At 35.2% G+C, this 72,089-nt stretch overlaps 1 long non-coding RNA gene across 1 annotated transcript; it reads left to right on the top strand.

Moving 5' to 3' along the window:
• The first annotated feature begins 27,539 nt into the window (after positions 1 to 27,539).
• LOC134739897 (uncharacterized) lies at positions 27,540 to 62,685 on the top strand. The gene is made up of 3 exons (XR_010126995.1): positions 27,540 to 27,660; positions 61,949 to 62,054; positions 62,641 to 62,685. It is a non-coding gene; the product is annotated as an uncharacterized LOC134739897 (long non-coding RNA).
• The last annotated feature ends 9,404 nt before the right edge of the window (positions 62,686 to 72,089 follow it).

The following is a 72,089-nucleotide window of genomic DNA, read 5'->3' as shown; positions in this document are numbered from 1 at the left end:
TATGGAAAAATGGTCAACATCAGTAATTATCAAGGAGTTGCAAATTAAAACCACAATGCAATATCACCTTACTACTGCGAGAATGGTCACAAATAAAAACTAAAAAAATAATGTATGTTGGCATGGATGTGGTGAAAAGTGAACACTTTTACAATGCTGGTGGGAATGTCAACTAGTACAACTACTATGGAAAACACTATGGAGATTTCTTAAAGAACTCAAATTAGAGCTACCATTTGATCCAGTAATCCCACTACTGGGTATATACCCAGAGGAAAAGAAGTCATTATATGAAAAGACACTTGCCTACATGTGTTTATAGCAGCACAATTTGCAGTCACAAAAACAAGGAACCAGTCCAAATGCCCATCAATCAAACAGCGGATAAAGAAAATGTGGAGGGAGACATATAACTACCTGTAAATAAAATGTGGTTTTATATATGTGTATATATAAAATGTATGTATATAATTGTATGTATATATATAAAATGTATATAAATTTATATATTTAAATATATAAATATGGATATATATATATAACCATAAAGTAAATGTGAGATTGCTGAATCAAATGGTAGCTCCAATTTTATTTCTTTAGGTAATCTTCATAGTGTTTTCCATAGTGATTTGTACTTGTTTACATTCCCATCAGCCGTATAAAAGTGTTTCCTTTTACCACATCCATGCCAATATATGTTTTTTATATATATATATACATATATATGTGGTTTCTCATATATGTTATTTATGTGTGTAGGTATAGTTTCTTTATGGTTATATACACACATATAACCATATAAATATATATATATATACACACACACACACCATGAAATACTACTCAGCCATAAAAATAAAGGAAATAATGGCATTTGTAGCAATCTGGATGGAGGTAGACATCATTATTCTAAGCGAAGTAACTCAGGAATGAAAAACTAAACATTATATTTTATCACTTATAAGTGGTAGCTACGGTATTAGGATGCAAAGGCAGGAAAATGATACAATGGACTTTGGGGACTCGCAAGGAAGGGTGGGAGGGAGGTGAGGATTAAACGACTACACATTGGGTGCACTGTACACTGCTCAGGTGACGGTTGTACCAAAATCTCAGAAATCACCACTAAACAGCTTATCTATTTAATAAAACACCACCTATTCCCCAAAAACCTACTGAGACAAGCAAAAAAAAAGAGAGATAATGACATACAGCAAACCAAACATCCAATAAGGTGAGGGGATACTAAGATTTAAAGAAAAAACCCTTAGGCATATCATATTTAAACAGCTGAAAATGAGAACATTTGAAAGACATCCAGAGAAAAAAGACACATCACAAACATTGTAACAAAGATAAGAATAACAGCACCCTTCTCATGGGATGGCATGCAAAAAGGCTAGACACTAGAATTATATAGTTAAAGTGAAAAAAGCAAGTGGAAAAGAAAGCCAGGTGACAACCCTGAATTCTCTACCCAGTGAAAGTATCTTTCCAATTAAGGCGGCAATATAGACCCTTTTAGCGAAACAAAAACTGAATTTATTGGAAGAAATTCTATACAATAGAACTGTTAAAGGAAATTCTTCAGATGCAAACTTAGATCTGAACAAATAATTGAGATGCACTATAATTGAATACATATAATAATGTTTTTCTATTTTAAAAAATTTATAAGATAACTGATTGCCTAAAGCAAGAATAGCAGTAACATTCTGTGTGTTCATAGTACACGTAAAAGTACCATATTACATAGCGAAAGCACAAAGGATGAAAGGGAGCAATTAGGAGTATAATGTTGTAAGATCCTTATATTACATGGGAAGTGGTATATTATTTTACCAAAATGATAAAATAAATATAAATGAGTTTTTAATGATATAAATAAATGTAAATAAATAAATGATAGAACATTTTAAACTGAGGAGAAGGGACAGCTGTTTCTTATAGAAAATTCCAATCAATCAATGTAGAATAAATTAGGAAAATAAAAAATGATCATTAGACCATTACAATAACATTGTTGCTGGAAACATAGTCTAATGATTTTTAAAATTAATAGACAAAGGTTTAAGAAGAAATCAAATATTTGAATAGTCTCACAGTATATTTGCTAATATATTCATCAACTTTAAAGGAAAAAAAACAGCAAATTTGCAACACACAAATTAGAATTCACTATCTTAATCACATGATCAATGACCAGTGATACCAAAAATAAGATAAATTGTCCCCCATACTTCTAGTATAAATCATTATGAAAAGCGTAACTTTTTTATGCCAAAAAATGGACAGAAACAGAAAGAGAAAATATTAAAATTACTTCAATTGAAGAACAATTTACTAAATGACTAACTGGTACTCCAAGAGTCAAGATCATGAAAGACAAAAGATAACTAAGGAATTGTCACAGATTAGAAGACTGTAAGGAAGCATGACAAGTAAATGCAGTTTGGAATACTAGATTGGATCCTAGAACAGAAAAAGGGCATTAATGCAAAAACTGATGCAATTCAAATTACATCTGTAGAGAAGTTAATAGCATTATATAAATTTTAATTTATTAGTTTCATTACTTTACTATACTAATACAAGACATTAGCATTAAAGAAGCCAAGTGAAGAATATACGTAATCTCTGTACTATTATTGCAACTTCTCTTTAAATCTAAAATTATTGCAAAATAAAAAGTAAGAAAATAACCATTTTGAATTGCATAATTTTAAAATACCTGGAAATAAATTTTATAATCTATGTTCAAAACCTTATAATGAAAACAACAAAACTTTGCAAAGAGAAATAAAAACGATGCAGTTGGAGGCTGTTATATTAAGCAAATTAGTGGAGAAATAGAAAACCAAATACACATGTTCTCACTTATAAGTGGAAGCTAAACATTGGGAACACATTGACATAAAGATGGGAGAAACAGACATTGGGGACTACTAGAGGCAGGGAGAGAAAAGCAGGCAAGGGCTGAAAAACTACCAGTTGGGTATTACACTCACTATCTTGTTGATGGAATAATTAATACTCCACTCTTCACATTGCCCAATATACCTATGTAACAAACATGCATGTGTATCCCTGGATCTAAAACAAAGGTTAAAATTATTTCAAAGAGAGCACTAATAAATGGATATATATACCATGTCCATAGATGTGAAGATTTAATTCTTTGAAGATGGAAAATCTTCTCAAATTGATATGCAGAATCAATGTCATCTCAAATAAAACTTGACAAATTTTTTTGAAAAAAATTGATAAAATGGGAGACACATCATCAAGATGAGTGATTAGAGGTGCCCAATGTTTGTCTTATCCAAAAGGAAGGAGCAAAACAACAAATAAATAACTACACTTTAACTCAAGTGTTTAAAAGTAAATATTGGAATTCTTGATGAAAGTGGCTCCCTTAGGCACTGAGGACTAGCCTGTCCACCAGTCCTCTGCCCCAAGCAAAACTGAACCATTGCCTCCACAAACACCCACAGTCTAGGCCATTGAGGCACTGCAGATACGATTGATGTTAATAATAGCCAAAAAAAAGTTGAATCTCTGAATAGACTAATAACAGGAGCTGAAATTGTGGCAATAATCAATAGCTTACCAACCAAAAAGAGTCCAGGACCAGATGGATTCACAGCCGAATTCTACCAGAGGTACAAGGAGGAACTCATACCATTCCTTCTGAAACTATTCCAATCAATAGAAAAAGAGGGAATCCTCCCTAACTCATTTTATGAGGCCAGCATCATCCTGATACCAAAGCCAGGTAGAGACACAACCAAAAAAGAGAATTTTAGACCAATATCCTTGATGAACATTGATGCAAAAATCCTCAATAAAATACTGGCAAACCACATCAAAAAGCAGCACATCAAAAAGCTTATCCACCATGATCAAGTGGGCTTCATCCCTGGGATGCAAGGCTGGTTCAATATATGCAAATCAACAAATGTAATCTAGCATATAAACAGAACCAAAGACAAAAACCACATGATTATCTCAATACATGCAGAAAAGGCCTTTGACAAAATTCAACAACCCTTCATGCTAAAAACTCTCAATAAATTAGGTATTGATGGGACGTATCTCAAAACAATAAGAGCTATCTATGACAAACCCACAGCCAATATCATACTGAAGGGGCAAAAACTGGAAGCATTCCCTTTGAAAACTGGCACAAGACAAGAATGCCCTCTCTCACCACTCCTATTCAACATAGTGATGGAAGTTCTGGCCTGGGCAATTAGGCAGGAGAAGGAAATAAAGGGTATTCAATTAGGAAAAGAGGAAATCAAATTGTCCCTGTTTGCAGATGACATGATTGTATATCTAGAAAACCCCATTGTCTCAGCCCAAAATCTCCTTAAGTTGATAAGCAACTTCAGCAAAGTCTCAGGATACAAAATCAATGTACAAAAATCACAAGCATTCTTATACACCAACAACAGACAAACAGAGCCAAATCATGAGTGAACTCCCATTCACAATTGCTTCAAAGTGAATAAAATACTTAGGAATCCAACTTACAAGGGACGGAAGGACCTCTTCAAGGAGAACTATAAACCACTGCTCAAGGAAATAAAAGAGGATACAAACAAATGGAAGAACATTCCATGCTCATGGGTAGGAAGAATCAGCATCGTGAAAATGGCCATACTGCCCAAGGTAATTTATAGATTCAATGCCATCCCCATCAAGCTACCAATGACTTTCTTCACAGAATTGGAAAAAACTACTTTAAAGTTCATATGGAACCAAAAAAGAGCCCACATCGCCAAGTCAATCCTAAGCCAAAAGAACAAAGCTGGAGGCATCACGCTACCTAACTTCAAACTATACTACTAGGCCACAGTAACCAAAACAGCATGGTACTGGTACCAAAACAGAGATATAGATCAATGGAACAGAACAGAGCCGTCAGAAATAACACCACATATCTACAACTATCTGATCTTTGACAAACCTGAGAAAAACAAGCAATGGGGAAATGATTCCCTATTTAATAAATGGTGCTGGGAAAACTGGCCAGCCATATGTAGAAAACTGAAACTGGATCCCTTCCTTACACCTTATACAAAAATTAATTCAAGATGGATTAAAGACTTAAATGTTAGACCTAAAACCATAAAAACCCTAGAAGAAAACCTAGGCATTACCATTCAGGACATAGGCATGGGCAAGGACTTCATGTCTAAAACACCAAAAGCAATGGCAACAAAAGCCAAAATTGACAAATGGGTTCTAATTAAACTAAAGAGCTTCTTCACAGCAAAAGAAACTACCATCAGAGTGAACTGGCAACCTACAAAATGGGAGACAATTTTCGCAACCTACTCATCTGACAAAGGGCTAATATCCAGAATCTACAATGAACTCAAACAAATTCACAATAAAAAAACAAACAACCCCATCAAAAAGTGGGTGAAGGATATGAACAGACACTTCTCAAAAGAAGACATTTATGCAGCCAAAAGACACATGAAAAAATGCTCATTATCACTGGCCATCAGAGAAATGCAAATCAAAACCACAATGAGATACCATCTCACACCAGTTAGAATGGCGATCATTAAAAAGTCAGGAAACAACAGGTGCTGGAGAGGATGTGGAGAAATAGGAACACTTTTACACTGTTGGTGGGACTGTAAACTAGTTCAACCATTGTGGAAGTCAGTGTGGCGATTCCTCAGGGATCTAGAACTAGAAATACCATTTGACCCAGCCATCCCATTACTGGGTATATACCCAAAGGACTATAAATCATACTGCTATAAAGACACATGCACACGTATGTTTATTGCGGCACTATTCACAATAGCAAAGTCTTGGAACCAACCCAAATGTCCAACAATGATAGACTGGATTAAGAAAATGTGGCACATATACACCATGGAATACTATGCAGCCATAAAAAATGATGAGTTCATGTCCTTTGTAGGGACATGGATGAAATCGGAAATCATCATTCTCAGTAAACTATCACAAGGACAAAAAACCAAACACCACATGTTCTCACTCATAGATGGGAATTGCACAATGAGAACACATGGACACAGGAAGGGGAACATCACACTCTGGGGACTGTTGTGGGGTGGGGGGAGGGGGGAGGGATAGCATTAGGAGATATACCTAATGCTAAATGACGAGAAAATGGGTGCAGCACACCAGCATGGCACATGTATACATACATATGTAACTAACCTGTACATTGTGCACATGTACCGTAAAACTTAAAGTACAATAAAAAAAAAAAATTACCCAGAGACTTATTATTGTGCCTGCTCAGAACCAAAACCAAAGCACACTACGCCAACACTATAGGACACATCTAGAGGGAAAAATCTTTCCCTACGAAAGCTAGTCCATAAAACTGGAAGAGGCATGTGTTCCCACAGATGGGCAAGTATCAACAAAAGGACACAGGAAACAAGAAAAAGCAAGGAAATATTACACCTCCAAAGGAACACAACCATTTTCCCGTAAAAGACCACAAAGAAAAGGAAATTCACTGACTACTGAAAAGGAATTAAAAATAATTAAGGAAATTCAGCACGACACAAAAGAATACAGATACACAATTTAAGAAATCAGGAAAACAATTTATAATCTAAGTGAGAAATTCAACACAGATAGATATTAAAAAACAGAAATCTTGGAGCAGAAGAATTCAAGGAATGAAATAAAAAATACAATCAAGGGCTTCAACAATAGATTTGATCAAGCAAAATAAAGTTTCTGAACTAGAAGGAATAAAACAGACAAAAATATATACATACATGCATACATACATAAGAAAAAAGAAAACCCTACAGAACTTATAGGACACATTAAGTGAACAAATATTTGTATCATAGGATTTTAAGATGGAGAAGAGATGAGAAAGGCATAGAAAACCTATTGAATAAAATAACAGCTAAAAACTTTTGTAGTCTTGGAGACATATGGACATCTAGATTCAGGAAGCTCAAAAGTTACCAAATTAATTTAACCAAAAAAGGTCCTCTTCAAGGCACATTATAATCAAATTGTCAAAATTCGAATATAAAGAGTGAATTCTAAAAGCAGCAAGAGAAAAACATCAAGTCACATATAAGAGAAACTCCATTAGACTAACAGCATATTTCTCAGCAGAAACCTTACAAGCCAGGAGAGCTTGGGATGATATATTCAAAGTGCTGAAAGAAAGGGGAAAAAAAAAAACCTGCTAGACAAGAATACTATACCCAGCAAAGCTATCCTTCACAACTGAAGGCGAAATAAAGTCTTTCCCAGACAAGCAAACACTGAGGGAATTCATCATTACTACTAGATTGACTTTGCAAGAAATGCTTAAGGAAGTTGCACATGTGGAAGTGAAAAGATGATAACTAGCACCATGAAAACACACAAAAGTATAAAACTCATTGATAGAGCAGCTATACAATGAGAAAGAGAAAGGAGTCAAAGCTTATCACTGTGGAAAACTACCAAGCCACAAATAAAAATAATAGAGGAAGAAGGGAACAAAGGAAATACAAAGCAACCAGAAAATGATTAGAAAATGACAGGAGTAATTCCTCACCTATTAATAATAACTTTGTAAATGGATTACATTTTTAATTAAATATATAGACTGGCTGAATGGATAAGACAACAAGACACAATTATATGCTTCCTACAAGAAAATCACTTCACCTATAAAAACACACATAGGGCCAGGCATGGTGGTGCATGTCTGTTCCTAGCACTTTGAGAGGCTGAAGTAAGAGGATCATTTGAGACCAGGAGTTTAAGACCAACCTGAGCAACATAGCAAGGCTTTGTGTCTACAAATGAATAAATAAAATTAGCCAGATGGTGGCAGGTGCCTGTATTCCTAGATACTTAGGAAGCTGATGTGGGGAGATTGCCTGAGCCCAACAGTTTAAGGTTACAATGAATTATGATCACTTCACTGCACTCTAACCTGGGTGACCAAGCTTGACCCTGTATTAAAAACTTTTACATTAAATAAAAGCAGACTGAAAGTAGAGGGGTTGAAAAAGATATTCCACATAAATGGAAACCAGAAATGTGCATCAGAAGCTATACTTAGATAAAATAGACTATAATCCAAAAACTGTAAAAAGAGACAAATAAGTACATTATATAATGATAAAGGAATCAATCCAGCCAGAGGATATAAGAATTGTAAATATGTATGCATCCACCACCCAAGCATCCAGATATATAAGGCAAATATTACTATATCTAAAGGGAGAAATAGATTCCACTACAATAATAATTGAGAACTTCAACAGCTCACTCTTAGCATTGGACAGATTATCCAGATATAAAGTCAACAAAGAAACATTGAATGTCAACTGCATTCTAGATGAAATGAACCCAAAGGACATTTACAGAACATTTCATTTAACAAAAGAAGAATACACATTCTTTTCATCAGCACATAGAACATTCTCTATTATAGGCCATATATTAAACCAAAAAAAGTCTCAACAAATTTTTAAAATCAAAATCACATCTTTTCTGACCACAGTAAAATGACGTTAGAAATTAAGAACGAGGTGAAATTTGGACACTGTAAAAATACATGAAAATTAAACAACGTCCTCCTGAACAATGAGGCAGTTTTAGAAAATTAAAAATGTTATTGAAACAAATGAAAATGTAAATACAACATACCAAATCATATAGGAGAGAGCAAAAGCAATACTAGGACACAATTTTATAGCAATAAATGCCTACATCAAATAAGAAAGATTTCAAATGAACAACCTAATGGTGAACATCATGAAAATACAAAAGGGAGAAAAAAAAAAACAAATCACAATTAATCAAATGAACAATATAATGAAGATCAGAGCTGAAATAAATGAAATTGAGACTAAAGAAGTAATAATATCAATAAAATGAAAACTTGTTTTTAAAAATATAAATAAAATCAATAATCATTAACAAAACTAAAAAAAGAGAGACAGAAAGAAAGACCCAAATAAATAAAATCCCCCCCAAAATTAGACATTACCTGATATCTCAGAAACACAAAGGGTCATTGGAGATGATTATGAACAACTGTGTCCCAACACACTGGAAAATCTAGAGGAAATGGAAAAATTCCTAGACACATACAACTTAATGCGATTGAAACAGGAAGAAATACAAAACCTGAAGAAACCAATAATGATTAACGAGATTTAATCTTTAATAAAAAGTCTCCCAACAAAGGAAACCCCAGGACTAGATGGCTTCATTGTTGCATATTACCAGCCTTCTAAAAACTGACACCAATTCTTCTCAAGTTATTCCAAAAAATCGAAGGGCAAGAACAATTTCCAAATTCATTCTACAAGGCCAGCATTACCCTTGTACCAAAACCAGACAAGGACACAACAAAAAAGAAAACTACATCCCTAATGAACATAGATTTTTAACAATTCTCAATTCTCACTAGCAAACAAATTCCAACAGCATATCAAAAAGATTATGTATTATTGCCAAGTGGTATTTATTTGGAAATATAAGGATGGTTCAAAATATGCAAATCAATAAGTGTGATACATCACATCAACAGAGTGAAAGTCAAAAACCATATGATTATCTCAATGGACATATACAAACTATTTGATAAAATTCAACATCTCTTCATAATAAAAACTCTCAGCAAATTAATACAGACGAGTGCACCTGACCACAATAAAGTCCCACACATGGCAAATCCACAGCTAACATCATACTGAATGAGGAAAAGCTTTTTCTTTAAGAACTGGAACAAGACAAGGATGCCCACTTTCACCACTCTTATTTGTCATAGTACTAGACATCCTTGCCAGAGCATTTCAGCAATAGAAAGGTCAACCACGTTGGAAAGGAGAAAATCAGATTTTTCCTGTTTGCAGATGACATGAACCCCTAAAGATTACACCAAAAAAACCTCTCAGAATGGATAAATGAATTCAGTAAAATTCTGGATACAAAATTAACATACAAAAATCAGTAGCATTTGTATACACCAGTAACAAACTTGCAAAAAAAAGAATTTAAGAAAGCCATCCAATTTCAATAACTACAAAAAACTAAATATTTAGGAATAAATTGAACCGAGGAGATGAAATATCTTACAATAAAAACTATAAAACGCTGATAGGACATATTGAAGACGACACAAATAAATGTAAAGACATCTCATGTTTATTGATTAGAATTAATACTGTTTGAAAGACCACACCACCCTAAGCAATTCTACCCATTTAATGAAATCACTATCCAGATACCAGTGACATTCTTCACAGACATAGAAAAAACAATTCGAAAATTTATGTGGAGCCATAAAAGATCCCATATAGACAAAGCTATTCTGAGAAAAAAATAACAAAGCTGGAGGCATTATACTACCTGACTTCAAAATGTACTACAAACTAATTGTACTGGCATAAAAACACACAGAACAATGGAACAGAGTAGAGAACCCAGAAATAAATCCACATATTTACAGTCAACTGATTTGCAACAAAGGTGCCAAGAATATACACTGGTGAAAGGAAAACCTCTTCAATAAATAGTGCTGGAAAAACTGGATATTCATATGCATAAGAATGAAACTAGACCCCTATCTTTTGCCATATACAAACATTGACTCAAAATGGATTAAAAAATTTAATGTAAAACCCAAAACTATGAAACTGCCAGTGGAAATAAACACAGAGAAAACACTTCAGGACATTGTTCTGAGCAAATTTGATGGATAAGGTCTCAAGAGCATAGGCAAGCAAAGCAAAAATAGACAAACTGAACTACACCAAACTAAAGACTTCCTGTATGGCAAAGGAAGCAATCAACAGAATAAAGAGATAACCTAAAGAATGGGTAAAATATTTGCAAACTATTCATCTGCCAAGGGATGAATATTCATAATATATAAGAAACTCAATTCAACAGAAAGAAAAGAAATAACCCAATTTAAAAATGGGCAAATTATCTGAACAGACATTCCTTTAAAAAAGGCATACACATGGCCAAGTATATGAAAAAATGCTCAACATCAATACTGATTGGGAAAATGCAAATCAAAAGCAAAATGAGATAATATCTCATACCTATTAGAATAGCTATTATCAAAAAGACAAAAATATATAGCCAATGCTGGTGAAGATGCGGAGAAAAGAAAACTCTTACACATTGTTGGGAATGTAAACTACTATAGCCATTAAAGAAAACATCATGAAAGTTACTAAAAAAATTAAAATATTAGTACCATGTGACCTAGCTACTCCACTACTAGGTATATATCCAAAGGAAAAGAAATCAGTATGCCAATAAGATGTTCACACTCCTGTGTTTATTTCAGCACTATCCACAATAATCAAGATATGAAAGCAACTTAAGTGTCCTTTAACAGATAAGTAGATAAAGAAAATATGCTATATACACACAATGGAATAGTAGTTAACCAAAAATAAATAAATAAAATAAAATTCTGTCATTTGCAGCAACGTAGATGAGCCTGGAAGACATTATGTTATGAGAAGTGAGCCAGGCACAGAAAGATAAATACCACATGTTCTCACCCATCTCTGGAAGATAAAAAAGTTGATTCCATAGTAGCAAGTACAACAGTGGTTGTTAGAGGATGGGAAAGGTAGAGGGGTTAGGGAACAGTTGCTTAATGAATACAAAATTACAGCTAGATAGGAGAAATATGTTCTAGTGTTCTATAGTGCTGAATGGTAACTGAAGTTAATAATAATTTACTATATATTTTCAAATAACTAGAAGAGAGGATTTCAAATGTTCCTAACACTAAGAAATGATAAATGTTTAAAGTGGTAGATATGCTAATTACCCTGATTTGGTCATTATACATTGTATACATGTATCAAAACATCACATTTTACCCCCATTAAAATTGATATGATAATTATATGAAAAGACAAAGGAATTTTAATAGGAAAATTAATAATGAAAAATAACGGTGGGACCAAATGACATTCTTTACCTGATTTCAGGATTTACTCTAAAGCAAAAGTAATTAAAAAAATGTTGTGTTCATGTAAGCATGAAAATATATATCATATATTTATTATATATCATATAACATATTAAGTTACATGTCATACTATGTATCATATAACATATAAAATTATATATCTATATTCATTACATATGCATCATATAACATATATAAAATTATATATATAATGTTGGCATGGAAATTGTGTATATATGTGTGTGTATGACATATAGTCTATAATAGATGCACATCTGTATGTTTAATTTATTTTCAATAAAGTTACCAGGGTAATTCAATTGGGGAAAAGTTTTTTATTCCTCAGTTTCATTAAGGTAAAATTGACAAAAATTGTATATATTTAAGGTATAGAATATGATGTTTCATATATCTATACACTGTGGAAAAATTACCACAATCAAGCTAATAAATATATCCATTACCTCACATAGTTACCTTTTTTTTGTTGTGTGGTGAGAATACTAAGATATATTACTCTCTTAAGAAATTTCTATGATACATTACATTATTTTTAAACTATAGCTGCATTTCCCTGATGATTATTGGTGTTGAACACCTTTTTATTTACCTATTGGGCAGTTTAGAAAAATTTCTATTCAGGTCTTTTGCCCATTTTTAAATTGAGTTATTTGGTTTTGCTGTTTGTTTTTTACTATTGAGTTGTATGAATTCCTTCTATATTTTGGATATTGATGACAAAGGGATATGAAGATGATTTTTGGGGACAAGGGACTTATTTTTTAATCTTTAGTGTGGTAATAGCCACATGAGTGCTAACAATTACCAAAGTTCATCAGGTGAGCCCTGAAAATAGGTACATTTTATTACATGGAAATTATCCTTCAGGTAATCATCCTGACCAAAAAAAAATGTAAACAAAGACGAACCGCGTAAGAAACGAGAATAGAAGTAGGAAACTCTGCCAATTGGTGGGGAAATAAAGAACGTTGGAGTGCATGTTTACTGTAATATTAACAGATAACAGTTTATTGCTTACCATGAACTCTTCCAGATGCTACATATGTGTTGACTCCATTAATCTTTAGCAGAATCCTGTGAGAGAGGCAATATTCTTAGCTCGTTTTCACCAATGCTGAAACTGAAGTTTAGAAAGATGAAGTAATTTGCCCAAAGTCATGCAGTTAGTAAGTACCATTTTATCTGACAGTATCTTTATTTCCTCTTTCTTCTTAACAGGTACTTTCACCAGATATACAATCTAGCTAGTCACTTCTGTTTTCTCAACATTTTGACAACATTCTCACACAGTATTCTAGCTTCATGAGTGAGGATTTATGTGTTTCTGGCCAGTGCTCAGAGATTTTATAAACCCACTGCCTTTTAAAAATGAATTTGTTTGAGGGGGAGGGGGCTTACAATTACAACAGTTTGGGCCTTCAAACTTCAAAATATATAGAACAACTATTGCTTATAAATTATCAGGAAAAAATTTTGTTTGCTTGCTTGGTTTTGTATTCTTGGTTTTTGACTTTTTTAATGTCATTTTTTAATCTACCCAGAGATATATAATGGGAATGGATGTAGTATTTAACTGAGGAACAGCATTCTTGGACTTAGAATTTTACTCATGGTTTCCTATTACTACATAAACGAAGGTTTTTAAAATATCCTGTGGTCCATTAAAACCTAAGATTTTCAACTATGAGACAGTGGCAAATGACTCCATACTGCCCTGACTTTTCTCTTCACTTACCAGCCTGGACTTTACTCTTAGACTCTAAAGATTGATCATCTTTTTTACCAGGCCAGCAATACATTTAAAAGTGTATTTTACAGCATTTAATTAGGCATTTCTGATGTTTTATGACCTAACAAGAGCGTTTTCAGAATATGTAATAAGCCATGTTGCTGGAAATTGAAATCTTCTTTTTTAGTGCATTTAAAAAATATTTTACAATAAGCAGTAACTCTATTGCCCACCAAAATTAGTTTTGTGTTCTATGCTCAAATACTTATATTACAATGCCGGTAAATTGAAACAAATGCGTTAAATTTTAATGTGAGAAAATTGGCACAATATTTAATAGAAGAATACCAAATTGTACCTGAAATAATTCAAAATTTAAAATATATATATCTTTGTGAATAGGGAGATTAAGAGAAAGTAAAAAAGAAAGCTTATAAGAATCTGAATACTAACATATTTATTATTACATGATAGTATATATTATTCTTAGTCTTTAAACAATTTTATACTTTCAAAATTCTATGTAATGAATATGTATTAGATGAGAAAATTTTTAAGAATGCCTCTCAGAGGTAGCCACAGAACCTGTTACATATTAATAGAATATTTACAGATAATTTCAAATAAACTCTGCTTTAAGAAATTGTCTGCACGTTGGTTTGCAAGATAGCAAAAAAGATAGAAAAAAAACATTTACTTTATTTTACTTCACTCTAGTAATACAATTGTCAACACTCACACATCTATATAAGAGCATGTAGGTATGTCAGCAAAAAAGGAGGAAGTAGAGGAAGCAGATAACATATATAATAAGAATATAAATGATAAAGCATAGATTATGGGTTAGGGAAGAAAAGAAGCTGACAGCTAAGTGTGATGTCATTGGTAAAATCATGACTTTCATAAACTGTGTAGAGTAAAAATTAGATTTTTTTTTCTAATAGTTTTCTATATAATCCCCGCCTTAAAGGAACAAAAAGTACCTTTAGGGAGAGGTTAGAAACTGACTTATTTGGCCCTCAGAAAAAGTCCTGGATGTAACTTTCTTTATGCATAAGTGTAGGAAGCTGTTTGAGTGAAGGCATGTGTCTGATTTTGTGCCCGTCGGTAAGTATGGTGTGTATATGTATGAACTCTCAGGACAGTAAGCTTTATTAAAGAATGTTTAATATTCAGGCTGGGCACAGTGGCTCACTTCTGTAATCCAAGCACTTTGGGAGACTGAGGCAGGTGGATCACTTGAGTTCAGGAATTTGAGACCCACCTGGGCAACATGGCAAAACCTTGTCTCTACAAAAAATACAAAAAATCAACTGGGTATGGTGGTCTGTGCCTGTAGTCCTAGCTACTTGGGAGGCTGAGGTGGGAGGATCACTTGAGCTTGGGAGAATGAAGCTGCAGTGAGCTATAATCGTGCCACTGAACTCCAGCCTGGGTGACAGAGTGAGAGAGACCCTGTCTCAAAACAAACAAACAAACAAACCAAAAAGAATGCTAAATATTGATCAATCTGCCTATCTTATTTTTCTTCTTTTGTCTTGGAGAATTTTCCTCTTGGCAAGTGAAATATTTTACTGGAATTTGGCATTTTCCATGTATGACCTCATTTGACAAGGTTTGAGGTGATGATCTTTCGATCACAGTTTAAAATATTCCTTTTCAGATGGCATTTCTTGTTTTATAAGAGCTATTTTAAATTATTTATAATATTGATAACTAAAAAATTGAATGCCTCAGAATATTTTACTAAGTTCTTTTATCCCAAGGAAATTATTGTATGCATACTTTTATGCAAATTGAAATAATAAATGTATTAATTCTCTTATGTAAAAAACCATGACTTCTTTTTCTCCATATCTACTGAGAAACCACCAAGAGGAAATTTGCTTAAATTTAGGCAAGAGAAAATTTGAAACAACCATATTTTGGCTAGAAACTTTGTGAAAACCTATAATCAATTTTTGAAAAAGACTATGGAGACAAATGGATTTATTTGCTCAGTAATGCCTACTATAGCACTCTGTAGCTTTGGGAATTGAATAATCATTTAACTGAAAAATAACTGCTTACTCATACTGAAATTTTATTATATCTGAAAGGTTAAAGTATGCAGACTTTCCAGTAAAATTACGAGTTCGTTATTCTGTAATCTTATAAATTATCAACACCTTCAAGAAAATAATATTGTTGGTTACACGTTTGGCCATTTCCAATGTATCATGGAAAAATATGCTTATCCAAACATGGCCATTGATGTTGCTAGTAACATTACTGCAACAAATTTCCATGGTGATATTAACTTTGACTTTGTTTAGCACTGTAGAATATACCGAAAATACCTCAGCAACCTGTTAGTTCCAGGTAGCTGTGGTTAATGCCTTAGTTAAAGTGCCCATAGATAATAGCCATTTAGGACTAGAGAAACAGCCCATCAAATTCTTCAGAAAACAGATTGCCATTAGGCCTAATAGTTTGGGGCTAAAACCAGAATGATTGTGAGGTTATAATAGGAAGAGGAAATAAGTAAATAAGGACAACACAATTCAACAAGAATACTTACGAAGCTCACACATGAGTTGATGTGAAAACATCATAACATCTAGGCTAATACAGTCAGAAGGGGATTGATGATGCCACAATATGGTAAGTAGACAAAAATCCTTAGTTACTAAACATTGGAGGAAATATTTTTGGAAGGTATTATGAAATCTAGAAATTTATGTCATCCTTTTATATACTCAGAGTCTTCCACAACCTCCTTTTTAAATGCATACCTAGGGAGAAGTCAGTCAGGTGTTAAAAAGGAGATACATGGAGCTTGCCTATATCTGGCTATGATAAAACAACTGACTCTGGGCTAATTTGTTCTCTATATATCACCAAACAAAGCCAACATTACTTTCACCATGTAAATTTGCAACCACTCATCACAATAGTTTAATGGGGCTTCTGGTAACACCGGTGACCACCTTTTGATGACAAACTATAAAACTGTGCAGATATATGAAGCAATTATTTATAGACTTTGTTCAAGAGGTAGAAAAAAATTATGATCTAAGAGAGAAGGAGAATGTCCCAGGTAAGTCCTGCAATTGATCTAGCTTTTTGCCTTGGATAAAACTCCCCAACGTCAGCAAAAGAAACACTAGAAACCAACAGGCAAACTACTCCCAGAGCTCAGGCAGATTTGGGGATAATTTGTGTTTGCAAAAGAGAGGAGAATTAGTACGAATGGGGCTTTTATAGATTGCCTAAGAGAACATTGGGTTAGTAGTGAGATTAAATTAGCCTTAGAATAAAGGTTTCTTTTAGACCCATCATAATAAACCTTAAAAGCAAAATGAAAAGATGTACCTGATATAAAATAAACTAACTGTGCACAAGAACAAATTCCGAAAACTGTAGAAATACTTAATTTTCAAAAATGTAAAACTTATAATATCCAACACCCAATCAAAAATTACCAGATATTCAAATAAGCTGGATAAAATTAACCACATCTAAAGAAAAATCTATCAACAGAAACAGACTAAATAACAAAAGACATAAGAAATTTAGAAGAGGAAGAACTATACATATGTTAAAGCATTTGAAGGAAAGCACAAATGAAATAAAAAGAAAAATGAAGACCAAAAAACACAAATTGAACTTCTAGAAATAAACATATATAAAAAATACATGGGATGACATTAACAGCAGATTAAATACCACAGCAGAACAGGTCATTGCACATGAAAACATAGACTTAGAAATATCCTAGATGAAGCATACCAAAAATAACAAAGAAAGAAAAAAAATATCATAGCCCAAGTGATCCATGGGATAATATCAAAAGACCAACATATATGTAATTGGAGTACCATGAAAAAAAGGACGAGGGTACTAAAATGCTTTTAAAATATAACTGCCAGCATTTTCCAAAATTGATGAAAATTTTAAACTCAGATATCCAAAAAGCTCAATAGGCTCTAAGAAAATAAACTATTTTTTTACACAAAAGAAGGCAAAACCTAACCAAATGTCTGAATTTAGTGACAGAGAAAAGTCTTGAAATATCTAAAGAGAAAAGACATGTGCAGTAAAAATCACAGCAGAATTCTCAGAAATAATGAAGGCTAGAAGACAACAGAGCAGTATTCTCAGTTTACTGAAATGAAAATATTGTTAACCTAGAATTTTCTATCTCATGAAAATATCTATTCAAAGTAAAGGTGAAAAACAGATATTCCAACAAATAAATGCTATGAGAATTAAAACTAGCAGGTTATTACAAGAGATACAAAAAAAAAATCCTTCAGCCAGAAAGAAAATGACATCAGAAACAAATTTGGATCTACATTAAAAATGACAGCAGCAGATGAGCAACCAAAATTATAAATATGTGCATTAATATTTAATATTTTTCTTATTATGTAATCTCTGTAACAGATTACTACGTTTTAATGACACACACTAAGGTACATGGCATTTGTAACAAATAAAAACTGTATATTACAACAATTGAAGAGAGGATGGGAGAAGTAAATTTATTATACAATGTGTAAATTTTTTACACTATGTGGGAAGTGCTGTAATATTTGAATGTAGACTACAATAAGTTAAAAATTTATATTTTATACTCTAGAGCAAGGATTAGCAAACTACATCCCACAGCCAAATCTGGCCTCTTGTGGCCCTAATTTGGTTGTGCCTATTTGTTTATGTGTTTATAGCTGCTTTTGTTCTACAAAGGCAAAGCTTACTGGTTGTAAAAGAAACGATGTAGCCCACAAAGCTGAAAATACCTATCTTTTACAGTTACAGAAAATGTTTGTAAAGCAACCACTGAAAAAGAAAAAAAAGAGGAACAATATATGAATAATAAAGAAAAATGTAGTTATAAGAAATAGTACCGTACAAAAGAGGTCCCAAAAGCAGGGGGTTAGGTGGGTGATGGAGAACAAAAAATAGATTGAACCAATAGAAACAAATAGTAGGTAATAATTTTAAATAGAATTATATAACTAATTATGTTAACACTCTAAGAACTCCAATTAAAAGTCAACAATTATCAGACTAAATAAAAATGCAAAAGAAAAAAATGGCTAGAGAAATAAAAACATATGACCACATAAAAACATGTGCATAAAGATTTTTAGCAAGAAGCCAAAAATGCTAAATGCCCATTAAATAATGAATGTACAAGCAGATCGTAGTATTACTATTCAATGGAATATTACTCAACAATTAAAAAAACCCCAAAGAACTGACATATGCACTAATATATATAATCTCATTAATGTCATGCTAAGTGAAATAAGCTGACAGCTCAGCACAGTGGCTCACACCTGTAATCCCAGCACTTTGGGAGGCCAAGGCGGGTGGATCATGAGGTCAAGAGTTTGAGACCAGCCTGGCCAACATAGTGAAACCTCATCTCTACTAAAAATACAAAAAAAAAAAAAATTAACCAGGCATGGTGGTGGGTGCCTGTAATCCCAGCTACTCAGGAGGCTGAGGCAGGAGAATCGCTTGAACCCAGGAGGCGGAGGTTGCAGTGAGCCGAGATCACGCCATTGCACTCCAGCTTGGGTGACAGGGTGAGATTCTGTCTCACAAAAAAAAAGAAAAAAAAAAATAGAAGCAGCAGCAGCAGCAGCAGCAGCAGTTGACACAAAAGATTACAAACTTTTATGCATGGTTCAATTTATATAAATGCTAAAATCAGCTAAGTTACACGGATGGAATAGAGAATAATGGTTGTGCTTGTGGTAGCGGGAGAAGTTGATTGTAAATGTTGACAAGAGAATACTGTGGAGTAATAGAAATGTTCCATATGTTGATTGAGGTGGTCATTGCACAAATGCATATTTTTGACAAAATTTATAAAAATCTACACTTGAAGTTAGTGACTTTTATTTGATGTAAAGTATATTACTCAACATTATACTTAGTAAAGAGTATTATTATTCTCCAATAGTAATATTACTCAATAAATACTAGTATATTCAATAAATATACAAGAATACTCAGTGTTAATATTCAATAAAGAGTAATGTTATTCTCACTAAAACATATTACTACAATTGATTTTATTATTATAAGTCAATAAAGCTGACTTAAATATATGTATGTAGTGAGTGGGTAAGTTACTTTTTTAAAAGTCACAACCCCTCCATAGTATTAGAAGTCAGGTGGTAGGTAGTGACAGGAAGTATAAGAGGGCATTCTGAAATGTTGGTAATACACTGTTTCTTGATTTGAGCACAAATTACATGGATGCTTGGAGTGTAATGTCTGTATATTTTTATATAGAAAATGTCTGTATATTTTTCTAAGTGTATATTATACATCAATAAATTTCCAAGCAGAATATAAGCATCAGCAGGAGAAAACTAAAACATTGGAGTTTCTTGTCTGAACATCTGTCACAATCTTTAGTCTTTGAAGGGGGGCAGTTGAGAGAGAATGATAAATATTTATCTATATGAATTTGCTATTAGCCATCCTAAAGTTTCTCTTACAGTCTTGGTAAAGGTACGTTTGTACCAGATGAACCATAACAGATAGTTCCATTCATGATTCTGGTTACTCCAGTAACAACAGTTAACAACAGTATTTCCTGCTGAAGCAATGTGTAATAATCTCAGACACGCTTGAATAATTTTAAGCAGTAAGTGAACACAGCATTAAATAGCATGGTACCACAGGGTACAACGGCTTTCTCATACACTAAGTTCAATATTGTTGATTAAATGAAGACAACAATTATGTTTGGTGTGCTTAACAGCTAGTATTCCTTTTTATCAGGGAGAAAACAAGCATTGGGTCCTGCTCCTGGAATTAAATATTTTTATTATGCTTTGTTTACACAGTAACCTTCTACATATGATACCTGATAATAGTTTTTCTACCACAAATATCATTGTAAAATTTCCTTTTGAAACAATATTTTAAAAATAGTTGGGAACTTCAAAGATAAAAATGAAATAATAATGATATAGTAGCATTGTTTGTATTATATATGTCACTTAAAGCTGTGAATAAGGAGAAAGCAACAAAAGGAAAAGAATTGAGACAGAAAGGGTTTGATCAATAATCCTTTCTAGCATATTGAATGAGCACTATAATAATCAATAGTGCTTCAGGTTTGGGGAAGATGGGGCAATAACTTCTTCTGTTCTATATTTTAACTGACAATTAAATAGATACATAGATAAACAGATAGATGAATCACATGACACACTCTCATAACCTTTCATAAAATCTAACTTTTCATGCTCCAAAATAGGCCTTGTCATTAAATTTGTTGCTGTAAAAAAAATTCATATTTCTCCAGAAAAAAAAAAAAACACACAGTACTGTAGGTCAAAGTCTATCATTTCCTGAATACTGCAGGGACCACAGAATTGACCGACCCTTAGAAATGAGACTTTAAATCTTCTGCGATCAGATGGGCCTTAACAAATCCCCTTTCACATGGGAAGGAGTGAAGAATCTAATATTCCCAACTGTAACTCCCTGACTTTGAGGCTACAGAAACATACTTTAATCAATAAAGGAAGTATATTTTCCCTTGAAGATACCAGCTCTATAACAATACAGTGCTAAGGGTGACAATGTTTTCTGCTTGGTCATTTTCTGAATGTAGCACCACTGAGAGGATGACCATTTAACTCTTTTGCTATTTATTTAAGCAATAAATCAAGAGATGAGCACACTGACTTCCTGAAAACTTTAAATTGACCTCCTAGTGGCTCCATAAGCAAAAGAAATAGAATGAACAATAATCAGAAGACTGAGTCATCCTGTAGAGAAAGCTTTCAAATACAGTGTATTGGCCTTATTTTCCACCTTAGAGCTATGTGGTCTGATGAAAAACAGACAGCTGAATTTATCAATAGAAGCTGTCTAAAATTGTTCTTCAGGGTTGTGATTTTTACTACTTACATGCAAGAGGAAGACATCTAAATCGTGTATTTATATGTGTAAGATAGCATCCCTACTTGGGCATTAAAATCAGCGGATTAATATATCATGCTTTTGCTTGCATTTCTGTTCTCAAACGTAATGGCTCAGCTAAGTGCCTTCTGTTTTTATTAATGTTTTCAGAATATAAAAGTGATGGCTGTGTCTGTCTTGGAATGGTATGCAAATTTTATGAAATCCAAACATATTTGAGAAATGTAAACACACTTGTATTGACTGAGGACAATAACTGAGGATTGAGCTCTGGTTTGAAATTTTTTACAAAGTACTTCACAGTTTCAAAATCTGTTCATGTGCAATATTTCATTTAATCATCACAACCCTGTGAGGTAGATGTTGTTATAATTCCTGATAAATGGAGAACCTGTAACATAGGCAGTTATTTCATATAGTTTTAACACAGGGTAGAGCTACCTATATACCTCAGATCTGTTTATTCAGAAAACATTTTGTGAATACCTATTTTGTGCCAGATACAATGTTGTGTGATAGAAGAGAAAGAAAACTAATGCACAGTGCCAATAGCAAGGAGACACAGTACAATGGAGAGAGAAGCTAATTTCTCCAAATACAATATTGTTGTTAGCCAGAACGTAAGTCTAGAATGTTATGAAAATATATAAAATACTGGCCGCTGATGCAGTTTAGCAGTGTGTATTAGGAAGGACCACTAAAAGTTAATTAAATTTTAATGACCAATGAGGCTTAATTAAGTAAAGAATTGCACTGGGTATTCCAGGCAGTAACATCAGTATTTCACAAGAAACAGATTTCTACATGATTGTCGGACTAAGAATTCACCATTGATGCAGGATAGCTGGAATACAGGGTCCAACAGTAGAATGATAACAAATGAAACTGCAGATGTGAGCAGCCAAATTATGAGAGATCTTTATATATTACACTGAGGAGGTTAGATAGCAGCCTGAAGGCAAAGGGAAACCATGGAGACATTTTACTAGGAAATTATTATTACTATATTTGTTTTTACGAAAAAAAAAAAATCCCTGGCAGCATTTGTGAAAATAGTTTAGCGAAGGGACAGGCCTGGAGGTGTGTAGATTAGGTAGGAGAGTGAAACAATTCAAGGCCTCCATTAAGGGCAGTGGATACACTGAGAAGAAAAGGGGGATGAAGATATTAAGGTGAATACAAAACACAGGACAACTTAGTTTTCAGACTTGACCAATTAAGTGGATAAAAGCATGAAATGTTGATGGAGTTCAATTTCAAATGCGTGTTCAATGGGATGGACATCCAAGTGGATTTGAATACATGAATCTAGAAGCCCAGACTAAAATTACATTTTGGATCCATCAGTATTTACATAACCAAGGAGACAGGATTAAATTAATCAGACAATTAAAACGAAAACAGAAAATAACTGAAGGCAGTACTCTGGGCAAGCACATGCAAAGGAGTCTGAGGGGGAGGGAAATCTGTGAAAAAGGCAAAACAAGCAAGAAAACAAATCTGACCAGTTTTAAGTAGGGTGGAGTGGTCAAAGGGATCAGGTATTGCAGTAAAATTAAGTTACTCTACATAAAGGACACAGTGGAGACTCTGGTGGTAGCCCTTCCAGTGAGGACGTATGAATGATGATGCCATGGCCAATCAGATGGATTTCTGTATGAACCACAGGTGACAAAGTGAAGACTGCAAATGCAAACAACTCCTTCTGGAAACTTGGGTATGAAGGAATGAATGGATTTGTCTAGTATATAAAGGAAACATAGAGCTAAAACCTGGACTCAAGCAGCCTAACTCCAAATTCTTATGTTCCACTTTTTCTGTTTTTTTAAAATGATGATTTATAAACTATTAAGATAGTTCTCTTCTAAGCCGATTAGTTTAGCTGGTTAGAATTTGCAGCTAATGAGGTGAAAGTTCTTTCCATGATAGCTCATACTCTTGGCCCTGGGTGATGGCTTTACAAATGTGTACCTTTTGACTGAACAGAGGAAATGAGGAACTGTGGGTGGCTCAGAAACCTCATTATCATCCTGTGCAAACTATAGGTCATCCATCAGTAGTATCCTCTTTGCATAACAGGATGGGGTTCTTAATGATAGTAGAAACAGTATTAAGTCTTCAGAGACTCTAAATGCAAAGACAAAAAATATGCTATATTCCTAAGTTTCTATCCAGACTTGAATAAAAGCAACCTCCTCCATGCCCCAATTTTCATAATGGCAGGGCTAGTCTTAAGTAACAGTGTAAATTATTGAATGTTACTCTCTTCTTGTTCCATTGCCCTTCAGTTACCCAAATTCCACATGCTATTCTGGCCATATTTATCCTAAAAATCTCCTTCAGACATTACATATTGATTTAATCTGTCCTTTATACCAGGCATAATAGACCTTTGAGTCTGTTAATGATCAGCACCATTCTTGCCTTGAAGGCACCTGCAGTTTCATAACAGAGAGGGGAAATGTGATACACTCTCCTTGGCATACCTTTCTCTCTTTCTCTCTCGGCTATCTCGAAACTCCCACACATCCTTATACTTTGTGTTTGGGCATCACTTCTTCCTGAAGCCTTTAATAATATGGACAATAGTGGGACCCACCCCGTCTTCTGCTCTCCCCTACCACTCTTGACGCATCTCCTCCAGTAGAGCCCCAGCCATACCCTATGACTAAGGCTATTTAATTGTCCACCCTCTCTTCTAACCATGGTCTCCTTGGGACAGGTACTTTGACTTGATGTTTCTTCTTCAGAGCCTAACCTCATGCAATGCAATTCCTGACACATAATTACTGAAAACTTGTCATAAATATAAGTAACCTTAATACAATGAAAATGTGTCACAAGAAAATATGAAGTGCTTTAAGAGGTCAGAGAAGAGAGTATGAGGTAACATTTGCTCTAGGTTTAAAAAAATCATTAAAATGTCAATGTGCAGAAATGGAGTAAGAGAGGTATTTGAATGTAGAGGGAGCTCATAAGCGCTCTCAGGCATGACGTGAGAAGAAAAGCCAAGGATATTAGTCACCTCTGGCTGCTAAAACAAAATACCATAGATTGGGTGGGTTAAACAACAGACATTTATTTTCTCATGGTTCTGGAGGCTTAAAGTCCGAGGTCAGGATACCAGCATGGTCAGGTTATGGTGAAGGATCTTTTCCTGGCTTGCAGACGGCTGGCTGCCTTACTGCTATGCCCTCAGGTGGCAGAGGGGAAGGACAAGTTATCTAGGGTCTCTTTTTTTAACTTTTATTTTACATTCAGGGGTACAAGTGCAGGTTTGTTACATAGGTAAACTCGTGAAATGGAGGTTCATTGTACAGATTATTTCATCACCCATAGTGCTCATTAGTTATTATTCCTGATCCTCTTTCTCCTCCCAGCCTCTACGCTCTGATAGGCCCCAGTATGTATTGTTCCCCTCTATGGGTCCATGTGTTCTCATCATTTAGCTCTCATGTATAAGTGAGAACAAAAGGATACTAATCCCATTATAAGGGGCTCATCCTCATGACCTCATATAAGCCTAAATATCTCAAAAAATCCCTGTCTTCAAATACCATAAAATTAGGGCTCAGGGCTTCAACATATAAACTTTGGGGGACACAATTAAGTCCATGGCAGTCAAGAAATAAGACTGGGAAGAGCAGTTAGAATCTAACTCTGGATAATTTTGTATAAAAATCAAGGATTTTGCTCATTCATGACCATAGTCACATTCAGGATCTCATCCCTATAGCTGTGAGAATTGGAAAGTCTTCACATTATTGTAATGTAAGAGAATTATAAAGTTAACATAAGGCCAGGCTTTGATCCTAGTAGAAAATCATTTTTAAATTGAGCATTTTAGGAACTCACAATTCAACATATGGGACTTTGGTTCAGAGATGACCCACTTATGGATGAGGATTTTAAGTCAGGAAATCATGACTTTTCCATTGGTGAGACTAGTATATGACTTCAGGAGAGGTTAGCATCATGGTCCAAAGGCTGTGTACTGGTCATCAGTGGGTGGAAATCCTCCAATTCAAAAATTCACGAGCACGTGGTATTGGCAGAATCTCACTGGCAGGAGCACAGTCATCTTTAAGACTATTCACAGACAACAATTATAACATTGATTCCAAATGTATAGGGCATATCTTGTTTTACTGATGCCTGAAAGCTTTTCAAGAGTTTCTGTTTTGAGTCCCATTTGAACTTAAGTGACTTGTCTGGTGACTTGACTATCATAAAACCCTTAAACCTGGAATATGCTGCCTCCAATACCTATGGATTCCAAGCAGGTATTTACCCACTTTTGTTTTAGGTGGTAGTTCCAAGGCCCATATTTCCCCAAATTAAGCTGGAGAAAGTCACTTTGGGCTGCTGCCCATATAGTGTTAAGAAGGTTTTGGATTTTTATCCTCATATTACTCCATCTTTAGCTGACTGCCTGTAGATGACATGCAAAGCAATGCAAGCTATTTCCTTAGTGGAGCCACTCTAAAAATACCATGAATATTCATCTGAAATTCTTTCAAGATACTGCCAGGGGGGAAAAAAATATGGGAAGTGTAAATGAAACAAAAATGTCAGAATGTTGATAAATGTTAATATTAAAAATGTGCATGTTGATATTATAGGATGTATATATGATGGTTTAATATTCAATCTTTCTATTTTGTGTATAGTTAAAATTTTTAAACCAAGAATGTTTTTAATAACATGTTTGGATTCCAATGAGTAATTCATATTATGCTAGGGTTTTCCTAACCACTGATGATATATCACTAGCTGAGGATTCAGGACCATGATTTTGCACTGGGTTCCTTAGTAGGGAATGGCAAACTTATCTTAATCCTCTCTGTGAAGGATCGTGGGGGTTGAGGAGAAAGCTGATGCAAGGCTGCATACCAAGTGCCAGTAACAGACACACTTGTTAAGTCACCTTTATGATATATGCCAGTATGGAACAGAGGGCACTTCTCTGTTTAGTTTTGACAGTCCACAGTGAAGTGCAGAGTACTAGTGACTTTTTAAAAATGTTTCAGTCAGATAAAGTCGTTAAACTGGGAAATCACATTGCATAATATCTCTGCCTGCATTAAATCTTTTATATGGAAACTAATTCATTTGTCTACTCCTGGAAAGCAGGATTGTTTCCATTGCATGGCTGTAGCAAGTTTTAGGGTTATATTCATTTCTTAACAATGCCTCTGGTCAAATGTAAAAGGAGCCATCATGGTTGGGGGGTGATAATGATTTCATTCAACCACCCTGTCCTTTCACTGGAGCTGAATTTAAGGAACTCGGAAAGTCCAAATTGATTATACAGTCTAACAAAAGAACAGCAAGTGAGTCCACATGAAAAAGCCAGCAACAGCTGTAGAAGCCCCAATATACAGTAAGGCCTTATATGAGTCTCCCTTCACCCTTTCCTATAGCCCTTCGGTGGGGAATGGGAAGTAAAGTATGGCATAAGAACCCAGCCCTAGCTCTTCTCAGATTTCTTGCTGAGCTTCTCCCCGTAACTCCCTAAATCTGTTCTGCATATCTGCAGAGGTTATGACTTTCTCTGTGTTCCCTTATACCTTCCTGATCTGTAAGCAGTTGCCATAGAATAAGTGTCTGGCTGTAAGTATTGACCCTGCATGCAAGTGCCATTGTTGGATTTTTGCTGAGACAGACCTATTTTCCCTGGCTACTGGCATCCTTTTTATTGTTTACAATATAGTTTGGCTGTGTCCCCACCCAAATCTCATCTTGAATTGTACTCCCATAATTCTCACGTGTTGTGGGAGGGACCCTGTGGGAGACAATTGAATCACAGGGGCGGTTTCCTCCATACTGTTCTCGTGGTAGTGAATAAGACTCATGAGATCTCATGATTTTATCAGGAGTTTCCACTTTTGTGTCTTCCTCATTCTCTTTTTGCCTGCTGCCATCTGTATAAGATGGGACTTGCTCCTCCTTGCCTTCTACTATGATTGTGAGGCTTCCCCAGACACATGGAACTGTAAGTCCAATTAAACCTTCTTCTTGCTCAGTCTCGGGTATGTCTTTATCAGCAGTGTGAAAACAGACTAATAAAATTTGTTTGTTTGGTTTTACCCTGAGGCTAATCTACTATTCTGGAATTTCCAAATGATCCTTTTTGTTTCTGGGTTTCAGTGGTCTGGGAAATCCATAAATATAATAGCTCATGAATACAACCACTGAGGTGCAAGGGCATTTTAGAATAAGCAGTGACCTGGTCACTCTAAGTCTGTTGTTCCTCACAGGCAATATAGTTACCTATTCACCAGCCTTCTTGGTAATCTGCAGTCATCCAATCATTCCTGGGAAGATATTTCACCACCAGCATAGTGCATTAGAACTCTCTCATCTATTCCTTAAAACCATAGCACCATAAAGTGTTGTATGTCCATTATGGTCAGCAATGGTAATAACATAAACATAACATAAACAACTATGTTACTGGTTTATGCATTTACTATACTTTTTAATTTCATTTTAGAGTATACCAAATATATGCTAACTGTAAAACAGCCTCAGGCATGTCCTTTGGGAGATATTCCAGAAGGCATTGTTATCACAGGAGATGACAGCTCCATGCATGTTTTTGCCCCTGAAAACTCTCCAATGGGACAGGATGTGCAGGCAGAAGACAGTGATACTGGTGATCCTGACCCTGTGTAGACCTAGGCTAACGTGTTTGTGTCTTAATTTTTAACAAAAAAAGTTTAAAAAGTAAAAAAAATCTAAAAATAAAAAAGCTTACAGAATAGAGATATAAAAGAAGAAAACATTTTTGTATAGCTATACAATGTGTTTGTGTTTTAAGCTGTTATTATAAAAGAGTCAAAAAGTTAAAAAACTTAAAAGTTTATAAAGTTAAAATGTTATTTAAGTAAAGGTTAATTTACTGTTGAAGAAAAAAATATTTTCAAATAAATGTAGTGTAGCCTAGGTGCACAGTGTTTATAAAGTTTGTAGTAGAATACAATAATATTATAGGCCTTCACATTCACTCACTGACTCACCCAGAGCAACTTACAGTCCTGCAAGCTGCATTCATGGTAAGTGCCCTGTACAGGTATATTATTTTTTATCTTTTCTGCGTCATTTTTACTGTACCTTTCCTATCTTTAGATATGTTTAGATATGTCACGGTTGCCACAGTGTTGCCTATATTTACTGTACCTTAGATATGTCACTGTTGCTACAGTGTTGCCTGCACTAACATGCTGTACAGGTTTGCAGCATACGAGCAATAGGCTCTATCATCTAACCTAGATATGCAGTAGGCTAAACCATCTGGGTTTGTGTGAGTGTACTCTATGATGTTCACACCACAATACAATTTCTTAGAATTTATTATCATTATTAAGTGACATATAACTGTACTGCAGAGAAATCATAGAAGGGAGTGTGAGCTACTCTCTTTGGATAACAGGGAATTTCCTGACCACTAAGAGTCAGTTGGAATAACAAACTAAGGTAGGGTCAAATCATTCATATCAAATCATTGACTCTAGGTTGAATGAGTGAGGATAATTGGTATAGTTTATTCTATCAATAGGTGTAGTTACAAGAGGAAGGAGATGGGAGAACAACTTGAACAGTAACAAACTAAATGATTCAATTATGATAAGTGTACTCATGGGTGAAAGATAAAAAAATTAATGAAGAAAAAAATGGAGACATAAGTTAAATGGAGTTGGGAGAGAGGAATAGATTAAGGTAACCAAACATTTCTTTAAGACTAAAATATCCCTCGCCTACTTTTTGATGGGGTTGTTTGTTTTTTTCTTGTAAATTTGTTTGAGTTCATTGTAGATTCTGGATATTAGCCCTTTGTCAGATGAGTAGGTTGCAAAAATTTTCTCCCATTTTGTAGGTTGCCTGTTCACTGTGATGGTAGTATCTTTTGCTGTGCAGAAGCTCTTTAGTTTAATTAGACCCCATTTGTCAATTTTGGCTTTTGTTGCCATTGCTTTTGGTGTTTTAGACATGAAGTCCTTGCCCATGCCTATGTCCTGAATGGTAATGCCTAGGTTTTCTTCTAGGGTTTTTATGGTTTTAGGTCTAACGTTTAAGTCTTTAATCCATCTTATTAATTTTTGTATAAGGTGTAAGGAAGGGATCCAGTTTCAGCTTTCTCCATATGGCTAGCCAGTTTTCCCAGCACCATTTATTAAATAGGGAATCCTTTCCCCATTGCTTGTTTTTCTCAGGTTTGTCAAAGATCAGATAGTTGTAGATATGCGGCATTATTTCTGATGGCTCTGTTCTGTTCCATTGATCTATATCTCTGTTTTGGTACCAGTACCATGCTGTTTTGGTTACTGTAGCCTTGTAGTATAGTTTGAAGTCAGATAGCGTGATGCCTCCAGCTTTGTTCTTTTGGCTTAGGATTGACTTGGCGATGTGGGCTCTTTTTTGGTTCCATATGAACTTTAAAGTAGTTTTTTCCAATTCTGTGAAGAAAGTCATTGGTAGCTTGATGGGGATGGCATTGAATCTATAAATTACCTTGGGCAGTATGGCCATTTTCACTATATTGATTCTTCCTACCCATGAGCAAGGAATGTTCTTCCATTTGTTTGTATCCTCTTTTATTTCCTTGAGCAGTGGTTTGTAGTTCTCCTTGAAGAGGTCCTTCACATCCCTTGTAAGTTGGATTCCTAAGTATTTTATTCTCTTTGAAGCAATTGTGAATGGGAGTTCACGCATGATTTGGCTCTCTGTTTTTCTGTTATTGGTGTATAAGAATGCTTTTGATTTTTGTACATTGATTGTGTATCCTGAGACTTTGCTGAAGTTGCTTATCAGCTTAAGGAGATTTTGGGCTGAGACAATGGGGTTTATGCAGCCAAAAGACACATGAAAAAATGCTCATTATCACTGGCCATCAGAGAAATGCAAATCAAAACCACAATGAGATACCATCTCACACCAGTTAGAATGGCAATCATTAAAAAGTCAGGAAACAACAGGTGCTGGAGAGGATGTGGAGAAATAAGAACTCTTTTACACCGTTGGTGGGACTGTAAACTAGTTCAACCATTGTGGAAGTCAGTATGGCGATTCCTCAGGGATCTAGAACTAGAAATACCATTTGACCCAGCCATCCCATTACTGGGTATATACCCAAAGGACTATAAATCATGCTGCTATAAAGACACATGCACGCGTATGTTTATTGCGGTACTATTCACAATAGCAAAGACTTGGAACCAATCCAAATGTCCAACAATGATAGACTGGATTAAGAAAATGTGGCACATATACACCATGGAATACTACACAGCCATAAAAAATGATGAGTTCATGTCCTTTGTAGGGACATGGATGAAATTGGAAATCGTCATTCTTAGTAAACTATCACAAGGACAAAAAACCAAACACCGCATGTTCTCACTCATAGATGGGAATTAATGAGAACACATGGACACAGGAAGGGGAACATCACACTCTGGGGACTGTTGTGGGGTGGGGGGAGGGGGGAGGGATAGCATTAGGAGATATACCTAATGCTAAATGATGAGTTAATGGGTGCAGCACACCAGCATGGCACATGTACACATATGTAACTAACCTGTACATTGTGCACACATACCCTAAAACTTAAAGTATAATAATAATAAAACAAAAAACAAACAATCAAAAAAAGATACACTAACAATGTAAAAAAAAAGTACCTTGAAACATTATATAATATAGTCCAAACTAGAAACAATCTAAATATCTACCAGTAGGGGTTTGGCAAAAAAATAAAATAAAATAAAATATGGTATATCTACAAAAAAAAAGACTAAAGTAATGTCCAAAAATAATATTCATTGTTTATTATTACAAGGCCTTAGCCATAATTCTTTATGTGGATGGAATCCTGGGCATGGGCCTTTTTGTGAACCCGATCAGGCCAAGACCTTCAATTACAAAATTGAAGTGAGCCTTCATGATCTTTATTTCTATAGGTGAATACCTTCAGGTGACATTTGCAATCCTACTAATATATAATATTAGGAAAGATGAAACCAAGTTTCTCTCTAAATTCTAGAGCATCCCTTGCCTTTGGTTCTTCACATCTCTAAGTTTTTATAGGAGAGAAGTCAGGATGGGAGAAATAGAACCTTCCAAGTACAAGATGGTTCCAGGATTGCTTTTGCCATAATTTCTGCAAATAGCAGTTCATCAACATTTTCCAGTGGAACGGGCACTTAAGTTTAAAACCTGAAGCACTGGTAGGGTACTAGTCAGTGAAGAAAAGGAAGATCATTCCATAAAGTGGAATGGTAAGTGCAATTGCCTAGAGGCAATAAGGAACATACTGCTTTTGAATGACTGAAAGAAGCTCAGGGTGGTAGTAATAAATCATGAGTAGTGGTGCAGGATAAGGCAAGAATAGAGGAAGAACCAGACATTGCAAAATCATATAGGTCCTAGTAGGGAATTTTGTACCTTATCTTAGGGCAATGAGAAAAAACACTGAAGGATTTTTAAAAGGATCCTGAAGGCTTAGATGTGTTTTTAGAGAAACATCACTTGGGTTGCAATATAAAAAGCTGACAGAAGACGACTATGGCTGAGTCAGGGAGCCCTCTTAAGAGTTGTGGGGGGTGGGGGTCATGATGACCTCAGTTTCTTTAGTGAAACTAAGGTGAGAAATGTCAATAAATTAGAGGGGAAGATTTGCTAAGGAGGAGGAACTATGCTGTTTCTAAGTATCTACCTTTCCTAAAAGGATGAAGAAAATTGACATGGCTTGGCTTTGTGTCCCCAGCTAAATTTCATCTTGGATTATAGTTCCCATAATCCCCACATGTTGTGGGAGGGACAAGGTGGAGATAATTGAATCATGGGAGCATTTTCCCCCATCTTTTTCTTGTGATAGTGAGTTAGTTCTCATGAGATCTGACTATTTTAAAAGGGGCTTTCTCCTTCACTTGGCTCTCATTTCTTCTCCTTCCTGCTTTCATGTGAAGAAGGACATGTTTGCAGTTTCCTCTATAGTCTCAGGCACTTCACACTTAATGGTCAAAGAAATGAGAGACTTCACTTAAGCTGCTATTCTTCAAATTGTTCAATCTATTGTCTTCTGAGAAACACTCCATGGAGGATAGGAGAAAAATAAATATTAGGTTGTTGCTCAACTATTATTTAAATAATAAGCATCAGTCAGGATGGACTAGTTTATATTGTCAAGATGAACAAACCCAAAATGTGGGAAGCTTAACATATCAAAATGTTATTTCTTATTCCTGGTCCGTGTTCAATGTGGGCTGATGGGGGTTGCCGCTCATCACAATTGCTCAGGAAGCTGACATAGTAAAGCTTCATGCTAGCATATGCTTCCCAGTTCTCAGATCACTACAGAAGTGAGAGGGGACATGATGAATTCCCTCCTTGGCCTTTAAAGGATCCATCTGGAAATGATACATGTCACGTCTCTTCACATTTCATTGTTCATAGACAGACTTAACTTCAAAGTATGATATGGAAGCCATGGGGCTGGGGAGTGAAAAGCTATACATTTGGGGTGAACATCACTAAAAATCACATATAATATCTTGTTTCTTATTGGCTACTGCTTCTTCTGTGCATGCTCACATGACTGAGAAACTTGGAGCAGAAAAAAAAGAGTAGGTTTCAGTGAATAGAATCCCACCACACTCTTGTAAATACTTGAAAGGCATAATCAAATGTAGTTGATGATTGCTTGGAAGTCAGAAGGAGGGAGAATAAGTAATCCAGGAAAATAGTTTCTGTTTTGGGGAATCTAGCAAGCGGTGGTGCCATCTTAAACATGTTAGCCCATGCCCCTGGAGTCTTTCTAAATTCTGTATCCTGTGCTATACTACACTTCCAAATATTGCTATATACCATTGCAAATCCTAGAATGGGGGAAATATGTATGACTTTTGGAATTGTGAGACATAATACTTGATAATATATAAAATAAGCTTGATAAAATACTTGATAATACCAAAAACAAAACAAATATATTTGAAATATTTCATAACTTTTCTTAACAGATGTAAGAAAATGACCAGTGCCTTTTCATGGAAAGATCTACCATGTCCATGTTAGATCACACTATTCCCCCTATCTTACCAACACAGCCTGTCGCAGCATTGCCCACCTCATTTTAGCCACTTTTTCGTTTGGAGACTTTCATAGAGATAGAAAACCCAAGATGAAGAGAAGGTTTAGAGGAGGAAACAAGTTCCAGTTTTGCACAGTTCAGTGTAGTTGCCTGTGAAGCATCTGGGCAGAAATAAAAATAGGCAATGGGACATGTTGGTCCAAATCTCAGGGGAGTGATCTGGATTTGAGATACAAATTTGAGCATCACCAAGATATAGATAGTAATTGAACTATGGAAGTTAATATTCTTACTTCTTCCTCCACAGCCAGACTTCCGAGTGCCTCCATTTCTCCTGGGGCCTCTTAATAGATTCAAAAAATTCTTTCTTAAAGGAACAACTTTAGTTTTATATTTCAAGTCATGAAATAAGATTCTTTCTGTTTCTTATGCATGAATGAGCAGAGACCGAAATGTTATTATTTTGAGGTGACAGTGAAGCCCTAGGTGAAATCAGATGGCAATGCTTCCTAGTATTATCTAACTGCCCAATCAAGAAAAGTTCCAGGATAAATTTTTACTTGAAGAATATTTTTTAAGTGTTTAAGTAATATTGAGTATAAATATTAATAAAATTCAAATTTGGCTCATTTAATAAAACTACTATTTAAGAATCCTTAATATACGGAGACTAATAAGGATATTTATAACCCTCAAATATTTGGCTCTATATGTCATGGAAGCAGTGTAATCCTCACCACCTCTACAAGTCTCCATTGGAATACTCACAGTTTGCTTGGTTTCAGGTCTTGCCTACATATTTAGGCTTCTTTGGGAAAGAGCAGTACTTGTGGGCTCTGTGTGTGTGTGTGTGTGTGTGTGAGAGAGAGAGAGAGAGAGACAGAGAGAGATACTAGACCTCCCACCTTTAATATTTCACTAATAAATATTCTATAAATCAATAAGTTCTTGAAGAAAGAGGAGTAAAACTTAGACAAAGATGAAGCAATCATAATGCCTTGAACTTTATCAACTTGTAATCATGTCTACTATTTTGGGGGAGGAGAGAGAAATAATTAATCTCTGTTTCACTATTCTTTCTGCAACCTGTCTTCTCCAATAATATTCTCTTACCAATTTATATTCCTCCCTCTTAAATATTTAAAAGCCTTCTAATTTTTTATCCAGTGTGTACCTAGGCGGTTTCGGTGTGTTTAATTAAAGGATTTGCCTTTACCCAGAGTTTATAATAGGTTTATTAACCACTTCAGAAAAATCTAGCAAAAACAAGTTATTATAAAACACTAAACAGAGCTTCAAATTTAAACTACATCTTCAGTGTTCCATGGATTTACTGTGAGAATGCAGTTCCAGGGATTAACTGTGGTCTTACCTTGCCACTTAAAAGTAGCTGAATGACAAAAAGAGATTTGTGACTATATGGAAATTTAGAGAAAGATTATTGAAACTGTAAAAATGTCTAGAGATTTTTAAAATCCAAATACTGCATATTTCCGTCTCCCCCCCACAAAAAAAACTATAAAATCACAGGGAAATAGACTAACATAAGGAAAGTCATAAGTTATTGAAAGGCAGAGTTTGCATACTTTAATCAATGATTTTTTCATAACATTACTCTGCATAAAATTTATCTTAATTAGAAAAAAAAATTTTCTATTGTAAAAGAGTATCAGCTTCTAAGACAAACTTTCCTTTCAATAATTGAAAATGCTTATCAAAAAATCCTGTTTATTAATTTTTTCTGTTTTTCTGTTACTAATACTTTTAGAGTACAATCCTTAATTGACTAAGAATACACTCAAGTGTATAGTCATCATACATAAATGTTTCCGTCTTGACCACAGGTGTCACAAGGGAATTTGTTTGGGTGAGTTTAGAAATACGATATGCTGGTGGATGTTATTTTGTCTCGTATCGTAAACCAATAGAGAAAGGAAGGAAGTCATTTGGCCTGTCTTTGCACTTTCTAAGTTTTTACTGGCTACTGATAATGACACATTCTCTTGTACCTGCTGCAGGTCATCTGACTAAAAGATCCTTCCTAAAACTTGTAATTTTTTCCATGATCCCCATGAATCTTTCATACTTTTCTGGGATCCACATTTTCTTCCTTTAAATAAAACAAAGCAAAACAAAAAGCAAAACCAAACAACACTTCAGGCATATTTACATCTTTCGAGTAATTTTTAAGTGGGCCATGATGTTTCCTGGCAAATATTTCTCTCAGGTTTTATGTGTGTCACAAAGTATCTTTTTTTTTTTTTTTTTTTTTTTTTAAGGATATTTTCTCTTCCTGTAGCATTTTCAGTTGACAGGGTTTTTTTTGTTTTGTTTTCTGTTGTTTCTTTAACCCTTTTAAAGATGTTGTTCCATTATCTAATGGCTTGGATTTCTAATGGGAAATTTGTGGCAATTCTTTGTCTCTCTTTTTCTCTGGCAGTGTTTAATACTTCTTTATCATTTATTTTCAGGAATTTTATTACAGTTTATCATAGTGCAATTTTGTGTCTATTCTGCTGGAGTTTCTTCCACATTCTTGGATCTCTGTGTTTAGAATTTCCATCATATTTGGGAAAGACCTAGCCATTAATTCTTCAAATAATTTTCCTTCGTCTTTCCAATTCCAACTTCTTTGTTGGCTGCTATTTTCCCATTGATAATTGAGTCTCTGTTCAGCTTTTTTTCCACTTTATTTTTACTCTCACAGCTTCATTGTGGTAGTTTCTATTGCTATGTTTTCGGATTTACTGATGTTTTCTCATGCAAATTTCTTTACATTAAATGCTATATTTTTGATCACCAGAAGTAGTGCATGCCTCTTTTTACATCTTCTATTTATCTTTGTATGTTCATGTCTTCTCAAGTTTTAATCACATTTATTTCAAGTTCCTTTCTGCTAATTGCTTTATTTCTTTATTTGCTTTATTTCTGTCCATTCTGAGTCTATTTTCATTGACTGAATTTTCTTCTGGTTATGGGTCACATTTTCCTGTTTATTTATGTGTCTGGTGATTTTTTTTTAATTTGATGTTTGACTTTGTAGATGCTCTCTTACTACACAACTGGATTTTACTGTTTTCTTTATAGTGTATGAAATTTCATTTTGCCTGGCAATTATGTTACTTGCAAATTAACTTGGTATTTTTAAGATTTGTTTGGTAAGGTATCTAGGAGCTTTTATTACAGGGCTATTTTAGCCATACTCTAAGATTTTACTCTTCTGGGATTTTTATTAAATGCCCTGGTATTCTAAGGGGATTTTCTACTCTGGATAAACTTGAATGTATCCCAGTCTTATGTAAGCTTCAGAAATTGACAATCTTTAAGTTTCTCTGTCTTTGTTATTTTATTTTTTGCCTAGATTCATGAACTTTCACCTTATATAAAGACAATTTATTATTCAGCAACAGACTCAAGGGGACCCCGGGCAGATTTTTAGAACTATTTTTCTGCATAGCTGCCTCTTTTGCAGTAATGAGCTGTGAAAAGTCTCACTGACTTATTTTTCTGAAATCAGCTCTTTGATACCTCTTTTTTTCTCCTTAAGGTAAGGACTGTAGACATGTGTTGCTAGTTATTCAATATCTTAAAATAGTAAAAATTTGTGGTCGTATATGGCAGAAAGCAAGATGAGTACTGCTTTTTCTATTGTGACCTCAGTGTCACCAATATCTTCCTATTTCATGCAACATCAACTTATGTGCTAACCAGAGCTTGCACAATGTAGTATTTATTTTCAAAATGCTTTATATTTACAAAATTTTCAACCAACCTATTGGCCCCCATTATATACAATTTTAAGTTTAAGATCTTTTTTGCTCTTACTTGAAGGTATCAATGGACAATTTTCAAACAACAAACAAGACCTATATTCTACCCTCAAATGGGTCACAACTTATTGGTTTGTATGTTGACTAGATATAGTTGTCAAGCCATGCTACCAAGACAAAAACAAACAAACAAAAACAAGTTTGAAGGTTTAAGGAAACGACAACTGTATCAATGGTAGGCCTACAGATATTTTTAAATACTTTCAATAAGTTGTAACCTCATTTTCTAAAGTAAAAATGTTAAATATGAATAATTAATAAATTATTAGAATTGATAAAACATTTATGTATGATTGTTACATTTCCAGGACACCATGGGCTGGTCCAAATGAGCTGAGATTTAGTGGCCTTATTATATGTCCTCTGAAAAAGATCCTCTTCCTGCTTTGAAATGAGGAATTGATTCTTTGTTTTTTAATTTTAGCAGAGCGTACAGGGTTGGAGAGGAAATAGAAATGAAATAAAAGCTGGTAGTAACCCACATTAAAAGAGACCATCCTCTCTAACGCTGTTTTACACAACCCTCTTCTTTAATGACTGTGAAATGTCAGAAAAACATCACAAGTTCCCACAATAATTGAGAGAAATTAGGTCCATGTACCTCACCATCAAAGCAGTATCGTGGCAGTCCTAACTTCCACTAATAGAAGCTTATGTGTCTGAAAACCAAGACCTTCCTATCTTGGTTCCTTCCTCTAGTCATTTACATAGTGTTCATCTTTTCCTAAAGGAATCCTTCTTGCTACCTATCCTATTGCTTTTACTGTGAATTCTAATATTATTTCCATATCGTGGATGTCCTGGGTTTATATTCAGTAATACCAAGTACTATAAAGAAAAATAAAGGGAAAATATTAGCAAAACCTAAATTATCTAGATACCTCTCTTTCTGAAACTCTTGCTAAGGATCATGAACTCATTTTAGTTTTCATTAATTTTTTTATATCTATAACAAAATATTTTGTTCCATTTTGTTATAGATATAAAAAAACTGAGTTAAATATATATTTATGTATTAATATCATCGATACATAAATATATATTGTTCTTTCACTCAATTAATGTAAACCTGTATCTTGAAGCATTAAAGAAGATATTGTTTTTCCTTTTTTTCTTTTTCTTTTTTTTTTGAGATGGAGTTTTCCTCTTTCGCCCAGGCTGTAGTGCAGTTGTGTGATCTCAGCTCACTGCAACCTCCGCCTCCCAGGTTCAAGCGATTCTCCTTCCTCAGCCTTCCAAGTAGCTGGGATTACAGGCGCCCACCACCACGCCTTGCTAATTTTGGCATTTTTAGTAGAGATGGCATTTTGCCATGTTGGCCAGGCTGGTCTCAAACTCCTGACCTCAGGTGATCCACCTGCCTCGGCCTCCCAAAGTACTGGGATTACAGGTGTGAGCCACCACGCCCGGCCGATGTTATTTTTTTCTATGTAATTCAATATGTGTTCTTGCCAGATTTAGGCCTTGGTAATGTGGGACCGAATGAAGTGCTGGGCAAACTATCTCTTAACTTTTGTATTGAAATTTTTGGGAAACTCTAGAAATACAAGATCTTTTTTTCCCTCTCCACAATTCTACTTTCTATTCTCCAATCTATGAAATTGATCTTATTTTAAATAACATATTTACAGTGTTATAGAAGCCTTGTAAGTCTAAATATTAATACTATGAAATAATGTTTAGATGATGAATGTAGGACTGAAGAGACAAGAGAAAACTAGGGGACACTAAATAAAGGGAAGCAGAGAGAGAAAACTAAAGACATTTCTAGGTTGAAATATGAAGTATCTCGGGAAATCAGTGTAAGAGAAACTTCAAAAGAAGTGAATATGTATTTTTTCCAAATATTCAGTTTTGCAAAAGTCAGCATCAAAGGCTTAAGATACAATATTTGATATGCTTTCAAAAATGATCAGTTCTTGAAATTACTGAGTTTCTTATGTCCATGAATATCACCCAATGTTTTAGTAATGACTCCATTGGTTTAAACAGCTGGCATGACAGGCAGATTGTAGCTACTACAATTTATCATTACTTTATATCACTTGTTCAGCAGTCATATTGGTCAATCATTAGATTAGTAATATAAACAATACAACTATCTGATAAAGAGAATGTCACCAGATTTGCAGCATTTGGGGCAAATGTAAGGAGAAATGTTGAGAAATATCTTACTTCGACAAAACCAAAGGAAAGACAATGTAGGAGAAAATTAGAGCTGAATATGGTTTGTGCTTCCATGAAATGAGCTGCTAGATATAAAAGAAGTCACTACCTCAAACCTGTCTTGAAAGGCCTTATGAAAACAGCAACAAGAACAAAATAGTCTCTTTGTAGGTCACTCAGGACTTGCTTTATGAATCTGGGTGCTCCTGTATTGGGTGCATATATATTTAGGTTAGCTCTTCTTGTTGAATTGATCCCTTTACCACTATGTAATGGCCTTCTTTGTCTCTTTTGATCTTTGTTAGTTTAAAGTCTGTTTTATCAGAGTCTAGGATTGTAACCCCTGCCTTTTTTTGTTTTCCATTTGCTTGGTAGATCTTCCTCCATCCTTTTATTTTGAGCCTATGTGTGTCTCTGCACGTGAGATGGGTTTCCTGAATACAGCACACTGATGGGTCTTGACTCTTTATCCAATTTGCCAGTCTGTGTCTTTTAATTGGAACATTTAATCCATTTACATTTAAAGTTAATATTGTTATGTGTGAATTTGATCCTGTCATTATGATGTTAGCTGGTTATTTTGCTCGTTAGTTGATGCAGTTTCTTCCTAGTCTTGATGGTCTTTACATTTTGGCATAATTTTGCAGCGGCTGGTACTGGTTGTTTCTTTCCATGTTTAGTGCTTCCTTCAGGAGCAATTTAGGGCAGGCCTAATGGTGACAAAATCTCTCAGCATTTGTTTGTCTGTAAAGTATTTTATTTCTCCTTCACTTATGAAGCTTAGTTTGGCTGGATATGAAATTCTGGGTTGAAAATTCTTTTCTTTAAGAATGTTGAATATTGGCCCCCACTCTCTTCTGGCTTGTAGAGTTTCTGCTGAGAGATCCGCTGTCAGTCTGATGGGCTTCCCTTTGTGTGTAACCCAACCTTTCTCTCTGGCTGCCCTTAACATTTTTTCCACTTTTACACTGTTGGTGGGACTGTAAACTAGTTCAACCATTGTGGAAGTCAGTGTGGCGATTCCTCAGGGATCTAGAACTAGAAATACCATTTGACCCAGCCATCCCATTACTGGGTGTATACCCAAAGGACTATAAATCATGCTGCTATAAAGACTCATGCACACGTATGTTTATTGTGGCAGTATTCACTATAGCAAAGACTTGGAACCAACCCAAATGTCCAACAATGATAGACTGGATTAAGAAAATGTGGCACATATACACCATGGAATACTATGCAGCCATAAAAAATGATGAGTTCACGTCCTTTGTAGGGACATGGATGAAATTGGAAATCATCATTCTCAGAGTAAACTATCGCAAGGACAAGAAACCAAACACCGCATGTTCTCACTCATAGGTGGGAATTGAACAATGAGAACACACGGACACAGGAAGGGGAACATCACACTCTGGGGACTGTTGTGGGGTGGGGGGAGGGGGAAGTGATAGCATTAGGAGATATACCTAATGCTAAATGACGAGTTAATGGGTGCAGCACACCAGCATGACACATGTATACATATGTAACTAACCTGCACATTGTGCACATGTATCCTAAAACTTAAAGTATAATAATAATAAAATTAAAAAAAGAGAGAAAAAAAGAACAAAATAAAAATTACAAACAATAACAAGAATAAAACACACATCTAATCAACATCTAGCAATATATGTCACGGCTGAGGGCTACATTTCAGCTGTTGTCTCTTATTGGCTTGCTGGCTGCTCTTCATTTGACCTTTGATCATCCAGATTCATTCTCTGTCATTTCCAGCCTTGCTTTAGCAGGGCTCCCTTTGCTGGGCTGACATCTGGTAGGAATTGACCACAGAGTGGCATTGGAAGATCACAGAGTAAGAGGGGACAGCAAATAAGCAAAGAAGTTCTTGTTGCTTCATTCCTGGTGAAGCAGGGCAGTAGCTATCAACTTCCCTGTCCACAGAAGAGTCTGCAGCTCCTTGGGATTTCATGGGCTCCTGGAATATTGATCTCTCACTGATACCTTCATCCTTAGCAGCAATAATAGCTTCCAGCTACTGCTGGCCTCAGAATTTTCCCTGGTTACCTTAATGCAACACACAATTCTGTAAGCAGTCCCTTCATTAAAGTCTCTTAATTTGAACCATCTGGAGGGAGTTATGTTTCCTACCAAGAACCTGATTTATGTAATAGGTATTTGTTATATCCACTAGCAAGGGTTCCATTTATGTTTTCCATTGTGAACAATATATAATTATGTGTGTATTTATATAAACACAAACACTTAGATGTAGCTCTCCTGAGGGAATACAGACATTTACTGAATCTGAGAAATTAAGACAGTCAGGTTGATGTGAAACACTGGTGTCAAAATCTGCACATAGTTCCTAAAGATACTGAGTTACTGTTTCTGGAATGGAGGTTGAAAGGGCCAACCAGGGTCTTGTTGTTTTCCTAATGCTCAACTAGCCAGAGTAATCTTAAGAGTTCCACAAAGTCATAGCAGGCTGAGTTTTGTTGTGTGAGGGTTTATTAAGAACTTTATAGTTACGAATCTGTTAGACTCTTGAATTCTCCTTTGATATAGTTTGGATATCTGTCCCCTCCAAAAATCTCATGTTGAAATGTGATTCCCCAGTGTTGGAGGTGGGATCTATTGGGAGTTATTTGGGTAATGAGTGTGGATTCCTCATGATGGGCTTGGTGCCATCCTGGCAGTAATGAGTGAGTTCTCGCTCTATTAGTTGCTATGGGATCTGATTGTTAAAAAGACCCTGGCATCTCCTCTCTGTCTTGCTCCCTCTCTCACCATGTGACACACTGTCTCCACTTGCCTTCCGTTGTAAGTGAAAGCTTCCTGAAGCCCTCACCGGAAGCACAGCAGATGCTGGTGCCATGCTTCTTGTACAACCTGCAGAGCCATGAGTCAAACAAACCTCTTTTCTTTTTAAAATTACCCAGTCTTAGGTATTGCTTTATAGCAATGCAAACGGACTAATACATCCTTATGCTGCTTTCATTATGACATTAAGCCTATATTTGAATCCCACCAATGATAAGAGTAAACTACTCATTTCTAAAGCTACTATTATTTTGAACACTTTTTGCTCTTGGAAACTTTTTCCTCGTGTTCACATAAATATGTTTTCATGTAACTTTCCCCACTGGTCCTAGTTCTTTCAGTGACATCCTCTAGATGTCTAATCCCAATGCCACATGATCATCTTTCAGATATTCAAATATGCTTATTCTAATTTTTTTCAACTTTTTCCAACAGCTTTACAATTTTTTTCCATAGCTATATAATTAGACAGCACTTAAAAATAATTTATTTCTATTTCCTCAGCTTTTCTCTGTCTCTCTGAGAAAATTCCCCTTATCAGCAGAATTAACTTTATAGTTTCCCAACTTATGTCAAACCACCTTGATCTCTGATATGCTTTCAAAATCTGCCTGTGTTTCTGTATAAGCTCCTCATTCACCTCACATATTAGAGCAATTAGTCTGCAAACTCACCATGGCTAAAAATCAAATCTTGCTTAATTTGCCATGAGTGTACCTACTCTTGACTATGATTACTCTTTTTCATCCAGACAGGATGATATTCAGGTCCATATAGAAATGAAGAAGTGTTTGGTCTTGTACATTTTTATTTTATCCATTTTTATTTAATCCTAGCATTATAGGGAATATTTTCCAATTAATAATATTGTTTCTCTCCCAGGTACAACTCCTCGTTTCAGAGGTGGGATTCCAACTCTTCAGATATCAGGTTCTGATCCTGCTCTGATGTATGGTTAACTTAACAGACTTTGTGACTTCTTTCCATATTATTGCTAAACACTCTAATAATATCTGCATCAATTTCTTTGTTCTAATATACAAAACCTGGAATAAAACAGGCCTTTATCATAGGAAATATCATTCAAAGATTCATATATTTCCCACATGCTAGGGCCTCTGTTAAAGTTGGGCATATGGGGAAATGGGAACCTTCTGCTTGGTCTGGCTATTAGACTTTTCCCTTAAGTCCCTGGGTTTTGGCTGTGAGACATTTTGTCCTATTCCAGTAGAAATATTTTTAATATTAAAACAAAAATACCCCTGTAGCTCCTATAATGTCCCTATCATTATAAGCAAAAAATAAAAAAAAAGAAGAGCCTGTAATCCCAGCACTTTGGGAGGCCGAGGTGGGTGGATCACAAGGTCAGGAGATCAAGACCATCCTGACTAACACGGTGAAACACCGTCTCTACTAAAACTACAAAAAATTAGCTGGGCGTGGTGGTGGGAGCCTGTGGTCCCAGCTACTTGGGAGGCTGAAGCAGGAGAATGGCGTGAACCCGGGAGGCAGAGCTTGCAGTGAGCCAAGATCATGCCACTGCACTCCAGTCTGGGCAACAGAGCAAGACTCCATCCAAAAAAAAAAAAAAAAAAGAAAAAGACAAAGACAAAGAAGAAGTAGTAAAGATGAAAGAGATGTGGGAATACACAGAGTACCAGTCATAGGAATCATAGCATTGAGTGTATGTTTCAAGTTGTGTTTTTACAGCTACAGTCATCACTTGTTTGCCTGTTTATTTTTTTTTTGACATTTTTATAGTCCTACGCAGCAGTGAGGTAGCCTCTCACCTACTCCTAGCTTTACTGAATATATTTGTTAAAGCATGAGAGCTATGGTGGCTACAACTGAGACATCCTGATATCATAGAAAGAGCACTGGCCCAGGAGCCAGAATATAGGGCTTCTAACTCTAGCTCTGCCTATAAGAAGAATATGAAATTGAATGATTTCCACAATGTTCCAGGTCCTCCATTTCTCTTCAGTAAGTGAGACACTGGAATTTGAGCATCTAAGGGCTCTTTATAGCTCTAATTTTCTGATATATCATTTTGCTTGAAATGCTGGTGAAGGAAATAGAAGGTGCCAGCTTTGCAAAGGGAGTTGAATGCTGGCACAGGAATTCAGGACTGCATGTGGGAATATGTGATTATAGTACAATCATGATTCATCAAAAGAATAAATTCCCTTGTTGGTTACACATACACACTCCCCACCCCTTCCCACTCACAACTTTTACTTCCTGGTTCAGGAATAGTCTAAAAGTAGGGGGAGAATGTGGGTGGTGGGAAGAGGGGAGAGAAGGGAGCTGGATGTGTTCTCTATTTGGAAGAGATTTTTCGGAAGCTCTTTCTCATGCTCATTTATACCACCTACGGTGCTTTGATTCTTCCTTGCTGAATGTTTGATTATCCTAACCAGACAGAAAGTAATAAGTCAAAATAGTTATTGTCACTTCTTTTCAAGCATAATAAGCTCAGTTAAAACATTTTTATACAAACACAAATGATATCTTAATTCTCTGAATAAAACTAAAAGAAATCAAAATTAAGAGACTCAAGCTTGCCAAGGAGAGAGAGGAAAATTCCATAAGACAACTCAGAGCACATTTTTATGCCAATGAGATTAAAATGACCAATATTAACCCTTTAAAGTAATTTTCCACTTTTTGCTCTCTGATATAGTGAGTTCACTCTCACAGTAATCAAGTAGCTTAAGAACAGAACTTATAAGTTGGTTTTATTAACAGAATACTTAGCTCAGGGACTCCCTAGGCGAAGGTAGTTTGTTCTGGCTATTGACATCACAGCAGGAAAACCACTGGACTTGAAGTTGTTGAATAATTGTGGGAAGCTTATGGCAATAAGACATTGAGATTTAGCTGAGCTTTCTGTGGACTTCAAAATTAAATGCACTTTCCGGTGAGAACAAGTCAGCATAGACTCATTTCTCCCTGCTCATTCTTGTTAAGTACAACTAAAAATTCTGGAAATAATGCAAGAGGCAATTAAAAGAGAACACTGAAAAAAATGGGAAGAGGAAGGCAAACTGATTAAAGACCCAAGGACTAAAGGAATGACATAATATCAAAGCTTCATAGGACCTCCTACCCAAAGAAAGGTGACCCAGGCCCAGCATCTCTAGACACTCAAGCTGCTCAAGCTGGCAACAGAAGGTGGCTATTATGGAATGAATGTATTCCCCAAAATTCATATAGTGGAGCCCTAACCTCCAGTGTGATGGTATTTGGAAGTAGGGCCTTTGAGAGGTTATTAGGTTTAAATGAAGTTACAGGGCAGAACCCTCATGATGGAAATAGTTCTAAGAGGAGAAAGACAGATTGGACACTCTCTTCTCTCCCTCTCTCTCTCCCTCCCTCCCTCTCCCCTCACCCCTCTTCATTCTTTTCTCTCTCTCCCTCCCACTCCCTCCCTCTTCATTTGCATGCCCTGTGGAAAGGCCATTTGAAAACACTCTCTCTCTCTCTTCATTTGCATGCCCTGTGGAAAGGCCATTTGAAAACACACTGAGAGGGGAATCACATGTGAGCCAGGAAAAGAGCCCTGAGCAGAACCTGACCATGGTGCTGGCATCCTGATTTCAGACCTCCAGAATCTAGAGCTGGAAGAAAATAAATGTCGGTTGTTTAAACTACACAGTCTATTGTATTTTGTTATAGCAGCTGAAACTGACTAAAACATTGGCCCAGTAGGTCATTCTTCCTCTAGATAAAACAGGGGCTCTGCTGACAACAACAGGAAAGCCTAGTGGCCCAGCAAGAGGGAATTATCAGATGTTCCAATAATAAAAATTGGCTAGAGACACACTTTCCTTCTCTGCGGCCTCTAAGACTCCCTGCCCTCACTGAGAGACATCAGTAGCCCGTGGCACCAGTAGGAGATATCATTCATTTTGCTCTTCACCAAATATTTACTTAGCATTTATTTTGTGCCAGACATTGTTCTAGGTGCTGTGATATGTCCACGAACAACAACAACAAAATATCTATCAATAGTTACACTTGATCTTATTATTCAATTGAGAATGTTTAAAAGGCAACAGAATGGGAACAACATATAGCTCATCATAGCTAAACACAAATATTCATACACAAATTATAGTTTAGGTACTCATTTTGAATTTAGTATTTTTCCAAGAAACTGGTAGAAACCTGAAGCTGAGATTACTCATGTAATTTTCTCTGTTCCTTCCACTTTTTCACTCAAGCTTTGCAGATTTTCTTCCTTCTGTCTCATGCTGCTGCAAACCTGGCAAGAAGTGCTGAGTTAGCATTTCTCATCAGAATTCTTGCTCTCTGTATCAACAGTTATTCACACTTTAGATTTTAAATGCAGTTTTCTACACGACTGCTAAGAAGATTGTTTCTCCCCAACATACCCTGTAGAATGCCAGCTGCCTGCTTTAATTTTTTAAAAAAAGGCATCTGTTCATGCAATGTGGCACTCTGCTCTATGGTCAGCATCCAAGGGCTTTCTATTTGTTTGATTATTCTCTAGGATCTGCCCAACACTGTGGCAATGACAGTAGTTTAACAGCCCCTAACCTGCTGTAATAAAAAGTAATTTCCTAACTGAAACCAAGCGTAAAAGATATTCCACATGGAACAAAATTATGAAATCTCTGTGTTATGTTGTTAAACAGCCCAGTGACTGTACTTTTTTGAGGATTAATTACTTAAATATTTAAGACTAACTAGCTAATATATGCTCAGTCAAAATAAGACAACATTCTCTCTTCTTTTTTCATGTTTGCTTCAAGTATAAAATACTGTTAATTCAACTTTACAGTAATGGGATGTTGTTTACCTACATTTAAAACAATTTATTTTAAAAAATTGTTTTATGTTTTAAATGAAGTGTCTTTTAGAATAGTTTTGGATTTACAATATAGTTACAAGTATAATATGAAGAAATCTTGCATATGCCTTATCTAATTCCCTTATTGTTAGTATCTTACCTCATTTTGTTATATTTGTCAAAACTAAGAAATTGATATTGGTGAGTTACTATTAACTGAATTCCAGCCTATTTATGTTTCATCAGTTTTACCATTAGTTAATACCCTCTTTCTGTTCCAGGATCTAATCCAGGGTACCACATTATTTTTAGTTTTCATGTTTCTCCATTTTCCCACGGCCTATGATATTTTTATCAGTCTTTACTTGTTTTTTATGATCTTGGCAGTCTTGAGGAGTATTGGTCAGGTATCTTACAGTATGTCCCCTAATCTGAGTGTATTTAATGGTTTTCTTATCAATAGATTAAGGTTATGGGTTTTGGGGTCCTCTTGAATATCTGGAAAGCCTTCCCAAGAAGGATGGGTACAAACAAGCCCAGACTGCAAAGACTACAATAAATACCTAACTGTTCAATGCCCAAATACAGACAACCATCAAGACAATCCATGAAAACATGAACCCACCAAATAAAGGAAATAAAGATCCAGAAGCCAATCTAGGAGAAACAGAGATATGTGACCTTTCAGACAGACAAGTCAAAGTATCTGTATTGAGGAAACTCAAAGAAATTCAGGACAACACAGAGAAGGAAATCAGAATTCTATCAGATAAATTTTACAAACAGATTGAAATAATTTGAAAGAATCAAGTAAATATTCTGGAACTGAAAAATGTAATTGGCATACTGAAGAATGCATCAGTGTCTTCAATAGCAGGATTGATCAAGCAGAATTAGAGAGCTTGAAGTTAGGCTATTTGAAAATACACAGTCAGAGGAGATTAAAGAATAAATAATAAAAAGCAATAAAGCATGCCAACAGGATCTACAAAATAGCCTCAAAACAGCAAATCTAAGAGCTATTGTTCCTTAAAGAGGAGGTAGGGACAGAGACAGAGGAAGAAAATTTATTCAAAGGGATAATAACAGAGAACTTCCCAAAGCTAGAGAAAGATATCAATATCCAAATACAAGAAGGTTGTAGAATGCCAAGCAGAATTGATCCAAAAAAGACTACCACAAGGCATTTAATAATCAAACCCCCAAAGATCAAGGATTAAAAAATGATTCCAAAAACAGCAAGAAAATAAATAAAGAAAATAAAATGGAGCTCCAATATGTCTGGCAACAGACTTTTCAGTGGAAATCTTACAGGCCAGGAGGGAAGACACGACATATGTAAAGTGCTTAAGGAAAAAAACAAAACAAAACAAAATATTCTAGAATATTGTGTCCAGTGAAAATATCCTTTAAATATCAAGGAGAAATAAAAACTTTCCCAGAGAAACAAGAGCTGAGGGATTTCATCATCAACAGACTTGTCCTACAAATGATAAGGGGAGTAATTTAATCAGAAAGAAAAGGGCCTTAAGGGGAAATAAATAATCACCTGAAGGTTCAAAACTCACTAGTCATAGTAAGCATACAGAAAAAACACAGAATAATATAACACTGTAACTGTGGCATGTGAACTACTCTTGTCCTAAGCAGGAAAAAATAAACAATGTACTGACTGAATATAATAACTACAACAACTTTTCAAAACATGGACAGTACAATAAGATATAGACACAACAAAAAGTTAAAAAGCGGTGAAACGAAGTTAAAGCATAGAATTTTTATTTGTTTTCTTTTTGCTTGTTTGTTTATGCATAGTGTTAAGTTCTTATCAGCTTAAAATAAGAGGTTATAAGATAGTATTTTCAAGCCTCATGGTAATCTCAAACCAAAAAATATACAATGGATAAATAAAAAATCAAAAACAAGAAACTAAATCATATCACCAGAGAAAATCACCTTCAATAAAAGAAAACAGGAAGGAAAGAAAGAACGAAGAGAAAACCACAAAACAACCAGAAAACATATAGCAAAATGGCAGAAATAAGTTATTACTTATCAATAATAACATTGAATGTAAACTCAAATTGATTGGATTAAACTCACCAGTCAAAAGACATAGAGGGGCTAAATGTTTAAAAAAGCAAGATGCATTAATCTGTTGTCTACAAGAAACATTTTTTTCCTCTAAAGACATACATAGACTGAAAATAAAGGGTTGGAAAAAGAATCCATGCCAAAAAAGAGTAGGAGTAGCTCAACTTCTATCAGACAAAATAGACTTCAAGACAAAAACTTATGAAAAGACAAAGAAAGTCACTATATAATAATAGAGGGGTCAATTCAACAAGAAGATATAACTATTTTAAATGTATATACACCCAGCACTTGAGCACTCAGATGTACAAAGCAAATATTATAAGAATTAGAGAGGAGATTCCAATGCAATCATAGCTGAAGACTTCAACACCTCACTTTCAGCCTTGGACAGATCTTCCAGACAGAAAATCAATAAAGAAGCATCGGACTTAATCTGAATGATAGACCAAGTGGATCTAATAAATATTTACAGAACATTTCATCCAATGGATGCAGAATACACATTATTTTCCTCAGCACAGATATCATTCTCAAGGATAGACCATATGTTAGGTCACAAAACAAGTTTTGAATCATTCAAAAAATTGAAATAATATCAAGTTTCTTCTCTGATACAATGGAATAAAACTACAAATCAATAACAAGAGGAATTTTAGAAACTATACAAATACATGGAAATTAAACAATATGCTCCTGGATGACCAGTAAGTCAAGGAGGAAATGAAGAAAGAAATTGAAAAATTCCTTGAAATATAATAGAAACACAACATATCAAAACCTCTGGTATATAGCGAAAGCAGTACTAAGAAGGAAGCTCATAGCTATAAATGCTACATCAGAAAAGAAGAAAAACTTCAAATAATCTAATGATGCATCTTAAAGAACTAGAAAAGCAGGAGCAAACCAAACCCAAAATTAGTAGGAAAAAATAATAAAGGTCAGGACAGAAATAAATGAAAGTGAAGTTAAAAAATACAAAAGATCAAGGAAGCAAAAAGTGTTGTTTTTTTTTTTTAAAGGTTGAACAAAGTGGACAAACCTTTAGCCTGGCTAATTGAGAATAAAGGGGAAAAAATCCCAATCAATAAAATCAAAGATAAAAAAGGAAACATTACAACTGATAACTGCAGAAATGCTTAGATAACTAAGGTCCTTAGTGGCTACTCTTAACAGCTACATGACAACAAATTGAAAAATCTAGAAGAAAGGGACAAATTCCTAGACACATACAACCTATGAAAATGGAACCATGAAGAAATCAAAACCTGAACAGATCAATAAAAAGTAACAATATTAAACCCATAATAAAGAGTCTCCCAGTCAAGAAAAGCCTGGGACCTGATGGCTTTACTGCTGAATTCTATCAAACATTTAAAGAAGAATGAATACCAGTGCTACTCAAACTATTTCAAAAGGAGGAGGTAACACTTCCAAACTTATTCTACAAGGCCAGTAGTACTCTGTACCAAAACCAGACTAAGACAAATCACAAAATGAAAACTAGTGACCAATATCTCTGATGAATATTGATGCAAAAATCCTCAACAAAATACTAGTAAATCAAATTCAACAATACATTGAAAATATCATTTATCATGACCAAGTAGGATTTATCCTTGGGATGCAAGGATGGTTCAACATAAGCAAATCAATCAATGTGATACATCCTATCTACAGAATGAAGAACTAAAACCATATGATCATTTCAATTGACGGTAAAAAAGCATTTGATAAAATTCAACATTCTTTTGTAATTAAAACTCTCAAAAAACTGGGTGTAGAAAGAACACAAGGAAATTAATGTTCTCATGCTTGCTAATACAATATCCCTTCTGTAGCCCATGCATTATCAAGTAATTTCAAGTTTCAAGTCTTTTGCAGCAACATGGGTTAAATTGGAGGCCATTATCTTAAGTGAAAGAAGTCAGTCACAGAAAGACGAATACTGCATATTCTCACTTATAAGTGGGAGCTAAATATTGCATAGACGTTTGCATGGATGTAAAATAGACAGTTGAAAATTGGAAGATTTGCAGGGCTAGGGAGCTGATGATGAGAATTCTTTAATAAGTACAATATACATTATTTGAGTAATGGATATCCTAAAAGCCCTGACTTCACCAAGATGCTATCTAGTCACATAACAAAATTACACTTGTAACCCATACACATATACAAATAAGATTTTTTAAATCAAGTGTTATTGTTTAAGAAAAACATTTCCTAAGGCTATAGCTGCCATAGATAGTGATCCCTATGATGGATCTGGGCAAAATAAATTGAAAACCTTCTGAGAAGAATTCAGTATTCCACATGCCATTAAGAACATTCACTATTCATGGGAAGAGGTCAAAATATCAACATTAACAGGAGTTTGGAAGAAGTTATTCCAACTCTCATGATGACTTTGAGAGTATCAGACTTCAGTGGAAAGAGGAACTGCAGATGTGGGAGAAACAGCAAGAGAACTAGAACTAGAAGTGAAGTTTGAAAATGTGACTAAATTGCTGCAATCTCTGGTCAAATATGAATGGATGAGGAGTTGTTTATGGATGATGAAAGAATATGGTTTCTTTAGATAGAAACCATTCCTGGTAAAGGTGTTGTGAACATTGTTGAAATGATTTTTAAAAGATTTAAAATATTATAAAAATAGTTAATAAAGGCAGTAGTAGGTTTTAAGAGGATTGACTCCAAATTTGAAAAAAAGTTCCATTATGGGTAAAATGCTACCAAATAGCATTGCATGCTTCAGATAATTATTTTGTGGAAGGAAGAGTACATTGATGCGGCAATCTTCACTGTTATTTTTGAAAATGTTCACAGCTACCCCACCATTTATAAGCCATCACCCTGATCCATCAGGAGCCATCAACATCAAGGCAAGACCATCCACCAGAAAAAAAAGATAACAACTCACTGAAAGCTTAAATGATGGTCAGTATTTTTTATCAATAAAGTATTTTTAAATTAATGTATGTTAAATTAACGTATGTTCTTTCTGTAGAAAGAACACTTCTTCATCAGCACTTGTTTCACTTTGCAATTTTATGTTATAAAGATAGCTTTTTACCTTAGCCTCATAAACCAACTTCTGTTAGTTAAATTTCTCCTACTGCTTGCTCATGTTCATAGAATTGAAGAGAGTTAGTGTGTCTGGAATTGGTTCCTTGCGGTTGGTTCTTGGTCTCACTGACTTCAAGAATGAAGCCACAGACCTTCGCAGTGAGTGTTACAGCTCTTAAAGATGGCATGTCCGGAGTTTGTTCCTTCAGATGTGTCCGGAGTTTCTTCCTTCCAGTGGGTTCGTGGTCTTGCTGACTTCAAGAATGAAGCTGCAGGCCTTCGCAGCGAGTGTTACAGCTCTTAAAAGTGGTGCAGACCCAAGAGTGAGCAACAGCAAGGTTTATTGTGAAGAGCAAAGCTTCCACAGTGTGGAAGGACTCGAGTGGGTTGCTGCTGCTGGCTGGGGTGGCCAGCTTTTATTCCCTTATTTATCCCTTCCCACATCCTGCTGATTGATCCATTTTACAGAGGGCTGATTGGTCCATTTTACAGAGTGCTGATTAGTGCATTTACAATCCTTTAGCTAGACACAGAGTGCTGATTTGGTGCATTTTTACAGAGTGCTGATTGGTGCATTTACAATCCTTTAGCTAGACCCAGAGCGCTGATTGGTGCGTTTTTACAGAGTGCTCACTGATACGTTTACAATCCTTTAGCTAGACACAGAGCACTGATTGGTGTGTTTACAATCCTCTAGCTAGAAAGAAAAGTTCTCCAAGTCCCCACTCAACCTAGGAAGTCCAGCTGGCTTCACCTCTTATTAGGACATTGCTCTGGATTACACTTTGTCTTAAGGGGATGTTGTGGTTGGTTTGATCATCTATTTAGACTATTAAAGCTTTCTCCATATGAGCAATAAACCTGTTTCATTTTCTAATCATTTGTGTGTTCACTGGAGTAGCACTTTTAATTTTCTCCAAGAACACTTCCTTTGGATTCACAACTTGGCTAACTTTTTGGTACTAGAACCTAACTTTTGGCTTATCTCAGCTTTTGTCATGCCCTCCTCGCTAAGCGTAATCATATTACCTTTCAATCTAAAGTGGGAGATGTGTGGCTCTGTTTAGGGTTATTATTTGGCCTAATTTTAATATTGTTGTGTCTCAGGGAATAGGGACGTCTGAGGAGAGGGAGAGAGACGGTGGAACAGATTGTTAGTGGAGCAGACAGAATACACAAAACATTTATTGGTTAAGTTCACCATCTTGCATGGGCACAGTTTGTGGTACCTCAGAACAATTACAATAGTAATATCAAAAATCACTGACTAGAAAGCATAAGAGATATAATAATATTAATAATAATAAAAGTTTAAAATGTTATGAGAATTACCAAAATGTGACATACAGACCTAAGTGAGCCAATGCTCTTGGAAGAATAGCATCAAAAGAATTTCTTAATGTGGGGTTTCCACAAACCTTCAATTTATAAAAAATGTAATATCTGCAAAGTGCAATAAAGCAAGTCACAATAAAACAAGTTTTAAAAATGTACTTGGAATATATTTAACTAAGGAAATGAAAGATCTCTATACTGAAAACTATACAACATTGATGTAAGAAATTGAATAAGACAGAAATGAATGAAAAGATATACAGTCTTCACATGAAGAATAGATATTGTTAAAATTTTCATTCTACCCAAAGTGATCTAGAGATTCAAGGCAATCCCTATCAAAATATCAATGACACAAAAATAGAAAACATATTCCTAAAATTTATATGGAACCACAAAAGACCCTGAAAAGGGAAAGCAATCCTGAGCACAAAGAACAAAGCTGAAAGCATTATACCAGCTGACTTCAAAATCTATTACAAAGCAAAAGTAACCAAAATAGCATGGTACCAGCATAAAAACAGACACATAGACCAATGAATAGAATAGAGTGCCCAGAAAAATATCCACTCATTTATGGCTGACTGATTTTTGACAAAGGTGCTGAGAATTCACAATGGAAAAAGAGGTCTCTTTAATAAGTGGTGCTGGGAAAACTGCAAAAAGAATCTTTCTCACCACATAAAAAAATTAACTCAAAGTGGATTAAACACCTGAAAGTATGAATCTACTAGAAGAAAATCTAGGGGAAATTTTCCATGGCATTGGTATGGCAGGGGTTTCTGAAAGATAAGACCTCAAAAGCAGAAGCAACAAAAGCAAAAATAAACAAATGAGATTACATCAAACTAGAAAGCTTCTGTACAGCAAAGAAACAAAATCAACAGAGTGAATAGACAGCCTATAGATTGGAAGAGCACATGTGCAAAGTTTGCATCTGATAAAGAGTTAATATTCAAAATACATAGAGAACTCAAACAACTCGAAAGGAAAAAAAGTAAATAACCTAATTTTAAAATGAACAGAAGACCTGAATAGATATTTCTCAAAAGAAGACATACAAAACGGCCAACAGGTATATTAAAAAAAAAGATCAACATCACTAATCACCAGGGAAATACAAGTCAAAATCACAATAACTTATCACCTCACTACGTTAGAATGGCTATTACCAAATAGACAAAAGATAACAGGTGCTGGCAAGGATGTGGAGAAAGGGGAATCCTTGCACTCTGTTGGTGGGAATGTAAATTAGTCAGTCATTAAGAAAAACAGTATGGAGGCTCCTCAAACAATTAAAAACAGAAATACCATATGTTTTAGCAATTCCACTACTGGGTATTTATTTACAGAAAATTAAACCAGTATGCAGAAAAGAGGTCTGCATTCCCATGTTTATTCCAGCACTATTCACAATAGCTAGGGTTATGGAATCAACCTGTATACATGAATGAATTAATGGATAAAGAAAATATGGTATGCATACACAACTGTATACCAGTGAGCCATAAAAATGAAAAAAGTCCTGTTATTTGTGACAACATGGATGAACCTGGAGGACATTTTGTTAAGTGAAAACAGCCAGGCACAGAAAGACAAATACCACATGATCTCACTTACATGTGGAATATAATAAAATTGATCTCATAGATATAGAGAATAGAACAGGAGTCAGCATTAACTGATTTACCAGTGGCTATGGAATATGTAAAATTATCCCAAATTTTGCAAACAAGGAAAATTAAAGCATAGAGATATTAAAAGTTTAGCTCAAATTTACACAGTCAAATGCTGGAGCTTTGATTCAAATTTTGGCACTGTGGCATCATCCTATCTGAGGCCTTTAATCACTAGTCTATACTGCTTAAACTGTTATGCAACACTGTATAATAACATTTTTCTGTTTATGTTTTATGAGTATCTGTATATCTCCAATTACATATCAAGCATCTAAAAAGTGGAAACGATATTTTTGGTCAGCAATATTTTCATATTTCCATAACTAAAAATAAACGGAATGATGTTCAGATATTTCCAGTTAATATGGCAGGCTGTGATGACAAGACAGAGCCATTCTAATCTCTCTTCTACAAACACTTACAAATTCTGGATAAAATGTATTCAAAATTACTACTCAGTTTGAAAACTTTGAATGAGAAAGTTTCAATTACTTATACAGGGGGAGAGAATGTATCAGAAGAGAGCCAGCTTAGGTCCAAACATTCAGGAAAGCATCAAAATCACATAAGCCTTAATAGCTAGGAATAAGGCTTCAAATGCCTTCTAGAAATAAAAACATTTGGTCCGGAAGCATAGCTGAACCTGATCAATCACCACAAATCCAGATTTCACAAAGGACTCTTTGTCCTATAATTGGAAATTAGACAGTTCTGTCTACCAGTTGAGGAAAATGTTTCAATGGATTGGGGTCATAGTTTGAAAGAGAGTCACCCACAAAGTATAAATGGTCAAAGGATCAATGGAGGAAGCTGACTCCAGAGTAATGTAAATAAAATTAAATCACATTTAGAAATAGCACAATGAACATGAAATAGAACATGAAATAACATAGTGAAAGTAAACAGAAGGAAAAGGTGGTTGACCTTCAAAGGAATTACTAATTAGACTGATGACAGCATTCTATAACAGATCCTAGAAAACAATAAAATTTTTACCTTCGCATTCTGACAGGAAAAAACTTTCACCCTAAAATTCTATACCCAGCTAAAATATCATTCAATAATTAGGGTAAAATAAAGATAATTTTCAACATTGAGAAACTGACAGTTCAGTAACTCTCAAACTCTTGTGCTAAAGGAACATTACTAAATGATATATTTAAGAATCTAATTCAAACAGAAGAGGAGAATTTGAGAGCAAAGATGAGGGGAAAAGCAATAAATATGTTTGATTCAATGACTTTGATACGATGTACATAGAAATTCATAAAATTTATAGTATTGCCTTGTATTTTTTAAATTTATATAAATGTCCCTCATTGCTCTATTGGTAACTTTTAAGGTATATTTTAATTTCCCCATTTTTATGTGATCTATTTTTCAAATAAACTAAATTATTCATTCTGTAGTTTCCACATTATTGGTTTGGCAGGTTGTATATGGGTTGTGTTTTTAACATGTTCCTCGATCATTTTTAAAACTGGAGGACTGATTAAATTCAGATTCAATGATGATCATATCCTATGGATTTTTTGTGCATGTTTGTTATTGCACTACATCAGGAAACATGAAATGTCTGATTATTTCACTTAGTAATGCTAAAATCAATCGGTAGGCTTGAGTGATGTCAGGTAAATTCTTTGCTTCTTCCCTTTATCATGTTTAAAAAATGAGTAGATATTGCTCCAAAGATAAGCAGTAAATTTGTGGTTTTGTTTTATATTAATGGACTTACAAAAATTCATATTTATAAGCTGTTTTAATTAATAGTCATTATTCTTTGTCATGCTCAAACGGTCAAATCTTTGAACTGCTACTGGAGGTCTCTTCAGGTAGAATTTTTTTTTTGTCCTTGTGAGACAACTGAGAACTGAGATAGCTTTTTTCTTTCTTTTTTTTTTTTTTTTTTTTGAGACAGAGTCTTGCTCTGTTGCTCAGGCTGGAGTGCAGTGGTGCGATCTCGGCTCACTGCAAACTCTGCCTCCCGGGTTCAAGCAATTCTCTTGCCTCAGCCTCCTGAGTTGCTGGGATTACAGGCACCCGCCACCACACCTGTCTATTTTTTGTATTTTTAGTAGAGACGGAGATTTACCATGTTGGCCAGGCTGGTTTTAAACTCCCAACCTGCCTGCCTCTGCCTCGCAAACTACTGGGATTACAGGTGTGAGCCACTGCGCCTGGCCACGATAGCTTTTTTAACTTGCTTTTCCATTTTTTGATATGACAAAATGCAGTCATGTGCCAATAATGACATTTTAGTCAACTGTGAACCACATATGATAATGGTCACATAAGATTATAAGGGAATTTTATTGTACTTTTTCTATGTTTAGCTATGTTTACATACACATATATTTACCATTGCATTACGATTGCCTACATTATTCAGTACAGTAACATTCTGTGCATATTGGTAGCATAAGAGCTACAGGTTACACCATAAAGCTTTGGTGTGTAGCCGGCTATACTATCTAGGTTTACGTAAGTACACTGTGTGATGTTCCCACATGATGAAATTGCCTAACAGTACTTTTCTCAGAATGCATCCCCAACATTAAGTGATACATGACCGTATCCCAGGTTCAGCTTGCATACTTATCACCCTAAACTAGAATCAGCATTTTCTTCAAAGAGTCCTGATTCATTTTGGTAAGAAATCATGTTTATAGACTGTAGTCTTGTTGTAGGAATGCTCATTTTTACTGGAGTACTGTTGGTTCTAAGTTTTCTCAATGTACAGAACAGAAAATATATGTTTTTAGAGTGAAATAAAGAACAATATATTTTATATTCAAATTTAAATAATAGGTTCATATTTGAATTATTTGATTATCTTAAACAAAAATGATTCTCAAGACATTAACACAATTGCTTATTTGTTTTATCTACCTCAAAATAATAATACCAATATTGCCGGGCACGGTGGCTCACGCCTGTAATCCCAGCACTTTGGGAGGCCGAGATGGGCAGGTCATGAGGTCAGGAGATCGAGACCATCCTGGGTAATGTGGTGAAACCCCGTCTCTACTAAAAATACAAAAAATTAGCAGGGCATGGTGGCGGGTGCCTGTGGTCCCAGCTACTGAGGAGGCTGAGGCCAGAGAATGGCGTGAACCCGGGAGGCAGAGCTTGCAGTGAGCCGAGATCATGCCACTGCACTCCAGCCTGGGCGACAAGAGCGAGAGACTCTGTCTCAAAAACAAAACAAAACAAAAAAAACAATATTCTTATTTAGAAGAAATATTGAGATAAGCCAAGTATTTCTTTGTGGTTATATTTTTTCCCTTAAGAGATATATCATCAGGGATATATGGTCAAAATAGTTATTTTGGAATAAATTGAAATAATTATCTAATAAGTTTATATTATCAATTTCTTATACAGTTAGGTTTATTTTACTTTTTATCTTATTATTAAAATTTATAAACATTGTTCTTAGAGAGCCATATTAGACTAAAATTGTGGACTATTGTTAAATTAAATCTTCTACAAGCTTTGATTGCCACTAGTCTTCTACGTATTTGTTATTCACATGCACACCCCACATAATTATGGATACAATATTTTCTGAACCAAAAATTGGGACAAGGAGTCTGACCACATGATCAACTATTTTAAATAGGCATTGCCTTCCAAAATTCAGAATATGTCATTATTGAACCTTAATTCTCTTTGTATTTTCCACCAGGTTATTTTCTAGCAGATGATGTCGAAGTTTTTCTGACTCAAGGACTAAAAGTTTTCAGGGGCATCATAAACCATATGATCACAGTCCTAAGGTGAAATTAGTGGTTTAGTCTTTATATCTCAGAAGAACTTAAGGCTCTTAATAGATTCATTTCAGTCATGTTTTTGTTTCCTCAGACATTTGGGTATTTGAAATACTGGGCTAGGAACAAGTATATCATTTTAACATTGTCAAATACAATGAACTCCAAATAGATTTTGAAAATATGCTTTTCTACAAAAAGGACCACGCTGTGCTCTTTTCCTCCCTTGAATACTTTTTTAATTCCTCCACTTTGAGAAACTTTTTTTTAATCCCAGAATTTCACATATTCTAATAAGTAGTCAGAAGCAGAGGTTTTCAAAAAGTTTTCAGGCAAAGCTGTAAATTTCCATGAGCTTCTTAGTGTTCCAGTCCCATCACAAGACTCTGAGTGGGCAGGAATCTGGACTCCAGCCAATTTTAGCCAAAATATATTTTTTGATAGATTTTATATAAAATTTGATTTTTGGAGCCTTTATCTGAAAAAAAGTGCCATCTGCTTAAAAAGTATTCTAAATCCTCCAGTGTATTCCAAATCCACCCATAGTATATAAAAACTTACATACTCTGCTTTTTCTCTACTTACAAACTAACATGAGCACATCAAATATAGCTCTAGAGGAAGCAGAATGAAATTTGCACACTTCTCAAGTGAAAAAGTCGCACAGCAAATCAGTTGCATTTCGAGTTTAGAACTCCCTGCCTACCACAAAGACACATATACATCTTAAATCCAATGGCAACCCAAAATTTGAATCCCATTCGATTGTTCCTAAAATACAGCTTCATTATTATTACCATCAGGCTTTTCTCCGCCAAGACAAATAAGATGTACTAGGGAAGAAAAGAAAAATTTTCTCGTGCGCATGAAGTGTTATGGGAAATGCCCTGAAATACTCAATTGGCTCGTTTCAAAAATTTTTTTTTAATGAAAAAGATTGTCCAATTATTCATAGTAAAAAAACTAGAATCTTTGTCTTTGAATTTATTTCCTAATTGTGTTTAGTTCTTTAAATAGAAAAATAACATACATTATGTGAGAAACATAATAAAGAAATGTTAAACAGAAAAACTTTGTAAATTTCAAACCCATGCCTCCCAGGGGACACTTCAGATATTTCATATTTACCAAAAAATAAAAAAAGTTATGTCATTATGGTCTATCTTAAGACAATGTTATTTAAAGAGCTTCAGGAAATTTGTGTCAAATATAAAAATACACACATCATACATGATCTTCTATTACATGTATTCAAATTCATATAAGGTTCGTTCACATGACTTACATCATTTAGGCTTTTATTTAGTTTAATAACATCTTAATTTAAAAATCAAATATTAAGAAAGAACACTCACAGCTTGTTAACTCAACTGAAAAGGGAGAATTTTGATTAGGAGATAATACTCTATAACTGGAGTGGCAATTTTGGTGCATGAAATACAATGTCAGAATTTTCAAAATTTTCATCTTCTGCTTCATGGTTTTTTAAAGTATATATTTGAATTTCCCAGGCCGATTTTTATTTTATTTTTATTTTTGTGTGTGTGTGGTTGAAGAAGTAAAGTCAAAATCAACATTGAGCTCTCTAAATGAGTTAAGGCCTGGGTGGGATCACTAAGAGGGAATACAGGAAGAGGGGTACCATAGCAGAGTTGGGAGTGAGACTCCGAGCTTCTGGCTATCTTCAGGTTTATTTCATTGGGCATTCTTCCTGGACACCAACATAAATGTATCAGGTTACAAATGGCCCACTGAAAGCATGCCATATTGAACTGGGCTGGACTTTCCCTTTCCTGTTTCTGTGTCCTGCTTAAAGTTCCTTGCTTTTCAGTATTTGTGCTTCATTACGGATCAGGAGATCCTTATGAAGATTCATTGTCCACTGCAATAGCTACTTCATCTCAATTTCACTAGCACAGTCCACCACCCCATTCACTTGGTGTTTGTACATGGTCTGGATTGCTACTTTATTCTTAAAAACTGTTTTAGTGTAAGATAGTTGTTAAGAGTAAAAACTCTGGAATTAGGTGACCCTGGGTTCCAAGTCAGCTTCTGCTATGTATTAGCACTCTATGAGCTTCAGCAAATTATTTAAACTCCCTGCTATTGAGTTACCTCATGTGTAAAACTGAAATAGCAATTCTGTTGAGATTTTATGCACTGTAGGGCAATTAAGATGGCATTCTGACATTTGACCAAAGCCACATGCCCCAATTTTGCCTTACCATAGTCACCTCTGCCCAAGAAGTCCTTGAAGCTAGCACAGAGCAAGCGGGGTTTTCTAAACTCAAACTCTAGTGCAGAAGTGTGTAACAAAGGCTGGAAAATTTGCTGTTTTCTCTTTTTCCTTTTGACCTCAAATCAAAGTAGGTAAGCCTGTTCCATTTATGTCTACACCAAAGTCTGAATTTTATTTCAATTTAGCATTTTGATGGTGATATGGTTTGGCTGTGTCCTCACCCAAATCTCATCTTGAACTGCTCCCATAATCCCCACAGGTTGTGGGAGGGACCCAGTGGGAGGTAACTGAATCACGCGAGTGTTATTTTTCCCATGCTATTTTGGTGATAGTGAATAAGTCTCATGAGATCTGATTGTTTTATAAAGGTCAGTTTCCCTGCACATACTCTCTTGCCTGCCACCATGAAGATGTGCCTTTGCTCCTCCTTCACCTTCTGCCATGATTGTGGGGCCTCCCCAGCCATGTGCAACTGTGAGTCCAATAAACCTCTTTTTCTTTATGAATTACCCAGTAAAATAAATAAATATAAAATGATACCTCTTAGTGACAAAGGAAAAGGAGTGAGAGTGATAGGGCCATTTATCCCAAAGCCTAGAGTGTAACCACCTCATGCCACTGTTCAAAGTCTGGTTACCAAATGAGAGTGAGCGAAGAACATTTCTAGCTGTTACTATTTCTGTGTTTTGTGCAAATTATTATACTTTAGGACTAAAGTCCAATATGAAACCCGAAGTTTGAGGGATCCAGATATGGATACCTCCTTTTTGAGGTGAGGCAACTAGATCTTGGTCTCAACTCATTTTTAGCAAATGACTGAAGAGAGGATTGGGAAAGGGCCCAAGAGGAACACTGCATGCTTTTCTTGGGAAACCAACAAATATGCTAATCACTGGTTCATTATAAAGATTAAATAAAATAAAGTATAGAAAGCACAGAGAACAGTGCCACAAATACACTAGGTTATTATAAGCAGGAGACAACAGAAGTATTTGTTGAATTGACTATATCATTTTGTTGAATTGTCTACCCTGCTTTCTTTCCTTTGTCTTCCCTGCAGGAGGCTGGATTTTAGGCTACACCATGACTTTGCAAGAGATCACTGCATTTTAACCCCTTTAGAAGAATTTCCCTTTGAGTCTTGGGCAATCAGGACATCAAGGTAAGACAACCTGTACCGTTGCTTTGAAAAGCTCCAGACCATTCTAATTGCCTAGCAGGAGAGAGGGACTGTGCAGAGGGATTAAGCACTAAGAGGAGCTGTTACAAAAAGGGTTACATGTATCTTAGCTCCGTTGGTTCTTTGAAAATCAAAAAGTCTAACAATGCACCATAGGGAAACAGCTGTGCTTGTGCTTTACAGGCAGATGAGCTTAATACTTGCCATAGCTGTGATTTCAAACACACTGCCTTTTTGGAAATGAGATTGTATTTCAAAGAACAGCCTCTTGTTCTCTATCTCTTTTCTTCCAAAGAATAGCAAAAAAAAAAAAAAAAAAAAAAAAAAAGGTGCTTTCTTTAAAAGGAAATTTTGATGTTTATTGTCACTTAACATGTTTGGAAATGTAGGACTAACTCCACTGATACCAATCATTTTCCTCCTAAGTACTGAGCCTGCAGTACTGGAAGCTACCAATTAAAATCCAAATTTCTCCACTGCAGGGGGTTTTCCTAGACATAGGCCACTGGAAATGTGAGGAATAATAAACAATTCCCTTCCAGATGTTTTTCTCTTTAAAACACAACTTCTTGTTAAGTTGGTAGCTTAAATATTTATCAGATACCTGTAATGACCTTTAAGAAAGCTTAAGATGTCTTTTAAAGCAAGAGCAGAAAAAGCATAAAATTTAAGAATAAACTGATATCTTTGACAGTAAATTCTCTTGTCACGTATAAATCATCTCTTAACTGAACTTTTGTTTCTTTTCTATTTCTGGAAAAATATATGCCTGGCCACAGTTAGTCACTGGTTCTTTGTGTTTTAAAACTCCCATCACGCTTATTTCAGCTTCTTGCCTTAAAAGAAATTCACTAATGTCAGGGCTGCTTCTTACTCGTTTTCATGATCACTTAATTAACCTGCCCTGTTATGTAAGAGGAATTAGTCTTATTTCACTCTTTATATTCCTTATTTCCTGATTTTTCTAAGGCAGAAAATATATGCCTTATATTTTCTTGATATATATACAATCTGTATTTAATTATATGATTATGTGTAGCCCATAAGAAAAAAGTTAACTTAGAAACCAAATTGGTTTTTAATTCAACAAACTACCTCTATCCTTCAACTAAAATTTCATCACCACTTCTTGGCCAGGGCCTACAATTTAACACTCTGCTCAAACTAATCTATTCTCAAGGAAGCAATTATGTGTATCTAAATATTTTCAATATCTTTGTATAAAATATCTTGAACGTATACCTGGCCACTTGTGATTGTCATAGAGAAACACTGGGCATGTTGAAGAAAAAGGAAATGGCTTTTGAGAACAGAAACCAAGAAGACAGAGATTTGGTGTTCTATGTTTGCCATACCTATGCAATATTTGCTTAAATTCCCTTTTGATCAGAGCCTATAAGTGCCTCACTATTTTTCTATCAGTCTCTTTTTTTTTCTTTCTAGCTTATGAAAATGTGTAAAGATCAGCTGGGCTCTGAGGAGACATCCCAAGGAACAGTATTGCTGCAGAGTTTCTAAAAACAGAAAAAAGAAATCATGTGACATCAATGTCTTTAATAGGATTCCTAAAAAATAAATAAACAAACTTCAAAAATCTTTGACCAAGATTACAATTGAATTGAATAATAAAGCTTTGATACTTAATGTAATTTTTGTGTATCCTATTTTAACATCTGTTGTCATTCTTCTAAACATACTTAAAATGTGACTTAGATGAGCATTAGTCTGTTAGTCTGTGAGCTGAGCAAATGGCTATGAAGATCTGAACCCATAGACAAATTACTCATAATAGTATCCTGTGTCTTAAAATAGAGCAAAAGTATTTTCTTCAAATTGGGATACAGTCAAAGTATTTAAATTGCTAGCACTAAAAGGAATGAATAATTTTTATAGAAGAATCCAAAATGTCTTATTTAAAATATTACATAACCATTGGTGAAATGTATTAGCTATTCAAAAGTCCATGTTTGGGGGTAATAAAAAAAGAGAAATGGATCAGTTAAGGAAAGAGAAAGTTGTGGTGGGAGGTTATGCAGAGAAAGAGAGAGAAAGTGAGAACAGTTTTCCCACTATTCCCTATGTTTCTGTGTCCCTGAAAACAGCTATATTTAGCTTACAACATTTGAAACAAAGAGAAAACATCCTATTTGGTTATAATCAGATAATGTTTTATTTAAGATCTGATTATAACCAGATGAGTGGTTATGTACTCTAAAGAAAAATAAGTCTGGTTTCAATCCTGAGAGGCTATTTAATCTCTCATACCTAAATTTTTCTGTGTAAAATCAGGATCATAATTTCTAATTCATAGTATGCTATAGGATTAAATGAAATGCCATATTAAAAGTGCTTAACGTAGATACAAACACTGGTAGTTATTTTATTTATATATTATAATTAAGTGCCTACTATAAGATAAGACAAGCCTTGAGTCTTAATGGCCATTCTTGGCCTTGTAAATATGAATAAGCAAACTAGAAGAGTTACATAAGAATAAAACAATATATATATACTAGAAGAATTGACTATGTGCATATCAACGTAGATACAGATGATTATGCAATGAGGCAAAGTGAGAATAGAGAGAGTTGCATTCTAGAATGGCAGTGTGAAGATCTTCATGGACCATCTCTGCAATGAAACAACATAACTGGTGAACAATTCTTTAAAAAATAACAGTTTACAATCTCTAGAAATTGCCCTAACAACATCCAACAATTAAAGACACATTTATTCAAAAAACAACTTCTCGATGTTGATAAAAGAGCAAGAGTCAGTGACATTTGGACCATGACTGTTTCTCTTCCTTCTCCAAGGTTAACATTATGAAAGTAGTTGATTAATGGGTACAAATATACATTTAGATAAAAGAAATAAGACCTGGTGTTTGATAGACCAGTAGGGTGACTATGGTAAACATTAATTGATTGTACATTTTAAAATAGCTAGATGGAATAATTAGAATGTTCTTAGCATAAAGAAAAATATTTAAGGTGATAGATATTCCAGTTACTCTGATTTGATTATATGAATGTGTCAAATTATCACATGTACCTCCAAAATATGTACATTTAACATGTATCAACAAAAAAATTAAGTAAAAGGAAAGTTGTACTTTGGTTAAGTACAGCTAAGAACACAGGGCTCCCTCTTCCTCCAGATATAAAACAAAGATGGCCTTATCTTCTTGGAAAGGGAATACACCAGCATTTCTTTCCTTTCTTAGCTCCATGTTGCAGAAACTATATTCCAGGAAAGAGTTTCTGAGAATTTTGAGCCTCCGTTCTTCAACTCACCCTTCATTCATACAGTGGAGGCTCTACTTCCTGAGCAGAAGGTTGAGGATAATGGGCTCTGGATAAAACTTGCCCAAGTTCAGTCATAAGGAGGACATGCCATGTTGGAAGAGAGAAGCCAAGAGGACCAGAGGCTACCAGCCCAGCCCAGTGCCCTGATCATGAAGAAGAGTTATTACTCTGAGAGACACAGGCCACTCTCCCTGCCTCCAGCTGTAGAACAGGGGTAAAAATGTTTAGCTCAGAAGGAAGAGACAGTAAGAACAGAGAACAGTGAACAGTGCAGCTCTCCCCAAGAGAGATAACTATGTGTAACAGAGTGTATGCAAGTCCAAACTTGAGGGTACTTTTTAAAACAATGGAAACTGTGATAGTAGGCAATTAAGAGGAGGAGCAGTAGTAGTGTTTCCTGACCACAATGAAATAAAATTATAATTCATTAAATAAAATTTGGAAAATTCACAAATATTAAGAAATTAAGCAATAAACTAATAATAATCAATGAATAAAGAAGAAATGCCAAGGAAAGTTAGAAAATACTTTTAGATAGATGAAAAAAAATACAACATCCCCAAGCTTATGGAGTACATTTGAAGCATTATTTAGAGGAAAATTTATGGTGACAAATAACTACATTTAAAAAGAAGAAGAGGAATGTAAAGAGATGCAAAGTCTATATCATAACTCTCCACCTTAAGAAACTGTAAAAAGAACAGAGTAAACTTAAAAAAAAATAAAGAAAATTATAAAAATGAGATAAAACAAATTAAATGGAAAAACAATAGAGAAATTAATAAAACTAAATGTTCATTTTTGAAAAGATCAGCAAAATTGAGAAACCTTGAGCTTAAACTGAGCGAGACAAAAAGAAATAAGACTCAAGTCGTTAAAATCTAGAATGGGTGGACCAGCAGACTTAGCCTCTCCTCCTGGTAGTTCGGAGGAACCTGGGCAGCCCAGATGAGTGGGTTTCCCCCCAGCAAAACACACCCTCTTCACCAAAGGACAAAGTGCTTTGTTAAATGGGTCTGGCTCCCCACGCCACCCAACTGGGTGAGAATCTCCAACAGGGATTATCAGACACCCTATACAGGAGTGATCTACTGGCATCAGATTGGTGGTCCTCGAGGTCAGAGATCCCAGAAGAAGGAGCAGGCACCCATCTTTGCTGTTCTCCAGCCTCCTTGAATGACATTTCCAGGCATGGGAGTGAATCAGATGAATAGGGCCTGAAGTGAACTCCCAGCAAACTGAAGCAGCCCTACAGAAGAGGGACTGAACGTTTGAAAGAAAAACAAAAAAAAGAAAGTGATAACAACAACATCATCAACAACAACAACAAGGCCCCCACAAAACCCCCATCCAAGAGTCAGCAGCCTCAAAGACCGAAACTAGACAAACTCATGAAGATGAGAAAGAATCAAAGAAAACATGCTGGAAACCCAAAAGGCCAGAGTGTCTCTTCTCCTCCAAATGATTGCAATGTCTCTCCATCAAGGGCGCAGAACTGGATGGAGGATCAGATGGATAAATTGACAGAAGTAAGCTTCAGAAGATAGGTATTAAAAAACTATGATAAGCTAAAGGAGCATGTTCTAACTCAATGCAAAGAAGCTAAAAACCTTGATGAAAGGTTAGAGGAATTGCTGACTAGAATACCCAGTTTAGAGAGGAACATAAACGACCTGATGGAGCCGAAAAACACAAGAGAACTTTGTGAAGCATACGTGGGTATCAACAGCCAAATCGACCAAGCAGAAGAAAGAATATCAGAGTTTGACTGTCACCTTACTGAAATAAGATATGCAGACAAGAATAGAGAAAAAAAAACAATGTAAAGGAATGAACAAGGCCTTCAAGAAATATAGGACTCAATAAAAAGACCGAGCTTGTGATGGATTAGAATGCCAGAAGGATACAGGGAGAATGGAAAGAAGCCAAAAAAACACACTTCAGGATATTATCTAGGAGAACTTCCCTAATGCAGCAAGAGAAGCCAACATGCAAATTCAGGAAATACAGAGAACACCATTAAGATACTCCACAAGAAGTTCAACTCCATGACACATAATCATCAGATTCTCCAAGGTCAAAATGAAGGAAAAAAATGTTAAGAGATGCAGAGAGAAAGTCCAAGTCACCTTCAAAGGGAGGCCCATCAGACTAACAGCAGACCTCTCAGCAGAAACACTACAAGCCAGAAGAGACTGGGTGCCAATATTCAACTTTCTTAAAGACAACAATTTTCTCTTTTTTTAAATTATACTTTAAGTATTAGGGTACATGTGCACAATGTGCAGGTTTGTTACATATGTATACATGTGCCATGTTGGTGTGCTGCACCCATTAACTCGTCATTTAACATTAGGTATATCTCCTAATGCTATCCCTCCCCGCCTCCCCCATCCCACAACAGGCCCTGGTTGTGATGTTCCCCTTCCTGTGTCCATGTGTTCTCATTGTTCAATTCCCACCTATGAGTGAGAACACGTGGTGTTTGGTTTTTTGTCTTTGAACAAGACAAGAATTTTCAACCAAGAATTTCATATCCAGCCAACCTAAGTTACTTAAGCAAAGGAGAAATAAAATGCTTTCCAGAGAAGCAAATATTAAGAGATTTCATTACTATCAGGCCTGCCCTGCAAGAGCTCCTGAAAGAAGTACTAAATATGGAAAGGAAAAAACAGTATGAGCCACTGCAAAAACACACCAAAATATGAAGACCAATGACACTATGAAGAAACTACGTCAACTAGTGTGCAAAATAACCAAATAGCATCATGATGACAGGGTCAAATTCACACATAACAATACTAACCTTAAATGTAAATGGGCTAAATGCCCAATTGAAAGATACAGACTGGCAAATTGGATAAGGAGTCAAGACCAATTGGTATGCTGTATTCAGGAGACCCATCTTATGTGCAAGAACACACAAAGGATCAAAATAAAGGGATGGAGGAAAATTTACCAAGCAAATGGAACGCAAAAAAAAAAAAAAAAAAGAAAAGCAGAGGTGTCAATCCTAGTCTTGGACAAAACAGACTTTAAGCCAACAAAGACCAAAAAAGACAAAGAAGGACATTACATAATGGTAAAAGGAACAATTCAACAAGAAGAGCTAACTATCCTAAATATATATGCACCCAATACAGGAGCACCAGATTCCTAAAACAAGTTCTTAGAGACCTACAAAGAAACTTAGACTCCCACACAATAATTGTAAGAGAATTTAACAGCCCACTATCAGTATTAGACAGATCAACAAAACAGAAAATTAACAAGGATATTCAGGACTTGAACTCAGCTCTGGATCAAGTAGACCTAGTAGATGTCTACAGAACTGTCTACCCCAAATCAACAGAATATACATTCTTCTCAGTGCCACATGGCACTTAAATCTAAAATTGACCACATATTTGGAAGTAAAACACTCCTCAGCAAATGCAAAAGAATGGAAATCACAACAAACAGTGTCTCAGACCTCAGTGCAATCAAATTAGAACTCAGGACTAAGAATCTTACTCAAAACCACACAATTTCATGGAAATTAAACAAGCTGCTCCTGAATTACTCCTGGGTAAATAATTAAATGAAGGCAGAAATCAAGAAATTCCTTGAAACCTGTGAGAACAAAGAGACAACGTACCAGAATCTCTGGGACACAGCTAAAGCAGTGTTAAGAGAGAAATTTATAGCACTAAATGCCCACATCATAAAGCTAGAGAGATCTGAAATCAACACCCTAACATAACAATTAAAAGAACTACAGAGGCAAGAGCAAACTAATACAAAAACTAGCAGAAAGTAAGAAATGACTAATATCAGAGCATAACTGAAGGAAGTAGAGACACAAAAAACCTCCCAAAAATCAATGAATCCAGGAGCTTGTTTTTTTCAAAAAGTTAACAAAATAGACCATTAGCTAGACTAATGAAGAAGAGAGAGAAGAATCAAACAGACACAATAAAAAAAGATAAAGGGGATATCACCACTGACCCCACAGAAATATAAACTACCATCAACCATAAACTGTAAACACCTCTATGCAAATAAACTAGAAAATCTAGAAGAAATGAATAAATTCCTCAATGCATACACCCTACCAAGTCTAAACCAGGAGGAAGTAGGATCCCTGAATAGACCAATAACAAGCTCTGATATTGAGGCAGTAATTAATAGCCTACCAACCAACCAAAAAAAAAAAAAAAACTGCAGAACTAGACAGATTCACAGTTGAATTCTACAAGAAATACATAGAGAAATTGGTATCATTCCCTCTGAAACTATTCCAAATAATTGAAAAGGAGGGACTCCTCTTTAACTCATTTTATGAAGCCACCATCATCCTGATACCAAAACAGGGATGAGATTAAACAAAAAAAGAAAACTTCAAGCCAATAACCTTGATGACGATCATTGTAAAAATCCTCAATAATATACTGGCAAACTGAATCCAGCACACATCAAAAAACTCATCCACCATGATAAAGTTGGCTTCATTCCTGGATGCAAGGCTGGTTCAACACATGCAAATCAATAAACATAATCCATCACATAAATAAAACCAAAGACAAAAACCACATGATTATCTAAATAGATGCAGACAAGGGCTTTGATAAAATTCAACATCCCTTCACGTTAGAAACTCTCAATAAACTAGGTATTGATGGAACATATCTCAAAATAATAAGAGCTATTTATGACAAACCCACAGCCAATATCATATTTAATGGGCAAAAGCCAGAAGCATTCTTTTTGAAAACCAGTCCAAGACAAGGATGTCCTCTCTCACCATTCCCATTCAACATAGTATTGAAAGTTCTGGCCGGGGCAATGAGGCAAGTAAAAGAAATAATGGGTATTCAAATAGGAAGAGAGGAATTCAAGTTGTCTGTTTGCAGACGACATGATTTTATATTTAGAAAGCTCAATCAACTCAGCCCAAAAACTTCTTGAACTGATAAGCAACTTCAATAATGTCTCAGGATACAAAATCAATGTGCAAAAACCACAAGCAACATTTACACCAACAATAGGCAAGCAGAGAGTCAAATCATGAATGAACTCCAATTCACAATTGCTACAAAAAGAATAAAATACATAGGAATACAGCTAACAAGGGATGTGAAGGACTGCTTCAAGGGGAAAAACAAACCACTTCTCAAGGAAATAAGACAGGACACAAACAAATGGAAAAACATTCCATCCTCATGGATAGGAAGAATCAGTATAGTGAAAATGGCCATACTGCACAAAGTAATTTATAGATTCAATGCTATTTCCATCAAACTACCATTGACATTATTCACAGAATTAGAAAAAAACTATTTTAAATTTCATAAGGAATCAAAGAAGACTCTGTATAGCCAAGACAATCCTAAGCAAAAAGAATAAAAGAATAAAAGAAAAAAAGAATAAAGCTGGAGGCGTCACACTACCTAACTTCGAGCTATACTACAAGGCTACAGTAACAAAAACAGCATGGTACTGGGACACTGGTACTGGTACCAAACCAACATATAGACCAATGGAGCAGAACAGAGACCTCAGAAATAACCTCACACATCTACAACCATCCGATCTTTGACAAACCTGACAAAAACAAGCAATGCGGGGAAAGGATCTCCTATTCAGTAAATGGTGCTGGGAAAACTGGCTAGCCGTTTGCAGGAAACTGAAACTGGACCGCTTTCTTATACGTTATATAAAAATTAACTCAAGATGGATTAAAGACTTGAATATAAAACCCCAAACCATTAAAACCCTAAAGGAAAACCTAGGCCATACAATTAAGGACAAAGATTTCATGACAAAAACACCAGAAGCAATTGCAACAAAAGCCAAAATTGACAAATGGGATCTAATTAAACTAAAGAGTTTCTGTACAGCAAAAGAAACTATCATCAGAGTGAACACGCAACCTACAGAATGGGAGAAGTTTTTTGCAATCTACCCATCTGACAAAGTCTAATATCCAGAATTTACAAGGGACTTAAACACATTTACAAGAAAAAAACAACCCCATCAAAA

The sequence above is a fragment of the Pongo pygmaeus genome, chromosome 6, assembly GCF_028885625.2.
Source record: "Pongo pygmaeus isolate AG05252 chromosome 6, NHGRI_mPonPyg2-v2.0_pri, whole genome shotgun sequence".
Classification (NCBI taxonomy): Eukaryota; Metazoa; Chordata; class Mammalia; order Primates; family Hominidae; genus Pongo; species Pongo pygmaeus.
Note: the sequence above shows the minus strand (reverse complement) of the source record. Positions and strands in the feature narration are given on the sequence as shown.